General features: G+C 31.9%; 6 protein-coding genes across 11 annotated transcripts in view; 3 read left to right on the forward strand and 3 right to left on the reverse strand.

The window, feature by feature from the left end:
* The first annotated feature begins 5,265 nt into the window (after positions 1–5,265).
* On the forward strand, positions 5,266–8,885 carry LOC130817718 (uncharacterized). Of its 3 annotated transcripts, XR_009043849.1 has the most exons (4): positions 5,266–5,494; positions 5,611–5,694; positions 5,803–5,879; positions 8,273–8,885. XR_009043849.1 is itself a non-coding variant. In XM_057683573.1 (3 exons), exon 3 carries the CDS (start codon positions 6,260–6,262, stop codon positions 6,971–6,973), a length of 714 nt encoding a protein of 237 aa, XP_057539556.1. In that variant the 5' UTR covers positions 5,266–5,494; positions 5,611–5,694; positions 5,803–6,259; the 3' UTR covers positions 6,974–6,985. The 3 variants fall into 3 exon arrangements, 2 of the variants coding, with proteins under 2 accessions (XP_057539556.1, XP_057539557.1); XM_057683573.1 differs by lacking the exon at positions 8,273–8,885 and having other exon boundaries at positions 5,803–6,985; XM_057683574.1 differs by lacking the exon at positions 8,273–8,885 and having other exon boundaries at positions 5,611–6,985.
* An 8,723-nt stretch (positions 8,886–17,608) lies between these two features.
* LOC130817675 (putative pentatricopeptide repeat-containing protein At5g43820) lies at positions 17,609–19,808 on the forward strand. The gene has a single exon (XM_057683521.1). It carries the CDS (start codon positions 17,725–17,727, stop codon positions 19,459–19,461), a length of 1,737 nt encoding a protein of 578 aa, XP_057539504.1. The 5' UTR covers positions 17,609–17,724; the 3' UTR covers positions 19,462–19,808.
* Positions 19,809–23,718: 3,910 nt separating this feature from the next.
* LOC130818089 (26S proteasome regulatory subunit 6A homolog) lies at positions 23,719–31,045 on the forward strand. The gene is made up of 10 exons (XM_057684123.1): positions 23,719–23,995; positions 24,124–24,240; positions 25,742–25,849; positions 26,011–26,202; positions 26,280–26,471; positions 29,807–29,925; positions 30,071–30,158; positions 30,330–30,449; positions 30,551–30,691; positions 30,806–31,045. The coding sequence occupies exons 1-10, from the start codon at positions 23,879–23,881 to the stop codon at positions 30,881–30,883; spliced, it is 1,272 nt and encodes a 423-aa protein (XP_057540106.1). The 5' UTR covers positions 23,719–23,878; the 3' UTR covers positions 30,884–31,045.
* A 1,306-nt stretch (positions 31,046–32,351) lies between these two features.
* On the reverse strand, positions 32,352–34,828 carry LOC130818090 (translationally-controlled tumor protein homolog). The gene is made up of 5 exons (XM_057684124.1): positions 34,524–34,828; positions 33,403–33,476; positions 33,068–33,193; positions 32,785–32,942; positions 32,352–32,586 (listed from the first exon to the last, which is right to left on the reverse strand). Exons 1-5 carry the CDS (start codon positions 34,549–34,551, stop codon positions 32,469–32,471), a joined length of 504 nt encoding a protein of 167 aa, XP_057540107.1. The 5' UTR covers positions 34,552–34,828; the 3' UTR covers positions 32,352–32,468.
* An 11,557-nt stretch (positions 34,829–46,385) lies between these two features.
* On the reverse strand, positions 46,386–57,423 carry LOC130818091 (E3 ubiquitin-protein ligase RFI2-like). 3 transcript variants are annotated; one of them, XM_057684125.1, is made up of 6 exons: positions 56,940–57,423; positions 52,198–52,364; positions 50,409–50,461; positions 48,567–48,592; positions 48,068–48,455; positions 46,386–47,237 (listed from the first exon to the last, which is right to left on the reverse strand). In XM_057684125.1, the coding sequence occupies exons 1-6, from the start codon at positions 57,106–57,108 to the stop codon at positions 46,805–46,807; spliced, it is 1,236 nt and encodes a 411-aa protein (XP_057540108.1). In that variant the 5' UTR covers positions 57,109–57,423; the 3' UTR covers positions 46,386–46,804. The 3 variants fall into 3 exon arrangements, with proteins under 3 accessions (XP_057540108.1, XP_057540109.1, XP_057540110.1); XM_057684126.1 differs by having other exon boundaries at positions 52,216–52,364; positions 56,940–57,420; XM_057684127.1 differs by lacking the exon at positions 56,940–57,423 and adding an exon at positions 53,229–56,927.
* A 3,773-nt stretch (positions 57,424–61,196) lies between these two features.
* The window catches only part of LOC130817464 (serine/arginine-rich splicing factor SR30-like), a 12,121-nt gene continuing 1,228 nt past the window's right edge, over positions 61,197–72,089 (reverse strand). The window contains exons 2-14 of one of the 2 annotated variants that reach the window (XR_009043807.1): positions 71,486–71,612; positions 68,222–68,287; positions 68,059–68,133; positions 67,834–67,936; positions 67,712–67,758; positions 67,482–67,545; positions 66,731–66,780; positions 66,586–66,642; positions 66,407–66,501; positions 66,215–66,289; positions 62,612–63,016; positions 62,333–62,387; positions 61,197–62,235 (exon numbers count right to left, since the gene is read on the reverse strand). Coding sequence is in view for 1 of the 2 variants with exons in the window: in XM_057683183.1 (XP_057539166.1) it covers positions 62,188–62,235; positions 62,333–62,387; positions 66,215–66,289; positions 66,407–66,501; positions 66,586–66,642; positions 66,731–66,780; positions 67,482–67,545; positions 67,712–67,758; positions 67,834–67,936; positions 68,059–68,133; positions 68,222–68,287; positions 71,486–71,572 (822 nt within the window). In the remaining variant the exon portion in view is untranslated. The remainder of the gene's footprint in view (positions 62,236–62,332; positions 62,388–62,611; positions 63,017–66,214; positions 66,290–66,406; positions 66,502–66,585; positions 66,643–66,730; positions 66,781–67,481; positions 67,546–67,711; positions 67,759–67,833; positions 67,937–68,058; positions 68,134–68,221; positions 68,288–71,485; positions 71,613–72,089) is intronic. The other variant, XM_057683183.1, reaches the window with a different exon arrangement.

Genomic DNA, 72,089 nt, shown 5'->3' on the forward strand with positions numbered 1-72,089 from the left:
TAGTTGATAAACATATTAATTTGGTTTCTTATGATAAAACTTTATAGTATTTGCAAATAATTTCATAAACTATGTTAACAAAAGCTTATTTTAAGAGACTTAATAAAAGTAGTTGTATATGAATATAAAGGAAATATATTTATCTAATTACAATATATTATGAAAAAAAAAAGTTTATATAATGATATTATAGTTATTTGATATTCAAAAACAAGTTTTGGTTATGGTTTTATATTGTTTTCAAACAAAAGCATACTATTTCCTAAAAACAAGTATTTCAGAATTTTTCTCAAAACTATGATCTTACTTCAAAAATTATTTAAAAATAGTAAATGAGTATATTTTAACCTCAACTTTAGCCATATCATCCACATGCATTTTACTGAAGATACCAAACCATTAGATTGAGGTATCTTTTGGTATAATTAAATAAAAGAGTGTAGATTTGTACAAAGGTCAGGTTCAGTGACAATTTTGCAGAGTCTAAAAGATACCCTAATTTACCTAAGCTATACTCTATATAATTGAGTGCTACCATTTGAAAACTTTTACTAACACTCTAAGCTTTCTATAGATACCTTATACGACCTTATATCTCTCCAGAAATGAGAGAATCATCCCCATCTTTCTACCCCTTCATCTCAACAGTTTCTGACAGCTTATATACCTTCAATAAATCATCATTTTTCTCCCAAATTCTCTTAATAAGTGCCTCATATTTTTATACTATAATATTTTAGACATCCTAAACTTTCCATTGATACCTCACACGCACATATACAAGCTCCATAAGTCCCTCATCCTCAAGCAAACATTCACAATTTGTTGTTCTTTTTTGGTCAGCTGTATATATGGACACAATTTGAAGTGTTTATCCATCTTTCTCTTCATGCATGTATAAATAAACTTTATAGTGATCTTATACACAAAATTCCTTACATTTTAGACCTAAGAATTGCATCAATTGGAGCATGAAAGGTTATGTTTTGCCCTCAAATATTTTGGACAACTAAGAGTAAGCCAATTTTAAACACCTTCTGTTTTGTGGATTTTTGACCATCTTTTACTCATTTAGACACTATAGTTTGTTTTTAAGAAATATGGGTCTTGAAGTTGTGAGCAATTAGACACTTGAATTATTGGATTTGGAGTTCGAAGCTAGAAGTTTTGAGCATTTTAGTAAGACATGCCGAAAAGGGACTTATAATGGTGAGAGATTTGGACTTTAAGTTGAATGTGGAATTTATAATTTGAGTTAGAGATAAAGATAGAAAATAATTTTATCATTTCCTATAACTTTTGTAAGGTTCTAGTATTATTATTTTAGGAGCTTGGATTATTATTCTTGAAACCTTGAAGATTATTTTTGGGGCTTGTTTCCTCTTATTTTGAAGTTTTTATTTCTTATTATTTCTCTTGCATTCGTGGTGGTTTATGGTATACACTTCTTAACCTTCGTACTATATGACATTTATATCATATTTACTTGAGTATGTGAAACATATGACAATATGATTTAATTTATATCTTGCATGTTGACTTAAAGTAAGAATAACACATTTTTGTGTTCAAAGTAAACATAAAGTGTTTATTATAAGTTTAAGTATATGCATGTTATAAATTGAAAATTTATGATATTTTATATATATTAAGGTTAGAAATGTTATTCATATGTTTATATTATAAATTTTCAAGTATTGCGATTATTAAAGCAAAATCGGTATTAAATTAAAGTCACAAAAGAAAAATATATTGTAACACCCGAATTTCTTCCCGTCCTTTACGGTTTTGGTTTCGTTAAGGGGTTGGAAATTCAGTTTGAACAACAATACTAATGTGATAATTCTTTTCCTTTTCTTTTATGTAACACCCAAATTTCCTCCCATCCTTTACGGTTTTGGTTTCGTTAAAGGGTCGAAAATTCAGGGGTGTTACATATATAAATCTGAAATTTTCTCATTTATATGATACTAATGATGGATATAGGTTTATTATGTGTATTCTCACTTTAATGTTCATGTATGTAAATTTTATGAATTTCCATTTAGTAAAAATGCGTAAAAACGGTGTTTTGTAATGTTTTTGTGAAATTCTTGTTGTGAATAAATTTTGTGTGATCTTAATAACTTTAGGAATGTATTTTATATGAACTCCACAGTAGACAAAAGTTTGAAAATCATTTAGGTTCATTTCCTTAAAGTTATTTCATTAAAATAGTTATTTATGGAATTTTAAGTAATAAAATATGTTCTAATATATAATAGGGGGTTAAATATAATCTTAATGGATAAAACAATTTATAAAATCATCTTATTATGTTTCCTACAAGTTTAGACCAGAATATAAACTTTTGGCATTTTTCTATGAATTTTTTACTAAGTGTTTTACTACTTACCGATAATACGTAGAATGCAAAAATATGAAATAATTACTAAATGAAGTAATTTCGAGCTATATTTTTTATGAGACTCTTATATGGGCAGTAGGTTTGAAATCTGATTATTAAATAATTTTATATGACCATCTACGGACCCTTGTGAATTTTAAATAAAACGGTAAATCCAAAAATAATAAAATATGAAATAAATACTAAATGGACTATTTTGGACTTGAAATTTTTATGAGACACTCCATATATAGTAGGATCATATGAGGACCCTTGGACAAATTTTTCGTGGACATTTGAGGACATTAATGATTTGTGAAATTTTATTTATTGATAATATCTTAACTGTTGAATTAGCAAATATGTTGACTTTTCCCTAAGAGGATGTTGACTTGGAGTTTTGACTGAACTAGGGTCAACTTATAGCAATGTGAAATAGATAACATAGAGTCTTGTTTGAACTTATGTGCACTTGGATGAATGAGTCTAATAGTAAGAAAATGTCGAAACCACGAACCGACGTGTAATCCGACGCCCGTGTTTTCCGGCACGTAGAAATGCGGGGTTAGACAGGGGGACCAAAAAAGTCCTATCCTGTAGAAGCTCGAGCATAAAAATTGGTGGAGCGACAACTCCCATCACAGTTAGAGTTTGGAATATGTTCCTGCTCTAGCCAGACCCTTACATATATCGAAAAGTCATTATTATGTGGGTTGTGAAAATGTGATTTTGGATCTAATTAAGTAGATCCATTAGATGAACCTTATAGTTACCAAGTGTAGGTGACTGTAGCAAAGATATTTATCTACATTCATATGATGAATGTGAAAAATTGTTGAAAGTATTCGAGAACTGAAAATGAGAAATGAGAACCGAGAATCTTAAAATCAAGAAATGTACTTTGCATATCTTGTGAATATATTATGATTGTCATAGTATTACATAGTTGACTTGGCGTTAAGCGTTGATTCCGATTCAAACGGTTGTCATCCGTATCATGGATGACAATATTTTGCAGGAAGTTTTAGCTTCAAGTTTCGATCCAAGCCACAACATTTATTTTCTTTATCAAGGATTTATCTGCATTTATTTTACTTATTGGTGACTTTGATGATCATGGTGTATTTATGCCTTTATTATGGTTTGAGAAAACAATGTGTTATCCTCTCAATTATAATATTTCAAACTTTTGTTTTTAAACGATTTTAAATTTTAATAGATTTTAGCAATTTGAAATTTAAGATTTTCGCATAATTTATTATAAACACAATTATTAGTGTGAATTATATACGGGGACTGTTGTGCCTGTTACAAGGATACATTGTATCCTACGAAGTTCCAAACAAACTATTTTATAAATACATTATAAAACCATTTTCTTCTTTTTCTGTTTTTATAAATCAAATATCTTTCCACTTTCTTTGCCAAAACATTTTCTTTCAGAGTCTAGAAATCATCAATCTATGAAACAGATAGAACTTTCTTTATTATTTTCTTTACTAAGACTTTTCCTTTCAAATTCTTTAAATCATAAATATATGGAATGGAACGAACTTTCTTTTCCATCAGGCTAGCTAGGCCCTCCGGATAACTACTAGACAAAGATCCCTAGAGTGCACACCCCACAAACGGCCAAACCGTAGCAGAAGATCTAAGTTCGAGGTACTGATCAACGGACCCCCAACTATTGTGTAGTGTCGAGATAATCCAGACAAGGTTTCAATTCCTTAGGACACCACATAGGTGATCCCAACCGTTCCAAAACATTAAATCATTTATATCTTTTCTGTAACTATTCTATGATTTCAAGGTTCGAAAAAAAAAATAAATTTCTATATTAGGAAGAAAATCTCCCTATATTTAAACCAATCTCAACTGAAATGAAATACATACCTATGTAATCATTTTTCGTAACTATTAAAGATTTGAGTAAGAAATCCAACTTTTTCAATTACAGCAAGACGACAATCTCAGCTAATACAAGTTCTTAATGAAGTCAAAATCTTCAATATAAACGTATACGTGCTTAATAATAACTAACAATAGATTTGACTTAACTAGCTAATAAGCTTTGCTTAACTTTGATTTTATAAAACATAAACTTTTTATTCAAAATTAATACAACTAATTCCTATATCTTATTTACTTAAGTCGATAATTCCCTTTTATCTCAAGCATCACAAAATATAATCCTAGCTAATTCATCATCTCAATAATTCTTATTAAAATAGTCAAAACTCAAACAATGTCAATCTTCTAATATCAGCTCCAACATGTCCAAATTCACGTATTCTAACTAAATAATCAACTCCATTGTCACCCAGCATTATGGAAACAACAAAAGGACAAAAAAATACAATTCCCATAACAGTCAACTAGCGGACGCAAACCCTCTTGAAATTCTCTTATCGCCATCTCGCAACAACTACCGAACAAACAACAGAAAAAAACAGAAATAACTCCAATTATCTAATACTCTCTCCGTTTATTTTTGATCTTCCACTTTGGATTTTTCACACATATTAAGAAAGATAGAATCTTTGGGTTGTACTGGGTATTATTTTAATTAAATAGTAGTGTGAAGTAATGATTGTATTGGAAGTATGAGGTTGTAGTGGGTATTATTTTAATTAAATATAATAGTGTGAAGTAATGATTATATTGAAAGTATGAAAGAGAAAATAATTATAAATAAAAGAAAAGTGGTACATTAAAAGAAAGGGAGGTTTTAAGGGGTAAAAGTAGGATAAAAACTTTCTAAAAATAGAAAGTATTCTAAAGTGGAAGAACTTTTGAAACTATCCGTTATAGTAATGTGGAAGATCAAAAAAGAACGGAGGGAGTAAGAAATCATCGAAATTGCATCCCTGACTTTCCATCTTCTAATTAACATCTTAGAATTGATTTCTTCTTCTCGGCTAAATCAACTCCTTTCCCAATTTTCATGACTATGGCTATTAATATATGGTTGATTTTTCCATTTAAGCTCTTCAATTTTTTCCCAATTTCATTTATTATTATCATTATCCCCATTTTTCAATTAAAAACCCATGGATCCATTTTGCTCTGGCTCACTGGCTGTCGTTGTCCTCTTCTAATTTTTCTCCAGTATGAATCTATCCTGATCTATCATTTTTATTGTTTTTTGTTTGATTATTTTAGGGTTTTTGATAGATTTTTAATTCGAATTTATACTTATTTTGAAATGGTTCGAATGAATTAAGGTAAAAGATATTCACACTTACAAGTTACACCGATTACTAGAGAAATTTAGAAGATCTTCTGGAAATTGGCAACCACTCACAAAGGTTCAATGTCTACTTTTGTTGTTTGATTATTAACAGAGTAATTATTTTGGCCTTAGTTATTAGTTAATTTAGCATACTGATTTTTATGTATACTAATTTATTATGCAGAATTTTGCAATTTGGCATTTTGGCAAAATGTCAATGGTTGTCTGAATTTTGAAAGCACATATTCCACAATTTATCAGGTCTTATAGTTCCTTACTCCATAGTCTCCATTTATACAAGATTTTGCCTAAAAAAAACTTATCTGGGTGTGAAAAAAGAAAAAGGAAAATAAGAGAAGAACTAAAAAAAACACAACAAGGAGCTCTTAATAAGAGCAATACCTTCTCATGATAATTTGAATATAAATGAATTTTTACATGATGATATTGGTAAAAATGTTAATGCGGTTGATGATCTTAATGCTAATGAATTTTTGAATAATAATGTTAATGAAGCTGATGTGAATGCCAATGAAATTTTTAATAATAATGTCAATGAAGATGATGTGAATGCTAATGAATTTTTTAATAATAATGTCAATGAAGATGATGAAATTGATAATTTAAGTGAGCCTCTTGATATGCAAGATAATGTAAAAACTACCTCACCTATGGGTTCTTATGATCCCAAAGATTGGGATAGTCTTGATAATAAATCAAGAGACAATATTATAGAAAAGCGACCTATTAGAGAACTAAATCTTAATTTTCCTTTTGATGATAATGGTAGACGTTTTTCCTATTTCTATTTTGTTGAAAAATTGAGTAATGGTGAGGTTAGTGATCGAAAGTGGTTAATTTATTCAAAAAGTGTTGACAAAATGTTTTGTTTTTGTTGTAAATTGTTTAAGTCCGCAAATAATCGAAGTTTGTTAGCAAATGAGGGTTTACGTGATCGACAACATATTAACATTAGACTCAAAAAACATGAAATTAGTTTACAACATATGACTAATATGAATACTTGGAATGAATTGAAAAAAAGATTGAATAAAAATCAAACAATTGATAAAAGTTTGCAGGAAGAGATTACGAAAGAAAAAGAACATATGAGACAAGTTTTTTTTAGGATATTATGTGCTATAAAATATATTGGTACACATAACTTCGCTTTTAGAGGATCCAATGTAAAACTTTATCAAGATAGTAATGGCAATTTTCTGGGATTGGATGAAATGATGGCCGAATTCGATATTGTAATGCAAGATCATGTTAGACGTATTCAAAATAATGATATTCATAATCATTACCTTGGGCCCAAAATTCAAAATGAGTTGATTTCCCTTTTGGCTTAAAATGTTAAAGGTACAATCGTTAAGATCATTAAGGAGGCTAAATGTTATTCTATTATTCTTGATTGTACTCCAAATATTAGTCATAAAGAACAAATGACTTTAATTATACATTGTGTACACATGTCAAATCTTAAGATCAAGGAGTACTTCATAAAATTTTTGAATGTTGATGATACTTCTGGTTTTGGACTTCTTAATGTTTTACAAGATGTCTTGAAATCTCTTGAACTTAATATGAATGATGTAAGAGGTCAAGGTTATGACAACGGCTCAAATATGAAAGGAAAACATCAAGAAGTTCAAAGTCGATTGCTTGAAATTAATCCAAGGGCCTTCTATATGCCTTGTGCTTGCCATAGTTTGAACCTTATTGTGATTGATATGGCCCATTCTTATGAAAAAGTTATCTCATTTTTTAGAATTGCTCAACATTTATATTCTTTTTTTTCGAGCTCTATAAAAAGATGGGATATTTTACTTGAGAATGTTCCTGGATTAACCATGAAGCCTTTGTGTAATACTCAATGAGAAAGTAGGATAAAAAGTATTAACGCTATTAGATTTCAAACTCCCCAAATAAGAAAGGCTTCGTTAAAACTATTTGAATCTTGTGAAGATGCAAAATCAAAGAGTGTAGCTAAGAGTTTGGCTAATGCACTTAAGAAATTTGACTTTATTCATGGTATGGTGATTTGGTATAATATTTTATTTGTTGTGAATTTGGTGAGTAAAAAATTGCAATCTAAGTCTATTTGCATTGACACTTGCATACAAAAAGTAAGAGGCATACTAATGTCTTTCAAAAATTATAGGGAAGAAGGTTTTGCTACTAGTTTAGAAATTGCTAAAAGTATTGCACTAGAAATGGGTGTAGAGGCAAATCATCTTGCTAAACGTCGTATAGTTAGGAAAAGACAATTTGATGAAATTAGCGAGGGTGAACAAATTCAATCTCCAGATGATATATTTAGAATTGAGTACTTTTTTGTAGTTGTAGACATAGCAATCTCTTCTTTGGAAACAAGATTTGAGCAATTGCAGACATTTGAAAATAATTTTGGAGCTTTGTTTAATTCAAATGGGTTGAAAGCATTGAATAATAATGAATTGAGAGACTTTTGTGCTAATTTTCACTCCACATTTTCTCATGTTGATTCGCCTGTTGTTGATTTTTATTCCACATTATCAATTGAAAAAGATTTATTAATGAAAATTGATACAGATGTTATTATTAATGATTTTGCTTCTAGAAATGTTCGTAGAAATAAGTTTTTGGATGTTTTTGCTTTATCATTGTAGGTGATAATGATACAAGGAGATTTCTCTAGGATTGATGGAGTCGATAAAGATTGAAGGAAAATAATTATAATTTGCTTTGCCGCTTGTTTTGAAGAAAATTTGTAATACTTTTTGAATATTACGTATTTTATGTGAATTTTCTGTATTTTCTTGATGCGAAATTATATTTTGAAATATTATAGAAGGGACCTCATTTTTATATTTTTCCTAGGGCCATAAAATATCAAGAACGACACTGCTCTCTCAATATAAATCAAAAGCTAAATAAATAAAATATTTATATTTAAAGACTTGAAATTCATTATGATGGGAGTGTACCTTAAGTATTCAATCTTTTCATTTTTCATGGCAAATTCAAACCATCTTCTTCCCTTCATTCTATTCTCAAGAAAACAAGAAAATTAAAACCCAAATTCTAATAAATTAAATTAGATTGAAAGTTCCATTTTAATGGGTGTACCTAATTAATGAAGAAGAGTAAAGAGTCACTCACAACCATGTTGGCTAACACGACGAGGTCTGATCGACAAGCCGGTGCGATCTAGTGTTCGGTGGTCGGTAATAAGGTGGCACGACTCGGGATTGTGGTTTGCTTGGGAAGGCCTTTGAGTTTTCTAGATTCTAGTTCTCATTTTTTTTTTCGGATTCTTAAAGTTCGCCACCTTTTCATTTTATCGCCACCCCTCCTAATGAAATTACAAATTTACCCCTAGAATTTAAAAAAATTACAACTTTGCCACTGGACTTAAATTTTCTTATTTATACTAATAATAATAATAATAATAATAATAATAATAATAATAATAATAATTAATAATAAAAATATTTTAAAAAAGAAATTAAATATAATAATAAAACAAAAATAAATATTTAATAATAATAATAATAATAATAATAATAATAACAACAACAACAACAATAATAATAATAATAACAATAATAATATAAATAAAATTAATAATAATTAAAAAAAAAAAATAATACCAGTCGCACAAAAAGTGCGACTGTACCTAGGTCGAGTCGCACTTTTTGTGCGACTCAACCTAGGTACAGTCGCACTTTTTGTGTGACTGGTATTAATTTTTTTTAATTATTATTAATTTAATTTATATTATTATTGTTATTATTATTATTATTATTATTATTATTAACATTTTTTTATATTCTTTTAAATAATAGTAATAATGATAATAATAATAATAATAATAATAATGCTTAAAAAATCCTTTTAGATTCAAATTCAGACTTTTAGTTTTCCCATATGGTGAATTGATTACAATTAATTAATTTACATCTACAATGCTCAAAAAAGCTCAATTAGTAAATTGGCTGTTGGATTTCTTATTCCATATAGCATCGAGACTCTCAGCACCGATTATTTTCAACCAAACCTAAACAGAAACACTTTATTGAAGCCAACTGTATCTGTCAATGTTCCTTTACTTTCACTAATGAGGTAATTATTATTATATTAAAAAATAATTAAACGTTCAAATAAATTATTTAAATTCAAAAATAATTTATTAAATAAAAATAACAAAAATAATAAAATAATAATAATAATAATAATAATAATAATAATAATAATAATAATAATAATAACAATAATAATATAAATAAAATTAATAAAAAAATTTTAAAAAAATAAAATAAAATTAATACTAGTCGCACAAAAAGTGCGACTGGTATTATTATTATTTTTTTTGAATTTCGAATTATAAAATTTCTTTTGTTTAATTAATTTATTTTTTAAGTTATTTTTATTTAAATAATAATAATAATAATAATAATAATAATAATAATAATAATAATAATAATAATAATAATAATAGCAATAATAATATAAATAAAATTAATAAAAAAATATTTTAAAGTCTAATGGCAAATTCGTAATTTTTTAAAGTTCAGGGGCAAATTTATAATTTCATTAGAAAGGGGTAGCGATAAAATAAAAAGAGTGGCGGACTTTAGTAATGCTTTTTTTTTTGTTTGGGATATGGGCATTTAGGGATTAAGAGAAAACAAAAGAGATAGATGAAATGACATGAACCACGTGAATTGGTTTAAGTACTTCATTTTCATTTTTTTTTTCCTCTTCTTATCCTTATTCCATTTTTATCTTTTTTTTTATAAATAAATATATGTTAGAGAAAATTATTTAAAACTACCTTTTCTATACACTAGTTTGCAAAAAACTACCTTTTATAAATTTTTTTGCAAAAAACTACCTTTTATAATACTTTTTTTTGCGAAAGACTACCTTTTAACGTTTTGTTAGGGTTTGACCGTTGAATGTAACGGTTGATCGTCACGTGACTTGCACGTGATGTTATAAGGCTCTTAAACCCATCTTCAGTTTTGCGATTTCAATCCCAAACTCTAAGTACACTGCGATTTCCACCTTCTCTGTTCTTGAATTCATCTATCTAAGTTCTTCTATTCCCTTCTCTTTTCCTTGCGACATCTTCCTGGTGAAGCTTTCAACATTTAGAGGTATGTCTTCTTCAATTACGGTTTTATTTTTCACTGTTTTTTTTTTCTTTAAAATTGAAATCCTTCTTCAAATCTGCCTCTTTTTCGCTGCGATTTTTTGATATTGAATTTCGTGTAAATTATTGTTTAATTTGTAAATTGATTGTTGTTGTCTATGAATAATTTATTAGGGTTCTTAAAATTAGATAAATCAATAACATGAAGAAATTGAAAATCTGGAAAAAACCAACTACTTCGAAAAAGATGCATTCTGAGTTGGCAACTGAGTATGGTAATGTTAGGGTAGATGAGGTGGAGGTCGATACATCTGATGTGGCACATGAGGTAGTGGATGAGTTGGAAATACCAAATGTAGATGCTGTTGTTGGGCAAATGGGACCACCAAACACATATACGGGTTATAAAGAATGTGTAAGTGCTAACCCTAGAACTAAAACAACTACCTCAGCTGCTATTTCTTCCCTAAACCTTACAACAAATGAGAGAGGCCACATAGAAATTTCTGATATTGAGGATGAGGATAACAGTGATGATGATTACAATTGTAGTGATGAGGATGAATATGAGGATGATTCTGATTTGTTTGCAGAAAATGTAGTATATGGTCTCGATGATGTGTTTATTGGTGAGGATGAAATTAGGTTGATAGTAGATAAGGAAATTGATGAAGAAAACAACAGAGACATATACGTTAATGATGATGAACTGGAATCCGATGATGATTTGGGTGCTTTGAATGTTGATGAGGAAGGTATAGTCAGTTGTGCTACATTTAATCCCGAGGTTGATTTTAAGGGTAAGATTAATTTGTCGTTAGGCCTTAAGTTTCCTTCGATATATGTCTTTAGAAAAGCATTAAGGTACCATGCTGTTGAATGTGGTTACAATTATTATTACTTGCATAATGGTAGAAGTAGGATAACCGTGTATTGCTACAATAAATGTGATTGTCTGAAATCGAAAGGTAGAATTGTAAATTGTGTTTGTGGGAAGGATAAGAAGTGTTATTTTAAGGTTCATGCTAAGAAGTTGAAAGATGAGGAGACACTTCAAATAAGGAGTTATATTTCCGAGCACACTTGTGGTCACCAACACATTAATAACAAAGTCACTGCGTTGTATTTAGCTGAGAAATACATAGAGGATTGGAGGGAAAATCCAAATTGGGATTTAAGGGCATTTATGAAACGGGTTAACAGAGAGATAGGTTGTGAAGTGAACTATTCTAAGTGTTACATGGCTAAAAGAATTGCTAAGAAAATGATCGTTGGTGATGCTAGTGAAGAGTATAGTAGGGTGTGGGATTATGCTGAAGCGATAAGGAGGTTTAACCCAGGAAGCACTGCAATCGTGAAATGCATTGGAATAGACACACCTCCACCCTTGTTTCAAAGGATGTATATATGTTTGCCAGCATGTAAGGAGGGTTTTGTTGCTGGATGTAGGCCTATTATAGGTGTGGATGGGGCACATTTGAAGGGAGAATTCCCTGGGGTTTTGCTTACTGCTGTAGGTAAGGATGGGAACAATAACATCTTCCCTGTTGCATGGGCTGTGGTAGAAACCGAAAATGTAGAAACCTGGACTTGGTTTCTAAATCTCCTCGTAGAAGACCTGAAGTCGGTTAGTCCATCGAGTAGTTGTGCACGAGCTGGATGTGAAGATTTTACCTTCATGAGCGATAGGCAAAAGGTATGAACGTTATGTTAACACAAGTTTTGTTTCATATGTGACTAATGTTTTAAACCTAATACTAATGTTATACCTTCATGGGCATTGCAGGGTTTGATTGAAGCTTTGAATTTAGTAGTTCCTGAGGCTGAAATTAGGTTCTGTTGTAGGCATATTTGGGCTAACTTCAAGATCAAGTTTCCTGGAGAGTTGTACAAACAACACTTTTGGAGAGCAGCAAGAGCTTACAACAAGGTATGGAATCATGTGTAGAATACCATATTTGACTATTATGTTGTACTAATTTGTGTAAAATCTTCGTGCACAGTTTCATTTTGATAAGGAAATGATTGCAATAAAGAATATTTTTGTTGAGGCACATGCATATCTATCTGCTATTCCCGCAAAACATTGGTCTAGGCATGCCTTTTGTAGTAGGAGTAAGTCTGGCATGTTGTTAAATAATATTTGTGAGTCATTCAACAACGTGTTATTAGAAGCTAGAGGGAAGCCAATTATTTCTCTTATGGAGTGGATTAGGAGATATGTGATGCAAAGGAGTGCAGCCAAACGAGAAGGGTTGGGTAAATTTAAAGGTGTGTTGATGCCAGCTGTCACCAAAATGATTGAAAAAAATTCAAAGGAAATATATGGTTTGAGGGTAATCCCAGTAGATGTGTCTGAGTTTGAGGTGGATGATGATGAAAATAGTTACGTTGTAAACTTGACCAACAAGACATGTCTTTGTGGAAGTTGGAATCTTATTGGGATCCCTTGCAAACATGCCATGGCTTATATTCTTATTAGAAAATTAGATGCTAGTGAATTTGTCCATGAGGCGTATCTTGTAGAAACGTATGCCAAGACGTATGGTCCTAAGTTTTATGGTATGCTTGGACGCGAAATGTGGCCGACAACTACATTAGCCCAACCTCTTCCTCCACCATTTCGAAAGATGCCTGGAAGGCCTAAATTAAGGAAAAGGAAAAAGGAAACTGATGAAGGTAAACGAGGTAACAAGCCTGCAACTACTGTTCGAGAATACAAGCAACGGAGATGTGGTAATTGTGGTGAGTTAGGTCACTACAAAAAGGGATGCAAGAATCCGACCAAACCACAGTCAACAAAGATGAGGTCAAAGGGTGGAAGGCCTAAAACGGGATCATCTTGTACTCAACTGTCCACACCAAGTGACATGCCTTGCTCAAGTAGTGATCAACTAATGACAAGTGCAACAGATGCAAGTACTACATATGTAATGGATGAACAAAGTCAAGTATAGAGCTTCAAAAGTATGTGTTGAATGTAATTTGTCAATTTAATGTAAGTCATGTATTAGTGTATCAAATGAACTCAAGAATGTACTATCGTGAACTAGATGTAATCAAAACAGTATATGTTGAATGTAATTGAAGTTGAGTAATGTTCTTAACTGAGTAATGATCCTTTGTATTTCTTAGTTTCTGAGACTGAATCAGCAAATCAGTATCAATGTTCAAGTACTGAGACTGAACTGATGTTTTAATCAGTGTTCAAGTAATGAGACTGAACTGATGTTTGAATCAGTGTTCAAGTAATGTGACTGAACTGATGTTTGAATCAGTGTTCAATGTATGCATGTACTGTGCAATGTGCAAATGTGCAATGTATTAGTGCAAATGATCCATGTACTGTGTTTGTAAATGCTGAAAATCAATCAATGAACTACAGTAGTGCTGAAAATCAGCTACATTGAAATCCATTCAGTTATATTGGAATCCATGAACATACATTGAAGTTATATTGAAATCAGTTCATCAATGCAGCAAGTTGCATTGTCTTGAATCACTGCTGAAAATGTGTTTTGCAAACACAGCAAATATATCAAAAACAGCAAACAAACCAGCTCATACATACCAAACAGAACATACACAGTAGGCAGAACACAATACCTGCAAAGAAATTTCGTGGAAAAGATAAAAACTTAATTCATTCATTCAACATGCTCATGTTACAAATAAAAGCTTAATTCATTCAATGATAACAATCATTTTACAATACCCAAAACAATGTTACAATTGTTGTGAGTTAGGTCCTAAACTTAAAATACTAGCCTTGATTAGTACAACAAACACTAACAAAAAACAAACGAAAAACCCTAATGCAAAGCTTGTAAACTGATTCATCCATTTCGTCTTCATCCTTTGTATTTCTAAAATTGCTTGTTCCTTTTCAAGTTCCAAGCAACAAACCCTTGATGTCAAGATCTTGATTTCGGTTGCCAATTGTCGCTTCTCCTCCACAAGCTTGTTCGTGAGTTCTCTTTGCCAAACAGCCATTTCAGGTTGATCAACCCATTTAAACTTTTTGCATCCCCTCCAATTTGTATCAGGATCATAAAAAACGCAACTCTTAAACCTTCTTCCGGGATTTTCCTTGGTCCAAGAAACCCTCCTTGCAAAGGGAACTCCACAGCGACAATTCTCAAATTTCGAATTTTCGCTAGAAGAAGAAGAAGACATTCCCAATTAGTTGCAAAAAAAATTGGCTTGCTTCACTGACTTACTGATTCCAAATCAAGGAGAAAGAAAGAAGGGAGAAACGAGGATGAAGAACAAGGAATTTGGGTTTTCGAAGAAAAAAACGGCATCTCAAGAATTAGGGTTTGAAGAAATCAGTGAAGATGAAGGGTTTAAGAGCCTTATAACATCACGTGCAAGTCACGTGATGGTCAACCGTTACATTCAACGGTCAAACCCTAACAAAACGTTAAAAGGTAGTCTTTCGCAAAAAAAAGTATTATAAAAGGTAGTTTTTTGCAAAAAAATTTATAAAAGGTAGTTTTTTGCAAACTAGTGTATAGAAAAGGTAGTTTTAAATAATTTTCTCTATATGTTATATGTTACTCCCTCCGTTCTTTTTTGATCTTCCACATTACTATAACGGGTAGTTTCAAAAGTTCTTCCACTTTAGAATACTTTCTATTTTTAGAAAGTTTTTATTTCACTTTTACCCCTTAAAACCCCCCTTTTCTTTTAATGTACCATTTTTCTTTTATTTATAATTATTTCTCTCTCATACTTTCAATACAATCATTACTTCACACTACTATTTAATTAAAATAATACCCACTACAACCTCATACTTCCAATACAATCATTACTTCACACTACTATTTAATTAAAATATACCCACTACAACCTAAAGATTCTATCTTCCTTAATATGTGTGAAAAACCCAAAGTGAAAGATCAAAAAAGAACGGAGGGAGTATTAATATCATTAGTACTAATTATACTACTATTATTATAATTACTATATTGATAATTGACCTTAATATTTAAAAAGTACTATTTTATTTATTTTTCAGCTAAAACTTATATATATATATATATATATATATATATATATATATATATATATATATATATATATATATATTGATAAATTTTTAATAATCTTAGTTTAAGTTGGTAAACAAGAAGCTTAAATTCGCATCTATTAGAGGTTTAGAGCGAACTTGATGCGTCTGAGATGGTATGGTGAGTACGAGTCTTAAATGGCTCTAGAGAGAAGGGCTGGGTCGGGTTGGTTATGTGTTTGAAGACCAAGATTCAAACCCAAGTCCATTAATTGTTTTTCACAAATTTTTTTATGAGACGGTCTCACCATGAGACATGTCTCATATTTTGGTTAAATAGTCAAGAATAAAAACTTTTAGCATAATAGACCTTTTGTATGGACTCGTCTCAAGGTGAGATCGATCTCATACAAAAGGAGGTGATTATCTTTAAAACCCGAATCAAAGCCCCTAAATCTCAAACTAGGGATGGGCATTTAAGAATCTGGGTCGGGTTTAGACCCTACCCGAATCCAAGCCCTGACTTTAGGGTAGACCCAGACCTAGACCCTTGTTAGACCCAAATCAAAACCCTTTCATTAAAAAATTACTCGAAACCTTCTAAATTAATAATGAGTAATTTTATCCCCTCAATTCCAATTGAAACAGCCGAATATTATGAGAAAATTGCTGATATATAGGTAGTAATCATTGATCAGTGCACAAATAACTACAACAATATTTAAAAAAATAAAAATTTTATGACAACCAAATTCATATAATGCAGATATTCATTAGTTTTTTTAATTTCTTTCAAAGATTAATTGAGAAAATTTGGAACAGAACAAAAACAACTTACATAATAGACTTGAGACTCACAATTACATGATAGAACCAAATAAACCCCAAATCAATCTTCCTCTCTTAAATCTTCTTTTTTCTCCTTTTTCTACTGCTTTTCACTCAATATTATGCTCATTCTTCAAAAATTTATTGAATCTACCCAAAATACAAGTATGAAAGTTGGATTCTTGAGAGAGAAGTTGAATTGTCGGTTAGAATTCTTGCTAGCTGTTCTCTAACCCTAAAAATCTAAAAACTATAAAATAAATATATATATATATATATATATATATATATATATATATATATATATATATATATATATATATATATACATATATATATATATATATACATATATATATATATATATACATATATATATATATATATACATATACATATATATATATATACATATATATATATATATATATATATATATATATATATATATATATATATAAGAGGATCAAAGGGTCGGATCTAGACTTAGACTCGAACCCGGACCCGAACCCAAACCCTTATGATCTAAATAATAGACCCTTACCCTTAAAAATGAAAAGAGTCCAACTTCGTGCGGAGAGGATATTGGGAAAATTTGAAATCTTTAAGTCAAAAAATCAAAAAAATGAATCAAATAATTCAACTTTCAAACTTATTCTAAAAGTAAGCGTTAAATTCCCAAATCTGAGATTTGGGGCTGTTCAAAAGACAAAATAGTTGTTCGCAGTTAGTAACTGCGAACAACTATTTTGACATGTTTACTGCGAACAGCTATTTTCTCATTTTTGACCTATTCGCAGTTAGTAATTGCGAACAGCTCCAAACCTCAAGTTTGAAAATTTCACGCTTACTTTTGAAATAAGTTTGAAAGTTAGATTATTTAGTTCATTTTTTTTATTTTTTGACTTAAAAATTTCAAGTTTTCGGATATTGGATTTGGACCCTTGCCCATTCCATCTCAAACCCAACCCTAAAAATAGTGAAATGTCTAATTTGGGTCCAATAAAGTCTTCGTACCATTGATGTGGGTTCTTCCCTAATACACTCGCTGAAGCCGACTGCCTGAAGGACGTTGATTTCTGCATGTTGTAGAACTGAATCTCACTTCAAAACATTCCGCTATGGCGTTTTCTCTTCAAAAGTTCATAGTTGCTAAACCATCCAGGTATTCCTCTTTCTCTCTCTTCTCAATGTTTTCATTATTTTCATTTCCTCAATTTTCCACCGTTGAGTCTTCTTATAGATTTGAACAACAAAATCAACAAAATCTATCTGTCAATAATATCATTCAAAGACCAATTGATTCCAGTAATCTAAACGAATCTAAAGTCCTTTCTGAACTCTTCAATCTTTTACCAATTCATCATTCAACTTTGATCCCCAAGAATCTATTTTCTCCCAGTCCCGTAAAAACCCTGATTGAAAACAAAACCCTAATTAGGATTTCCCCTGATGAGTTTTTACCTCTGGAAGATAAGTTACGAGGAGTTTTTCTCCAAAAACTTAATGGAAAAGCTTTAATTGAAAATGCCTTGGATAATGCTTTAAGTGATGCAGATTTAAGTGCTGATGTTGTTTCTAGGGTTTTAGATCGGGGAAATTTAGGGGGTGATGCTATGGTTTTGTTTTTTAATTGGGCAGTGAAGAAGCCTAGTGTTGGTTTTACTTTAATGGTGCATCACGTGGTTCTTAAGGCTTTAGGAAGGAGGAAGTTTTTTGACTTTATGATGGCTAAGTTTAGGGAAATGTATATTGAAGGGATAAGTGCTAGTTGCGAGACGCTTGAAATTGTGATGGATAGTTTTATTAGAGCTCGGTGTGTATCGAGGGCAGTGGAGTTGTTTAGAAATTTGGATAAATTTGGGATGAAATGTGATACTAAGAATTTCAATGTGCTATTGAGGTGTTTGTGTAAACGATCTCATGTGGGCACCGCGAATTCGCAGTTGAATTTGATGAGGGGAAAATTGGTATTTGATTGTGTGACTTACAATGTGGTCATTAGTGGGTGGGCGAAGTTAGGCAGGCTTAGTGAAATGGAGAAGTGCTTGAAAGAGATGGTGGAAGATGGGTTTTGTCCAGATTGTAAGACATATAGTTGTCTTATTGAAGGTTTGGGTAGAGCTGGTCATGTCGATGATGCTGTTAAGATATTTGAAACCATGAAAGGTGAAGGGTGTCAACCGGACGAAAGAGTTTATAATGCAATGATTGCTAATTATGTCTCGGTGGGTGATTTTGATGAATGTATGAGGTATTATGAAGAGATGGCAAGAAGTAATTGTTCACCAGACCAAGACACCTATTCAAAAATTATCGGTGGCTTTCTTAAGGCTCGAAAAGTGGCTGATGCCCTTGAATTATTTGAAAAGATGTTGCATCAAGGTGTTATTCCTACCACTGGAATGGTAACGTCTTTCATTGAGCCCTTGTGTAGTTATGGTCCACCTCAAGCTGCTATGATGATTTATAAAAGTGCTAGAAAACAGGGATGTGTTATATCACTGACTGCTTATAAGTTGTTGCTTATGAGGCTTTCTCGGTTTGGTAAATGTGGAATACTTTTGAAGTTGTGGGATGAGATGCAAGAGAGTGGATATTCCTCTGATATGGAGGTTTATGAGTATGTTGTTAATGGATTGTGCAACAACGGACAACTTGAGACTGCTGTTTGTGTTCTAGAGGAGGCTCTGCATAAGGGGTTTTGTCCAAGCAGGCTTATGTACAGTAAACTGAACAACAAATTGATGGCCTTTGATAAAGTAGAGACAGCGTATAAACTCTTTCTGAAGGTAAAACAAGCTCGTGTTACTGAAAATGCTAGGAAATTCTGGTGTTCAAATGGCTGGCACTTTTAGGCCTTCTAATTGTATAGTATCTTTTCTTGGTGAATTGGAGATGTAAAATTAATATGAATAGAGATGATCAAATCCGTTTCTCTTGCTATGCAAACACTTTCTGGATAATAATGTTGGAGGCCACGGAAGAATTAGGGACTCATGTGCTCATGATTGAACTCAAACCAATTTAATATGAATTGTACGTGCTCTATTCAATCTCGTACAGGTAAAATGTGGGTGGGCCTTTATTATTCTGGTTTCCAACTTATAAATATAATAGAAGTACAAAGTTTTATTTGCTGGGAGGAGATAAATGTAAAATAAGATGATTCCTCCAAATACAATGAATAGTCGTTTCTCCTTCATTGTGATTTGCAGCTTTAGCCATCAAATCTGAAAATTAGGATACCTGCATGACTACTTTTGTGTCTAAATAGTGTAGAATATCTGCATTTGAACTCCAAAATGTGTTCAGTTTGTGTCTCCTTCAACTTGATTATAGATATTTAGCCATGACATTGGAGAACTAGGATGCCTACATTTGTTTCTTAATAGTTTAAGAACTCTGCATTTTGAGAGCAATCATTAGCTCTGCCTCAGTATGATTCTTAATTTGTATTCCTTTTTTACTATAGGACTTAGGTGGCCCAACACCTGGTATTCTAATTTTATATCAATTTTTTTAGACTTGGGGCCATGGGAATCCCTTTTTCCACATCTTTTATAATTCATAGTTGCGATAGCCTGCAATGACTGGTGTCAGATATGTGACCTTGGGCAACAATGTATTGCCATTCACTGTGTATAAATTGTGCTATTGTTTCTGCTCTATGTTGAATAGATTTATAATTCTAGTTCCACTCGTTACCAATGGGTTGCAAAGAATTGAGTCAACTACTTTCTTACAGACCCGTAAGTTGTTTTAATTTCTGCCATAGTTATTCCGAGTGCTGCTGCATTTTTGTATGTTGGTTTTCAGTCAGGTTCTTGGATCAGAATTAGGGAAAGTTGAGAATGGCTTGTGAAATTTGTGAAGCTCACTTTTCCCTTGTACGCCACTAATTTAATGGCCATAGTTTGATCCAAGGATTAGATGCTACAATTACTTGAGTTCTGTAACTATGATGGTGGGACTTCTATTGACCTGAAGTGAGTCAAAACGGGCAAAATTATTTGCAACTTCAATCTTTACACTTTTTAAAGTGCTTTTAGTGCCGATCTTCTTTAGGACAATACTTATCCTTGGATTTATATATGCCAACTCCTGTCAATCATTATGTGTCCAAGTTCTTACTGGAATGATGCAATTTAGCCAAATCTGACTCAGAGATGCTCCTTGTGCATTTTTTTCTAAGATTATTAATTTGTCATTGAAAGTTGCCTAACTAGCTTTGTCAACATAATGATCTTAGGTGAAATGCTACAACTTACAAGTAGTAGCGAGTCTGTCTGATCGATAAATTTAGAGAATGGTTTACATGCTGACCAGATAGCTGCGTTGGGCTCATTCTTGGAGATCATCTGTTATTTTATAAAGCATGCCTATGTTTTTTTAATGATGATGGCAAGTTTTCTACCATTTGCTTTTGCTGACGCTTTTTTATTAGCGGTCTTAATTCCTTTTCCATTTCACTACTTGAATGAAACCATTTTGTTGAAACTGCTCATGCCATTTTGTTGTATCACTGTACATTAGAACTTAGGAGCTGATCTGTAACCAGATGGTCTACGCATTTTCATTTCTTGTAAATCTTTCTCTACTTTTTTGTGTGAATTTGTACGAATACCCTTTTATGTCATATTGTCATCCATCAAAAGTCTAGTAGATTTCTTGATGCATTCAGATGTTGGAACATTATTACGAACAACAATATCTTTGAAGATTAATTCAGTGAGCATTGGAAGTTTGTTCTTGAAACCGATCTTAGAATGACTATACATTAGCAGACAAGGTAATTTGTAATTACTGTTAGCCGATCCCATTCTTTTGGGATTAAGGCTTTGATATCTTAGCTGTTGTGATGTCATGAATCATGATAGTGTCATCAAGCATTTCAAAATGTAATACTTCTAATATGTAAGTTCTCATCATCTTGTTGTCTGTTTGGACGGATTTGCGTCTTGCCTCATTTGTAATTCACCTTGAAAAATGTTATGTTTGTAGGTTTGCTTATTCTAATCAATTTCAGATTTCCCAGATGTATTAGTTTGTCTGGAGGGGGGAACATGTGTTCATGTGCCGTGTTGCAGTGACCGAGTTTCCATCATCCAACTAGTCTTACTATCAAGAGCTACATTGAGCTTTGTTATATGGACTCTTGGCTGAGATTGAATTTATAGTCGGAAGTTTATAGTAGGAGATTTTTTCCTTTCAAAAGTCTACAATTGGGAGTATGTATTGTGGGTTCATTTATGTATGATATTGTCGTGTATCCCTATCATAGGATTAGCTATGATCAGGGTCCGAGGATGGAGGGACGCGACAATTCATACCCATAAAGGAGAGTGCGGCCAAAGAATTCCTCTACTTGAGAAAGTTCTACAAATGAATTTTTAGAAAAAAGAAAACAACCTCAACAGACAAAAACACCCCTACAGATAAGCAAAGATATACCAATAAGTTCCTTTATCACTGGATTACTTTATAGGCTTGTTTGACTTTTGATAATAATGGTGGTAATGAAAATGATTTGTAGTATAAATTTTGTAAACCTTGATTGTACTATTATTTTCTTATTAATGAAACTTTGATCATAAAATAAAATAAATAAAAAATAATTTCACAATTCTCCTTTATTATTTTTCTAAATAGTAATGAATTATGGAATGATGGTATTTTATGAAGAAAATGAAATAAAGCGGTACAATTCTATTGCCATTTTCACCATATATTATCGACAAATTGGGCTGTTAATGATTTGATGTGTTGGGAGTATATATATGATATACACATGGGAAATGGGCAAAATGACTTTGTAAAGTCATATATAACATGGCAGCCAAAGGGCTATATTATGATAACAATCACTCTGATTGACTCAAGCATAGTTGCTCGATCGATTGTGCTTTAGTAACAGGTTTTGTTAAAGCTTCCTTCATTTTCCAATTCCCATGCCAACATACTTAACCTGAATACTATTACTCAATCACTTTAGCTACTGAGATTATGAGTCACATCTAACATAACACAAAAGACGTAAAAATTCATATGGATAAACCTCTTTTACCACATTTTGACTTTTTAAACCACTCTGAATAACATACTAAGTCTAACTTATGAAATCCCCATCAAAATTCAATTTTAGCGTCGAATTATCACTTAAAATTGTTGAGTTATCGTTGGTATTGTTTACGCTGTCACTTGTATACTTATAATGAACTTGAATCTTCAACAAAAATAATGGTTCTTTTCCCTTCTATTATGAAACTTTTGGACATATTAAATGAGTAGGTTGTCTTTGTTTAGTATACATTGTTCATATCTACTCCTTCTCCCTCTAAAGTTACTCAACTAGGAAATCAAAATGAGAGCCTATTTGATGTAGCAAATTCAATGCGATAAAAAACGCATCCAGGCCAGTCATACGTTTTGTGCGACTCGCAATTTTTTTAGAGAGATCAGCAAAAAAAACTTAAAATAGTTGCTTACCACAACAATTTCATTGTTTAATTCACCGTCTATATTATTTCAATGTTGAAATTGAGTTGATAGTATTTATTTTAGATAAAGCATAGAGAAATGAGTTAGAAGCAATATTAAATTTCAATATATAAAGAATAATTTGCGAATTATAGCCTTAAAGTTTATCACTTTGCGAATTACAGCCTCAATATTTATTTTTTGCGAATTACTGTCACCAAAGTATCAAAGTTTACAAGTTTAGGCCAAAACCACGTAACTCCAACCATTAAACCTAAAATTCCGACGATTAAAATAGTTGGCATTTTGTATTTTTGCTTGAACCTGCAAACTTTGATATTTTAGTGGCTGTAATTTGCAAAAAATAAACATTAAGGCTATAATTCGCAAAAGTGCTAAACTTTAAGACTATAATTCGCAAATTATTCATATATAAAAGATGACGACACAATTAAAAGAACATTCGTGACCAAAAAAGAGTCATTTTTCTTTCACCATTCTATTAAGAAAAGTCTCGACTTTGATTTATGCACTACCCTCATTCAACCGATCCTAACTTGTGCGGAATATTAGGTTATTGACTCTGATGGTGACTTTGAACTCTCGGGTAACAAGTTAAACTAAGAAGCATCGGACAGATAGTGAGTCGGTACTTTCATAACCAAAACATAAGACACTCAATCTCTCACAAGCTAGTCGCTGGGTTCCAACTTCCAAATACCAAATTACCAATCTTGTTTACTTTTTGCGCAAGACTCCGTCTGTTCTCTTCTCGCCGTCTTTCTCTTTGCTTCAATGGCGTCGGCGATGGTAGAAGATCCGAACTTTCAGGAAGATCAGCTTGCTAATATGACCACTGAAGATATAGTTAGGGCTTCTCGTATTCTCGACAATGAGATTCGCATTCTCAAGGTATATTTCCTTTCTTTTCTTCGTTTTTATTGCTGTTCTCTACTTGTAAAAGGCGGAATTTTGATTTAGGGTTTGAGTTTGTAAATTATTTGATTGCGACTTACCTTTTGGGGTTTATGATTGAATAGGAGGATGTACAAAGAACGTCTTTGGAGTTGGATTCGTTTAAAGAGAAGATTAAAGAGAATCAAGAAAAAATTAAGCTTAATAAGCAACTTCCTTACCTTGTCGGTAATATTGTTGAGGTACTATTTTTTTTTTTTAAAGTTTTGCTTGATATAATTTGCAAGCCTTGACTTTTTTGGTTGCAGAGAATTTTGTTTTTAATTGTCTTAGTACTTTTTGGGGACAATTAGGGTTTTATGGAGATGGGAGCAGCAATCGTGTTCGACAGATGATAAAGTGTTTGTAGCTTATGCTTTATACAAAAATTACCCCCTTACCTCTACTAATGTAATAGAGAAAGTAAGGGATCCATCTCCACAGGGAAATTCTGATATATTACTATGGTGCCAAGTAATCAAAATGGAGGCTTTGTATGAAAAGATTGTATCAAGTGCTAATAAAGAGTGTATTTTAAATTGATTGAAATAATAATGGAGGGTAATACATTAGTTGAATCTTCACCTTACCAAGAGTTTCATTTAATTCAAATCTTATAACACTCATTACAGCTTTAATTATTTCTAATTGTAAACCAAGATCTTCTTTTTGTTATAGTGATGGATGGGTAGCATCTCACACAACACCCTGCTTGTTAAGCAGCCATTATTTAGACTTGACTTAAAACAACATCATGATAGCAGTTTTACTGAGTCGGCAACCGCAAAGCTTTAATGTTCGCTTATGTGCTATTGATAAATTTGGATTTTGGAGCTGCTTGTTTCTGGAATTAAGTTGCTTGGATTGTTTAAGAAGCTAGATGAGTGATTGATATTTTCTGTGTTTCTGGGAAAATCTACCCGCTAGAAACACCTCGGTGGCACTTTGTATATATATGTATGTATGTATTTTTATACAAGTACAAATTTTGTGGTGTAGAATCATCAATTTAAGTCAGCTTTTATAAGGTGTCTTTTTAAATATTTTGTTAGTAATGTGTGCTTTTAATTTTTTTGTTAGTAATGGTTATGTAGAATCATGAACATTTGTATATATGTTCTCATGTTTGTTCATTTCTTGCCCTTATGTAAGAAAATTATTTGTGATTGGAGTATCTAAATATCTATGATACTCGTCTTTCTGTTGTGCATGGTTCATCACTAGAAGTCACTGTGTCACTATTGTACATTTTGAAGAAGTGTGATTGGAGTATCTATGATACTCGTCTTTCTGTTACATTGATTCAAATGCTTTTATGTTTTAGGTGCAGGAACCAGATGGTAGTTTCTAAACTATTATTGTCTGAAATGATTCTTTTCTGTTGAATTGAAGACTATATAAAATGCAACATGTCCATTTCAGACATGCAAGGATATTCAATTTGAGTTCTTATATCACATAACTTGGTTATGTAATCAGTGTTCATCTAACTCCCCGTGGAATTCAATTGTGTTAAACTTTTTTTTTGGTACACATATCATATCATTTTGGTGAAGTGGCCATTATTTTCAGATTGGCCTATTAGTAGGCATGAGTCATGGATAATATTTATTGAGAGAATAGATCAGTAGAGTGTGTTGTGTAAACTATGATGGTTAACTAGGCTCATTTCTTAATTTCTTCTTGCTCTTCTTTTGATTTCAGATATTGGAAATGAATCCAGAAGACGAGACTGAGGAAGATGGTGCCAATATTGATCTTGACTCCCAAAGAAAAGGGAAATGTGTTGTGCTTAAAACATCGACCAGACAGGTTTACCATCTTATTTAATGCATTTTCTTCTTGTACCTGCTAGAATTTGTGGCACTTTATTAAAATTGTAATTGTTTTGTTTTTTAAATGGCCCTTATGCGAGCTACTTGATGTGAATATTGCAAGTTGTCATTGTTCGTTGGTATTCTGTTTGTATGCAGACAATATTTCTTCCTGTTGTTGGACTAGTTGATCCTGATACGCTGAAACCTGGTGATTTAGTTGGTGTCAACAAAGATAGTTATCTTATCCTGGACACTCTGCCATCGGAATATGATTCTCGAGTAAAAGCTATGGAAGTTGATGAAAAACCAACGGAAGATTACAGCGATATTGGAGGCCTGGAGAAACAGGCAATTATTTTTCACTTGTTTGAGAAACCGTATATTTTTTTTTCTGGGATTATGAAACAATTCTTTGGTTTCTACAGATTCAGGAGCTTGTTGAAGCTATTGTTTTGCCAATGACACACAAGGAACGTTTCCAAACAATAGGAATCCGTCCTCCTAAAGGAGTTCTTTTGTATGGCCCTCCTGGAACAGGAAAAACTCTTATGGCGCGAGCATGTGCTGCCCAAACAAATGCCACTTTTCTGAAGTTAGCTGGTCCACAGCTTGTCCAGGTTTGTTTGGAGTGTCTATCTTGCTTTTGTATGCCAAGAAGTAAATGAAGCCGGTTTAGCTTTTTGTCTTGCTTGAAAATTTTATATCATGTTTCTACCTTGAGTTCCTAGTTACCTTTCCTGGATTAAACTCAGAATAATTAAATGTTTTTCTCTTGTGGTAATACACTTCTTGAACATGTGGTTCTGTAAGATGACTGCTTGGTAACAGTAGTGTTTTTACTTCTATCCAACTATAATCTTTGATTAGCTAAAACGGGGTTGTTAGATGTTTGAAAGTTTCATACTCTTACATTTCATCATTATAATTGTGGAAACTAAAAATATGCTGATAATCTTCTTAGTTCTTACTATGAAGCAGTTAAGACCGTTAATTCTTCTTCATATTGAGTGATGTTTGGATTCACAAGGTCAATGATCTCAGTCTGACAAGAAATGATTGGTGATGGATTGTCATTGGGTGTCAGAGGAAACTAGTACAAGTGGAAATTGAACTATTATCTTTGTACATTGTTCACCGATTTTAGAGTTGTATATAATGTTAGAAGTGTGTTTATCACGACAAAGTTGATGATGTTTATTGTGTACTTAAAGATTATGTTCATTTCATTTTTTGTTTTATTTGTTTCTAATTGCTAGAGTTTAGAGGTTTGGAACTTTTAGCTTCTGTAGTTCTTTGTGATAGTTATGATATATACCTAGGCTACCATGCCTCAAGAGACTATGTCAAAGTAATGTGTGCCCATCAAAATGGAATACGTGAAGTACTAGTGGAATTTGAAATAGTGGTCATTTGTGGACTTTAGCTACTTTAGGACTTAGGTGCTTCTAGCCATCTAGGGTTGAACTTCATTATTATGCTTGCTGATTTAGATCTATATTGGCATTTGTTCAACACTAAGTTGTTAAGAAATGTCCTATGCTTTATGAGTCATAAATAACTTTTTTCTTTGTTGTACTATTTACTAAAGACAAGAACATAGCTACTAAGATTATAAAAAAATTAAAATTGGAGCAGGTATTGCTTTTGGAATTAAAACTTAGAAGTGGGTTTCCCATTCTTTAAGATGTGAATGGATAAGATTGAATGTTTGGAGTGTTGTAGTATAGGGAATGACTTCGAGTTTCAAGGATATTTGATGTTGCGATTTCTCCTAGTTAAGAAGATTATGATTCATCCACATTCCAACCCTTTGTTTCTAGTTAGAGTTTGGTTTTGAGGGTGAAATCCAAATGAATTGAAACATTTTGAAAGGATAAAAATCAAGGATGGCAGCTCCCTACATGATTTATTGTGAGGAGTTTTTTGGTTTTACTTAGGAAGTTGCTTGTTTTTGTCCTTGTATCATATCTATCCATAGTTTTCTATATGCATTGATGCTATTTCTCTTTGGTCCCATGATCTTTTAAATGTTATAGTCCAACAGAGGCCCCTCATCATTACAGATCTATGTTAGAGCCACGTGATCCTTTAAAAAAAGAAAAAATTAGCTTCTATCGCACCTTGTGGTCTCTCCCACATGGAAGGTGAGGATTCAGAGCTGATTGGTTGGGTCATGTTAAAACCCAAAAAAAGGGAAGAAATCAGAACATGTGTTTTGGAAGATAAATTAATAAATTTTTTAGGATTAGAATACAAAATAAGAGAAGTAGGATAACAATACAAATCATAAAAGCAGGATAACAAATACTTGTTTGTTCTAAGTTTAAGGTTATTATAATTACATTCGAATAATAGACTCAATTGAACATGTCAAATTTCAAAATTGGGGAAAAAGCGGAAAAGAGGAGTTTACAGAGAATTAAGGATAAAAAATTGAGGATAGTGAATTGCAATTTTGGTTAAGGAGAAAGTTAAAATTGAGAAAAAAGCATGATGAAGAGGAGTTTTCTGTAAAGAAGCAAATAAAAGGCTAGGGTTTTTGTTTTGGGCTTGGGAGGAGATGATCAAATGTCTTAGTGAGTTTCATAGTGTTTAATATTCATTCTTTCTCATTTCATTTTCCATGTTTTGCATTGTTTTGTTTATGTACTCCTCTGCCCCCTGAGATGTCCTCTTGAGATTGTCCGTTAGGGATAATGTTAAGATTAAGAAAAATGAATTGGTGTGTAGTTTAGTGGTGTATTGTAGGTAAGGCCATGTCTTTTAGTAGTGTAATTATAGATTTTAATATAGGAAAAAGAATTAAATATAGTATTATTAGGGTATTATAATTTATAAATGGCCCATGTCCATAAATAATTATGGGGCAAACTTAGTAGGGTGGATTGAAATTGTATATAGGACAAAATTAAGGGGATGAAGAGAGTATAAGATTATGTTCTATGAATCCAATCCATTTTTGTTGTTATTTCTATAGGTTTATTGGTGTTATATAAGATTTCAGGTTGGTATTTTATTATGTGTTAATTGTTCAAAAGTTCGTTGTCTCTTTTAATTTGTCTCATCTTTTATTTTGCTTCGTCACATACTCACATTCATTATGTCGCATTTTCTTATTTGGAAATTGACTTTATTATCTTTAATTTTTTGCTCACTTTCAAACTCTTTTTTAATGTCTTCCACGTAATTCAGTTTATCTCTATCAAATGGAGTACCAAATTCAACTTTTCATTTCAAAAGTGGCTATTTCACGGGGATAGAGGAGTATATTGGAAAACATGAGATTTTTATGGGCAAAACTCAACTGAAATTTTTGCAAAAATTTCAGTAATATTTTTTCTACTATTCTGGTGATTCTGAATCCTAAATCCTCCACTGGCCCTCATCCGTTGTTACCACAAGCACTCCTTTTTCTCTTTGTCGTTGCAAGAATGGGATTCTAGTGGTTGATTATGCTCACTAAAATACTACAATTTGATGTTTTCATGCTTGAAATCCACCATGATTTAGCTCTTTAACAGAGTAACTTTCATCTTTTTCATTGTTGGTGCAAATTAAGGTTTCTTCAAACCATCAATTTGCCTCTTTTTTTTCAAATTTAAGTCGGTTTAAATTGTAACTTTAGAACAAGTAAGATAACGAGAGACACTATAAAGTTAGAAGAGAAATTGGATCCCTAATTTTGAGCAATGGGGACATCCAACAAGATGTGTCCCATAAAATTGTGTGGATGGCAAAAATAGAGAGCGGCTAGTGGAATATTATATGATCGAGGAGTACAGGATAATTTTTATCGAACGACCATTAGACCGACGCTACTATATGAGTCAAGATATTGGGCTAGGAAGATAGTTGTATGTTCTTTTGTAAACCTGTAATGCATGAGCGTTTCTATAGGCCAAAAGAGTATTTTTGCAGCAGCTGAAGCCTGTATATTTGTTTTATATTTTAGATGTTCATTGGAGATGGGGCAAAGCTTGTGCGTGATGCTTTTCAACTGGCAAAAGAGAAGGCTCCTTGCATCATATTTATTGATGAAATCGATGCTATTGGTACCAAGCGATTTGACAGGTGAGCATCTCTTACACCATCCTATTATCCGTGGCACGAGTGCTGTATTTTGGTTACTCTATTTCTCATAATTAATTCAAGTAACTAAGAGCAGCCATAATCTATATTATATTTAGCATTAAGGTGTACACTTTTTCGACTGCAGTGAAGTGAGTGGTGACAGAGAAGTGCAACGAACTATGTTGGAGCTTTTAAATCAGCTTGACGGCTTTAGTAGTGATGAAAGGATTAAGGTAATTGGATTGTTGTTCTTCAAATCCTCTTCACCCCATTCGAAAGGAATAAAAAGGAAAAGAAAAAAATAGTTTGAGGTTGCATTGATCTTTACCAGAAACTTTACAAAAGTGACTGCATTGTAATTTTGATTTTTTTTATATATATATATATATATTTTTTTGCTGTAGGTAATTGCAGCTACCAACAGGGCGGATATTCTGGATCCTGCCCTCATGCGATCTGGTCGACTTGACCGTAAGATTGAATTTCCTCACCCAACCGAGGAGGCAAGAGCTCGTATTTTACAGGTTAGGTCCTAGAATCATAAAAAATATATTCGGGTATCATTTATGATGTGTGGGAAAATTTATATTGTTCAAGTATTAATTTTTCAAAATATCTCTTGCAGATCCATTCAAGGAAAATGAATGTGCACCCTGATGTAAATTTTGAAGAATTGGCTCGCTCCACAGACGACTTCAATGGTGCCCAGTTAAAGGCTGTCTGTGTTGAGGCAGGCATGTTAGCGCTTCGACGGGATGCGACAGAGGTTTCTCTCTTGCCTTTTTAATATTTGATTTTTCTGTATTTAATTTTTTCGGCTTTGAGGTTTTGTTCTTTCGGTCTTCGAGATGTGTTGAAGTGAACTTATCTTAATTTCTAGGTGAACCATGAGGACTTTAATGAAGGGATCATTCAAGTCCAAGCAAAGAAGAAAGCAAGCCTAAATTACTATGCTTAGGATTTTATTTAATTGGTTTGTTTCAATATTGTATGTACGCTCTTGGTGTTATGTGGTCTAAAACTTTAAATTGCTTCATTGTTCTGTATTGAATATTGATGAAGCATGCTTTTTTCACTTCATCAATTTTAGTAAGAACTTTTAATTTTTTTCGATACCTAATTCAACTCTAAATATGGAAACACAATTCGCTTTTGAATCGACTTGACTTTTGATTCGAAATTAACCTAATGATACGAAAAAACACCTCTAGTTAAGTCTAAACAGTAGATTATTTTTGCACCATTAGGAATTGTTACAATATGACCCGCCCAAGTTGTGAGTTGTGAGTTGCAAATTAGAAAGGAATTTAAACCTAGATATTAAGAATGTTTCAATAAATGAAATTCTGTGGTCATACATTTATTTATTAAATAAAAACACAACAAAATTAGTCGCATAAATAAAATATGATCCCTCTATCTATACGAGTTCAAAAGGGGGCACAACTAATGACTGTTTTAGACCTTATTTTTTGACAGACCTCTCACATAAAAAGATTGTCATAGAAAAATAATACTATGTTTTTTTTTTTGTAACCATATAGTATGAATTGTCGATCTCTTACCTCTAATTTCCCTAATATTCAGATTCTATTATCCTCAATTGTGATGGTCACAAAAATCGCTAAATCAATACTAATCTAATTCATTTGTTATTTATCTAGAAAACAAATAATGTTTAAATAATTATTTTAACTTCTCAAGAGGGAATGACGGTAAAATTATAGAGTATATATATCTTTTTTATTTATCATAAACATAATATTACGAATTACTATAAGATTATTTAACATGATGAAAATCAGTGTGGAAAGTAAATTTTGACCAACTTTTAAATCATTGGTGAAGTGATGCCTTATTCCCTTTAACAGAGATAATAGTACTCACAACTTAATTTTTCTCTCAATAATATTCATAAAATTCAAATTTTCAATTTTAATATCTAAACATTAAACATTAAATAATTACAATATATATTTTACAAAAATATATATTTTAATCAATTTAATTAATCTATTTAACTCGATTTAAAATTATCTCATGAGTTACAATAATCAATATACGCTTTATTAATATTTTTCTTGGTGCATTCTTGAAAGAAATTTAGATCCACAAACTACAAAATCTTAAATAATTTCGCGAACAAAACATAGAAGCACTACAAAAAAAGACTTGAGAGTCGATTTAAGACACCACATTATATGACCCAAAGTCTCAAATGAGAACTATTTTTATTGGATTGGCTTACATTAACTTGTTATTTAAATTGATCGCTTATAGTTTTAAAGTGATTATGTTTAATAGTTTTAAAATAATTATTAATAATCTTTAAGTAATTATTTACGACTTTGAAGTGATCAATTGTAGGCCGCTCATGCTGAGATAATATCACACAAGACTTGGTGTAATAATAATAATAATAATAATAATAATAATAATAATAATAATAATAATAATATCTAAAATTCTCAACAAAAGAAAAGTGTAGTGAGTACTTAAAATGTAAATATAAAAAAGCTATTCCTAGACGGAATGGTTTGCCATTAACACTTGACTTCCTTCAAACCATGGGAAAAGTACAAGAAAGTTGGATTAGTAGCACCATCCTTGTAGTAAGCAAACACAATTGCAGCATCGTCACCCATGCTCTCACCCACAAAGCTACACAACAAAAAGTAGGTCAGACAACACCGAGACAAAATCGATTTTCATTAAATTATTTAATATATTTAGTGTTATTTTTTTGACAGCATAAAATTAGTATTAATTTATTCTTTTTTTTTTTTTTGGAATTTCAAGAAAAAAAATTAAAACAAAAAAAAAAAAAAAAAGATGCGAATAAAAAAGATCAACACGTACAATTGAAGGTCGCTAAGCTTTGACAAGAGAAACTTGGTTGCTGGCTCAACATTCTTTTTAAAGACATCAACTGTCTCCGCATCCAGCTTTTCAGTCAGAAGTTTGATATATTTCTTAATCCATCCAATGAATTGTTTCTTATCAAAAGCAGGTTGTTCCTACAGATAACAATAAATATTATTCTCACTATAAAATTAAGTAATCACTTACGATTTAACATAAAAATATCAATAGTAATAGTAATAGTAATAGCAATATATAGCAAATTGAGATGGTTGGTTACCTGAAGTCGAAAAGTGTCAACAATGTCGACAACCCTAACAGCTTGATCATCGATAGTTTCATCCTCACCACCTTCAGCCGATGGATTGGCTCCGATATCAAAATCAACGGGCCCTTGTTGAACCCACTGCAAATAAAGAAGCACATAAAAATGACATACTTGAGGCGCGAGGCGAGCAAGGCGACTAAAAGGCTCGCCTAGACGTCTTGTTCTGCGCTGCGCCTTGACTCATAGAGGAGTTTTGGAGCTTGCCTTGGTGCGTCTAGACGCACTTTTTAAAACATATCATTGTAATTAAGAATAGAAATACAGATAAAGACTACATTAATTGATACCTTTCCTGGTACTTCCCAAAGGCATCCTTCAAATAGTTCTTGGTAGCGGAAGGAGTCGGACAAAAGCTCGTCACCTAGAAACCAAAATAATAATACATTTAATGGACAATCAAATTAACCAGCAAAACAAACACCATTTAATACATCTCATAAAACTGGGTATTATCTTAATCAAACTAGTTAAACTTAATTTGGTATCTAGATAAAATACCCATGCTACAACTACGTACAAAAGATTACAAGTATACAATTAATTAACACCAATAAATTCTCTTTATAATCTATACAAAAGATTCAATTTACACAATGAATTCAAAAGCGTAAAAATTTTCACATTAGCCTTATACTCCCTCTGACATTTAATGTCGTTTTTCTTATTTAGAGTATTTTATTTTAAGGAGAGATAAATTTAACTAAAGTTTTAAGATAGATAATGTAACAAAAAAAGAAAAAAATTTAGAGATAGATATAAAATCTAAAATATGTTTATATGAGATGGTTTGTTTTAATATGGAGTATAATTTTTCATTAAATATTTTTTATAATATTTTATAATAAGTTTCAAGACATAGTGATAGGGAGGGAGTAATATGGTCAAAATTAAAACAATCAACCATGTGAAAAGTTTAACCAATACGCCAATAAAGTTCATATTAATAACAAACATTGATTAGATGTTCACAATCCCAACCACGACAATTTTCAATTTATCCATAAAATATCATTAAGAAAAATCAACGCCGTAATGATCGATGTTCGACCAATTCGCCAACAAAATTCTTATCGATCGATACAAACACCAGATATATATTCAAAAGCATTAAATTTTTTAATTAAGCCATAAAAAAATTCATATTAATACGAAATATAAATAATTTAAAATAAAACCCTAGTCTAAAATCATAAAAATAGAATTGATGTCAAAAATTTTACGTTCAACACGATAATAAAACAATATCACAAACGTAATCACGTAATCAAACTAAGGGAAACTACTTAAAATGAAGCCAATCAATCAAATTATGAAAGTAAACCCTAACTCTTTAGCGGAAAGATGAAATTCAAATAAAAACAATTTGAAATTCAAAGAAAAACGAAAAACAGAAAAAAAGTGAAATAACCGGTAAGAAGATCCTGGTAAAGAAGCATGGTGGATCTCCTAAAGAGTGTTGGATAGAAAGTGACGAATGGTGAAGCAGAGAAGGAAGGGAAGAGAAAACAATGGTATGAGAAAGAGACGCTAAATTAAATGTAACGTGATCTTCCGACCTCCATTTTATATTTATAGTCACATTTAACATGTAATCAGATCCTAAAAACATGTGTAACGGCTTAACATTTATTTTCGCCCAAATAAAAGATACCAATACCGAATCTTAAAGTCTTACTATATCTTTTTATTTTGAGATTTTTGGTGGGTTTTTTTTTAACAATTTCTTGTTATCGCCTTATTAATTTTTTTATATAAGATAGATGTTTTTTAAATAAAATATTTTTGTATTTTTTTAACTATCTTATCATAAGACGGACTTAAAAAACGATTCATTTTTTTTAAATAATTGTTATAAGTAATTGACATTAATCATTTTCTAAATTGTTTTTAAATCTTCCTTTTTCATTTGTTTTTATTTTTTTTTTAAAAAATAATAATAATTTGGTCAACCTAATATAAGTCGTCTCGGTGTTGATATAGAATCATTAATAAAAGGAAACCAAAATGTTTTTCTTGTCAATCAAGGAATGTGCGGAAGAATTTTTCCTATTAAAGGATTGAAAAACAAAAATTAAGTGGGAATACAAATTAAATATTTTTAAAAAATTAGTACTTAACATCAGATGGCTACTCTATCAATTTAGATTTTTGAAACACAAATTTTTAAAAAGACGGTATATTTAAGAGAAGTTTTTAATCGGACACTTTTAAAAACATGAAATATTTTTCTTTTTCTGTTCATCAAATTATCCATGACTTTTCTCCCTCTCCTCTATCAAAATCATTCATGAGCATCCATGCCAATTTAACTTTAACCATTAAATTTATTCATTCTCCAATTTAATTTCAACAATTAAATTTTAATAAACAAAATTGAGTTATAAACTTAAGATTCAATTAGGGTTCGTTTAAAAAACTTTGCTAGAACAATTTGAACCTTGAATTTACAATTATGAGAGCATTTATTATTGGCAAAATCGGATATTGACCGATTTTCTAATCTTTTATTGTTTTTTATTTTTTAAAAAAGTTATAAATATTTTTTAATTAAATTTTTTGTTTATTGTTAAATTTACTAATATGTACAATTCTCTATTATAACTAACTAGTGTAGAATCGCGTATCAATGCATGGTTTTTTTAGCATCTGTATATATAAACATATGATATTAAAAAATAAAGCTAGAGATATTATGCAGTAAAAACACTCATTTTTTATTTCTTTCTTTCAAAAAAATGTTAGAGTAGGCTAACGAATGCGGAAGCGTGGGCATAAATGTGGCACTAAAGGTAATGACCATGGCTTGAAGGTGCACAAATGAACCATGGTTATATGCAAGTATTACGGTGATTTAAGCAATAAAAGTAAAGCAAACATTAACACCAAGATTTAAGGTGGTTCACCATTAATAAAGTTACATCCACCATCCTAGACTAGTGTATCATTATGTGTTTAAAACATAGAGAAGCTTAAAAGCTCATTACAAAGTCGAAAGAATTATATCAATGGAGAGTGTATGTGTGAGCTATAGATTTTGTAGAGAATAAAATGAGTATGGTAAGGATGAGAGACTCAAGCTTGTAGCTTGGCTCTACACTATACAATAAGTACTACAGATATATAGGCTAAGAGAGACACATGGGACAACAATACCCACAGCAAGCAGCACATAGAATCGCGTAAAATCGAGGCAGCAACTGTGTTCTGTGCACTTTGTTTCCTCTTTCGTGTATGCTACGGTCTCCCATGGTTCTTACACTTGCACTTAGGTCTCAATATTTGCATCCTAGCCTTCACATGTCAAAGATACACTATCTATAGTACATTGTACTATTTGATTCCCAACAAACCAATCACAAAGTGTGATGTGTCCTTTACCATCATTAAACATGCTTAAGGTCTAGTAATCACTTTGTTAGTTCTAACCTTTAAGTCATAATTCTTCTACACTTTAATTGTCATCTAATATATGACTAATTAATACAAGACTCAAGTCACACTTCTTTCAAAAAAACACTCATTTTTTTTACATTATATGTATAAATTAACTTTTTAATTTTAGAAATAGTCAACAATACATGTTGCAAAATATATATATATATATATATATATATATATATATATATATATATATATATATATATATATATATATATATATATATATATATATATATATATATATATATATATATATATATATTCTAACTTACTCAATTTAACTATTACTCTGTCCTCTTTGATTTGCATCAAAGAATTATTTTTAAGAAAGTGATAATAAATAAATAGAGATAATAAATTGTTTGGATGACATTAAAAAAAGAGTTAAAATATATGGATGAGATTAAAAGAAAATGGTGGACTATTGTCTAAAAATAGAAATAATGCAAATTAAGTGGGACTGACTAAAACGAAAAATCATTCTAATTCAATTGGACGGAGAGAGTATAAATAAATGCTAGTCAAAGATAATTTAATGGTTGAAATATTATTCAAGATCAAAAACAATATTATTATATTTTTCTTTAGCATATAAATGTGTCCCATTTGTTAAATTAAAAGAAATTCTGATGTTTGTGTAAGAAAGAGTGTGCTATGCTAGCACTAGCAGGCTAATTGAAAATATAATTGTATAACTCTATTTATATGATAATTATTTTGGTAATATAATTATTTTATCTTGTACCTATTTATAAATAATATTACATGTAATCTTTATTTTTAGTATTTATATTATTCTATGTAATATTTTAAATAATATTTCTTTTCTAGTATAAATAAATGCAATGTTATGATTAATATCAACAATCATTTTAAACATTTCTCTAAACTCTCATAAACTCTCTACATAGTATCAGAACTTTGATCTTTTTTCATAATGGTCTAAACTCTCTACATGGTATCAGAGTTATGATCTTTTTTCATAACGATCTAACACTCCCAACTTAACCATTTCCATTCAAACACACACACAAAAAAAAATAAATTGTTCATACTCTTATTGCACCCATCGATGGTGGTAGTGTTAATCTCACTTCCAAACCAACCATCAATTTTTTTTGGCTTCCGCTAAACTCCATGGCTACATCATCAAAACTGTTGTGAACATTGACAAATGGTGGTGTCCATACAATAATTTTTCATTACCTAAATTGATAGTTCAACAATTCAATGTCCCTTTTTGATGGAGTTAGTATAAATTATGATTCTAAACCAAGACTAAAACCAAATTTTATTTCATAAAACTCATATTTATCTCTCTTTTTCATTGGTTTAAAACTCTATTTTACTCAAACCCTCAACTCTTGAGTTGAATGAGTGTAAAGAAACCAAACAACAACAAAAATCCTTTACTTTCTTTCTTGATGAAGAAATTCTAGTGATTTTAATACATCACTCCAATGACCTATGTTCATTACCACACGATATCAACACATTCCTCATTGGGAAACTTTTTTTTTTTATATCACCATCATTAAACCTTCCAAATTCTAGTGCTCTCCCACCAACAATCTCCATAAAACATGTCATGGCAAACTCTATTCTCTAACTATGTTCATGCTCATCATCGCTTACTCTTTTAGATTGCTCTTTCCCTTTCGGACATTCATTTTAAGGGGGAATAATAGAGAATATAATTGCATAACTCTATTGATATGATGATTATCTTGGGAAAATAATTATTTTATCTTGTAGCTATTTATAGATTAATCTTTATTTTTAATATTTATATTATTCTATATAATATTTTAAATATTTCTTTTCTAGTATAAATAAATATAATTTTATGATTAATATCAACAATCACTTAAACACTTCTCTAAACTCTCATAAACTCTCTATACAGGCTTGTGTAAAAACCTGAAACAATGTCATTTATGACGTTAGGGAAAATTTAGATTGTTCACGTATTAATTTCTCAGAATTTCTATTGTAGATCCATTCAAGGAAAATGAATGTCCATCCAGATGTTAGCGCTTCGATGGGATGCAATTAAGGGGGCATTTGGTATACGGGAATGAGAATTTGGGAATAAGAATGTGGGATTGGGATTAAGATTTAATTTTGGGAATTCGCATAATATATTTCCATTCCCTTGTTTGATATATTAATGGAAATAAGTTGAAAATTGTGGATATATATTTATATTAAAAGTAAGATATTAATTTACAATTTTACCTAATTAAAAATTTTAAAAAAAACATGTGAAATTGTATAAATAAGGGTAAATAAGTCTTTTCAACCTTAAACCCAATTCCCACCCTCTAATACTTGCCCTCCTTTGATATTGAAACCTTGAGAATTCATGGGATATAATCCCATTCCCAATCCCCATTTCTAATCCTAATCCCATTTACCAAATATAGGATTTTATGAAATTTGGAAATTAAATTCTCATTCCCAACCCATAATCCCACATACCAAAGGAGGTTTCTCTCTTCTCCTTTTAATTTTAGATTAGATTCGTCTATTCTTAATCTTTTCGGCTTTGAAGGTTTTTTTCTTTCCGTTTTTGAGATGTGTGGAAGTGAACTTCTCTTAATTCCCAGGTGAATCATGAGGACTTTAATGAAGGGATCATTCAAGTCCAAGCAACGAAGAAAAAGCTTAAATTACTATGCTTAGGATTTTATTCATTTGGTTTGTTTCAATATTGTATGTGTTGTGCGACAGCGGAAGTAAGGTCGATGAACAATAATGAAACAATAAGAAATTCAATAGAAACAATAAGAAAATGACACAAGAGATTTAACGTGGTTCACTATCAATGTGATAGCTGCGTCCACTGGCACCGAGATTAAATAATTTCACTATGATCACAAAGAATTTACAAGATGAATTCCAATCACACTCGCAAATTATAATGGCTCTCTTGTAATCTCTTCCAATTTGTGAATCATCATGTATTAACCCTAAAATGGGAGTTTATATATTAATTCCCAATAAAAGGAAGTTATTACATAATAAACACAAAGTAACCGTCCCGAAAGACACCTCCTGTGAAAAGAAACAGCCATTTCGCGAGCCGTGTATAACTACGTGATTCGCAAAATGAAAACAGAACGCACTCCGCGCCCCGCGGACTACCTTTTTGACCCATATTCATCTTCTTCAATGGTGCTTGCTAGTTTGAGTCACCATTAACAACAGTATGTACGCTGTTGATGTATTGTGGTAAAACTTCAAATTGCTTCTAACTTGTTCTGTATTGAATATTGATGAGGCATGCTTTTTGCACCATGAAACATTATTTCGAAATCGACTCGATAATATGAATAAACACCTCTAGGTAACTCTAAATAGTAGATGAATTTTGCACCATTAGGAATTATTGCAATATGACCTGCCCAAGTTGTGAGTTGTAAGTTGCAAATTAAAAAGGACTTTTAGCCTAGACATTAAGAATGTTTCAATAAGTGAAATTCTATAATCATAAATTCATTATTAAATAAAAAAACAACAAAATTGGTCACAGAGATAAAATATGATCCCTCTGTCTAGATGAGTTCCAAAGGGGAGCACAAGAAACATAATGCTATGTTTTTTCATAACTATGTAGTATGAATTGTCGATCTCTTATAACTAGCTAATTTATTCGTAACTCTACTTTCTCTAATATTCAGATTCTATTATCCTCAATTGTGATGGTCACATAACTCGTTAATTCAATATTAATTTTTTTAATTTGTTATTTGTATGGAAAACAATTAATGTTTAAGTATGAAAAAATTATCTAAAATAATCAAATTTTTTATTGGTTTTCCTACAATAATCCAACCTTTTAATTAATCCTTGATAATCTAATTTTTGAGGGTTTTTGCTAGCAATACAATTGTAGCAAGTTATTTGCACAAATAAAAAAAAACTAAAATGAAAACATAAATTCAAAACAACCTTTCATCTTCTCCCTCCCTCAAAGGTCACTGCTACTACCCTCCACACCGGTCGAGTTCCCCTTCCTTATGCCCTAAAATATGCAGATTTACGAAGAACAAAATCATAATTAAATCAACCGGACATAATCTAGTTGAGTCACGCCAACTAATCATAATTAAGGCTCAATAAGTAGGAAATCACTTTGATACCACACACAATCATGGTGCGTTCTCTACTATTTAGAAATTTGTTCTCATAGTCTCCTAATGCTTTCATTCTACTTGCCTATATCACTATTATGACTATTCGCTAGCATAGTTTACCTTCTAGTCTATAATTCTAATACGATGCATATAATCATGAAATATTGATTATACCTTGAAACAATGAATATGATAATTAATTATTGCGTGTACGTACCTGCAAGTGTCACTGCACGACCAAAAGTTACAAAAATCACTCAACTAAGATTCTAATTTCCTCTTATGAACTGGGAACCTATAAAAGTTAGGACTAGAACTAATAAGTTCCCTTAACTACTTTGTCATACCAGCTAAAAGCCAAAGTAACCACTATCATCCATTCACGATAAGTTTTCAATTACTTCTAGCACGTACGCAACTCATTCAACACCAAACATAATCGTCAATTCAACAATAACACATGTTTTTCCATCGACAAAAAATAAAAGGATTATGTCAACTGTTTCCTTACATCAACTAACTTTGAGTTATAAAGATTTACGTTACCATTAAATAGAATAACGCGTCACATTTAAATCTTACGGTGGTAATATAGCACTAATGTGAGAATAACGACAATTCTTAAGGTTATCGAGTTGCAACATCATTTATTACATTTCATTGATTAAATCAAACCCTAATCATTTCATGTGTAAAGATGACATTTTTAACCATTACCCATTTCAAATACTCAAGTAGCTAGTAAACTCAATAACAAAGTAATCATCAATTTATTAAAGAAGTAATTAGGATGTAAGGAATAGATGGCTCACAATTAGAGTTAGAGAAAAGGAGTGGAAGAGAGCTTGTTATGATGGTGGTTTGCACGGTGATGGTGCCGCGCACAAAGGCGGGACTGTGCTCGTGGAGGGGCTGCTGGTGTGCGGCTAGGGCTAGGGTGTTCAAAACCGGATACTGGGTCGACCCGGATTCGAAAATCCGGGTATCCGCTTTTTCGGGTATCTAAAATGAAACCTGGTACCGACCCGGTTTTGTTTATTTCCTAAAAATTGTGTTTTTTTCCTTATTTTTTAACATTTTTTTATATAAAATTCAAATTCTAAATCTCTAGAAATACTTAACTTAATTAGTCATAAAATGCAACTCATGGGGTAAAGCCGTAAAGGATAGGGAGAATTTAGAGTTTAGAAGTTAAAATACAACCATAAGTTAATGAAATGAAGACTTTTTTTCAGGTATAAAAAGCTAAAACAAAATTTCAAACTAACAAAATTTATTTTTCAGGTATATGACAATGAAGACTTGCACTTGTTTAATCAAAAAAGATGAAGAACATTACCAATTATTAGAGTAAAACAATGATTGATACAGATATGCTATCAAACGTAATGAAATGGAGGCCTAAATATATATACCAAACCATAGAAACAAATTACAAGAATTATCCATTTAAATCATCAGTTTAGATTTCATAACTTGTGGGAGTATATTCAAAACTACAGTAACTTGTGGATGCATTTTAATTTTTTTTATTTTTTTAAATAAAACAAAAAAAAAAAGAAAAACCGGAAATTGGGTACCCGGTTTTACTAAAATTGATATCCGGATCCGATCCGAATACCCGGTTCGAAATACCAGATTTTGACAAATCGGATTAATTATCTGGTTTTTTAAACTGGATACCGGATAATCTGGGTCGGGTTTTTTCTAACAACCCTAGCTAGGGTTGGACAAGTGCAGCTATTGCTGCTGCCCGTGCTGTTGCTCGTGGGAGGGTGGAAGCCGGCTGCTGCTGGTTGCTGTCGTGGAGGAGGGAAGAGAAATCGGTGTTGCTGTGGGGCTGTGCAGCAGGCTGGCCGGTTGCTGGTGGCGGCACAGCTACTCACTGGCGGCGCAAGAAGAAAATAGAGAAAGAAGGAGGAGAAGGGGGGAAGGGAGTGACGGTTAATTTTGAGCAACAAAGGTTTCATGCCTTTTTATTATTATTATTATTATTAAATAAAAACCCGAACTCATCGTTTTTATTTATTTATTTATTTATTTATTTTCTAGATTCACCTTCTTGAAAGGCCTAACTAAGAAAACTCACCTTCGAGTGCTCACAAATTTTAATAAATAGAATGATTTCGATTCGAACCTCTTTATTTTTAATAATCGCAAATTTATTTTTAATATAAGTATGTTAATATTTAAATTCGTATATGAAAAAAATTTATTAAAACTAATTCAAAAAAGTAATTAAATATAATTGTAAAACTTTAAAAGTTATTAAAATATTAAATAATTACATCATTAAAATCTCGAGGTATTACATACTCATTACACTATTTTGTTTTGTTGAGAATTTTAGATATTATTATTATTATTATTATTATTGGAGTATTATTATTATTTTTATTACAAGTCTTGTATGATATTATCTCAGCATGAGCGGCCTATAATTGATCACTTTAAAGTCGTAAATAATTACTTAAAAATTATAAATGATTATTCTACGACTATTAAAAATAATCATTTTAAAACTATGAGTGATCATTTTACATTTATAAGTGATCAGTTTAAAATAATAAGTAAATGTAAGCATGTTGATCCAATAAAAATAGCGTCTCATTTGAGAATTTGCGTCATCTAGTGTGGTGTCTTAAATTGACTCTCAAGTCTCAAGTCTTTTTTTGTTGTGCTTCTATGTTTTGTTCGCGAAATTATTTAGGGTTTTATAGTTTGTATCTAAATTTCTTTAAGAATACACCAAGAGAAATATTAACAAAGCATATGATATTAAATGCAGAAATTCTTATTTAACATTGTTCATCGTAACTCGTGAAATAATTTTAAATTGATTTAAATACGTTAATTTAATTGATCAAAATATATAATTTAATAAAATATATATTTTAATTATTTAATGTTTAAAGTTTAAATATTAAAATTAAAATTTTGAATTTTATGAATATTATTGAAAGAAAAATTAAGTTGTGAGTATCTCTGTTGAAGGCAATAAGGCATCACTTCACTAATGATAAATAAGAAAGATAAATATAATCCTAAGCATATAGAAAAGAATGAAGAATTTTGTACTTTATGATTTTACCTTTATTCTCTGTTTGAGAAGATTTTTCTATAATAATCAAACTATTGATTAACCATGAATAATCCCATCTATTGTTTCATTTAACCCGAATGTTGTTGGGCTTTTCTTGACCGGTTGCAGCAGGTCATTTTTGACTATTATCCTCACCTATCTTCTTCCTTCTTAAATACTCCTTATTTTCATTGTTGCAGCAGTAATTTCATGGTTTATCTTTCAATTTTTTTCCTTTTTTCTTAAATCATCTTCAATCTCATTCCTTTTTCCTTGACATGAAGGGTATCAACTATTTCTACTATTCTTCAAGTAGGAGTTCAATTACAAGGGAAACATCACAAACTAAAACAACATACACAATAACTGAAATCATTAGCAAAAGCAATAGCATAAACTAATATTAGTGGCTGAATTGAAAATGTATTACATAAGCTGATTATCGATACGTCAAAAAAAAAAGCACAATAGCACAAACAATGCAGTAATCGATTTCAGAAATAAATCAGTAACTGATTTCATAAACCAAAATAGCATAAATCAAATCAGTAATTGATTGATTTCTGAAATAAGCAGCTGAAAACAGTCCTTTAAATGCTTGAAATAAGTACCTGATTTAAGAAATCAGTAGTTGAAACGTGAAGAAAAAAACAGTACATGATGTTCATCGGAAATCATAGTCCATCTAGTGCCATTGTCATGTGGAACACTCTTTTTAAGCTCAGAAATAAACCGAGAATAAGCTTAAATGGAGGTCCTCTTCAATGGTGGGCTTGGTAGGAGGGAGTGAATGTGATAAAATTGTTTTGGTTCAAGTAAATGTTATACAATAATTAAAGTAAAAAGGTAAGAAAAAAAGGAAATTAAATTATAATTAATACAAACCGGTAGTAGGTGATCCAACAATATTCCAGGTTAAATGAAACAATATATGGGATTATTTATGGTTAATCGATAATTGAGTTTATTGCAGGAAACTCGTGAATAGGTTGAATTATTGTGATAAATTTTCCTATACAAAAACTGATATGAGGTAATTTATCTTTTTTTTTTTTGAGAGATTGAGGTAATTTACCTTTTATTCAATCAATTAAAAAATCAAATTTTAAAATTGACTCAATCAATCAATAAAAAACTCAAATTAACATTGACTCATGTATTTTTGTAAAATTCTAAATAAGTCAGTTGATTACTAATTAATTAATTGAGGATAAATATGTATTTTTTAGGGTATTTTTAGTGAGATTATTTGATGATTTGTTAATCTTTATCATGAAATCTTACTGAGATTATTTCTATCAAAGAGATAAATAAAATACTCACCAATATTGTAACGCCCGAATTTCCTCTAAAACCAAAACTGCAAGAGAACGGAGGAAATTCGACAGTTACAAATACGTGTCAATGTGACAGATATTATATCTTATCACAAAATATTCACAATATGTGGCAGATACTCATGTATTTTTAGAACCAATATATGGTACAATTATATTGACATAAATTCAATTCATTTGAGATTTAATATAAAAATAAAAATTAGCAAATCATTTAGCATACTTACCATTTATTCAATCCATTAACAAATATTTTATATAATTAATTCTGCTTTTGAAAAATCAAATTGTAACACTGACACAATCACTTAACTAAAAAAAAATCAAATTAACATTGAGCCATGTATTTTTTCGTATTATAAATTTCTAGATAAGTCAATTAGACTAATTAATTGAAGATAAATAATACAATTTTCTTATTTAACCATGTATTAATTAAAAAATTATTGCAAGTCAATTATACAATTTTCTTATTTAACGTATTAGTTAAAGATTTTGTAGGCTGTAAATTAAATTCGTCCAAAAATTGTCAAAATCATTCTATTGGTGACTTTTGTCATTTTGTTTCAACTTCATTAAAAATGTATGATTCGTTGGATTGAGCATTAGGATTTTTTTTGCCGCATGCACACAAAAAGTCGTGTACATGTTTTGGGTGGGTAGGGCAATGTTGTAGTTGTAGGTGTCTTCAAATATATATGATCTGAATTATATGATATTAAATATCCGGTATTCAATTTTGAAAACCGGATAAATTATTCGTTTTTTGAAAAGCGGATAATTTGGACCAGATATTCGATTTTGAAACCAGATCCCAAATTCGAACCCAGATCGGAATATTCGCAAAACCAAATATCCACCATTTTTAATAAAATTTTTTGTTTAGATTGTTAAATTTACTAATAAGTGCAATTCTTATAACTAAATTGTATAACAAATTTATTGTTGCTTAATTTAAACTTTTAAAAATCTAACTATATTTCAAAAACAATTTGTATTCAAAGTTTAAAAAATAAGATTGATTAAAAAAAGAAAGCGAAGTGAGCGTATATATTTTTGTGGAAACAAACGTAAAATTGTTAAAAAAAAAAAAGACAAAATACTGGAAACCGGATATCTGAATCCCATATATCCGATTTCTCGGACCGGAACCGAATAGTAATTCTTACTATCCGAAAATCCAGATCGATCTGGTTTTTAACACTGTTAGTTGTAAGAAGTTTCAAGTTAGGAACCAATGAGTAAGCATAGTAGGAAATAATACCATTAAAGAACGAGCAAGATAATTAAGTCTTTAAAATTCAAGTTTTTTTTTCATACAAAATAACACAAATATTCAGGGAATTATGCTTAAGCAACAGAATTCAGTTCCCCTCTTTTAGCAAACCTCGAGGCTTTCTCACCTTTTTTTAGGCAATAGTCTACTCATTATGGACATCTCTCCACATAGACCATAGGCCATTCATAATTCAATGTCTTATTTTGCTCTACCTTCAAGGCAGTTAAGCTTCTCGATCAAGCCCACCGCCAAAAAGGACTCCGCAAGACCCATTCAACATCATTAGAACCATCATTCTGCATCGTTTCATACATTACATACTTCTTTCGTTTCTGCATTTGTAAATGTTTGACAAATTGTTTTTTCCCAAAACGAAAAAGGATGCACAGAATAGTCTTCATGACCGATTTTGTCATAGTGTCCGTTCGGACCCATGCCATTGACGGAAACTGCTAGACCCACCAATAGCCTGGTGGGGAATCCAACTGGACTCTCTATCACCCTGAGTTAATGGAAAAGAAGCCAAATGGTCTCTTTCCCACACATATCTGCTAGATAATGGATTTTCTGCTTCCTGGAAGCTCTGAGGGGGTGTGCCTGATGGGAAGACAAAGAAGCCACCACCTGTCTGATCGGATGATGAGGGCAGTGGGGCCCCTTGGGACAAGCCCCGACGACCACTAGATCTTGTATTTGACATAATCGGTGCACGCATAGGTGGGGAACTGCTAGGTGGATGAACATATGCGTGAAGAGCTTGTGCACGATCACGAGCCCGAGCTGCGCTGCCTGGATAAGGTGGAACCATAGATGAAGTAACTGAGCTTCCGACCCTACCACCAGAACTGTGATAATATTTAAAAAGTAAATGCCATTACATGAAGGAAAAAAAAAAAAAAAAAAAAAAAAAAAAAAAAAAAAAAAGGAAAGTCAAGAATATACAAAAAATGAACATCATTCTCATTTTCCCTATAAAGTTTAATATATGTCCATCATAACATCATAACTCAATATGATACATTTGAAGTGAATAAAGTCAATGATCACCCCATGTGATCCTTTCGGGCGTTTGGAATAAAGGAGAGAACTCAGGCTCTACGTATTAGAAAATAGGACCCAAAAGCCAAACCCTTAACGTTAATTTCTAAATTCAAGAAAAGTTACGAAGAAAGTTTGGGTCATAAAAGGAAAGACCGAAAGAGTCCCAATTACACTCCCTCTTTTAGAACAGGCCCAACAATTAATTCACTGGGTAACGAATATAGATCTCTAAGCACTTCTAATTTCCAACAATTGATTAACTGGAAAATTTCTAAACAGTTCCAACGACTGATTAACAAGGAGCATACCAAAGATTTGATTCTGTATCCCAACCCAGTACATAAATTAGCAATCAAAAGAACAAGATTATTTGATTATTAGAATTCTACTTTCCCCAAACTATCCCTCCCTTCCATTTCAGCCACCACCTACACTCCTACATTTCCTCAAAAGTTTTGTGTCCACTGGCCCGTCCCCAACACACCTTTGCAAGGTTGCAATTAGTGCCTATCTTTCTGATTAAACCGCCCTCTAGGTCAACCTCATATATGGCCTCAAAGAAAAGCTAAAATTTATACGTCTAATGTAACAAAGATAAGTACGAGTACTAATAGATATGGCTGTCAGCATGTACCTGTGACTTATGATAAATGGATGGACAAATGACCCTGATCTTGGTATATCAGAGTTGATTCGAGAGGATCTTGTTGTCAAAGATGGAGCAGATGTTTGATCAGAAGCACCCAAGTGAGTTCCATTAGCAGGGAAACTCTGAGAATGATGCTCCCAACCATGATAATGGGGATCCATAGCCGCAAAGGTATATGATGTTGGTATTTCACTGGCGCCAGATGGGCCACCCCAACGATTGCCAAAACTGGAGCCATCAGACACACTCCCAACAGAGCTTGAAGATGAGGAGTGAACAGGTCCATAATATGCCATGTAAGGGCATTGATGAGGAGAAGATGAAATAGTTGAATGTTCAGTAAAGACAGCATGTTGAACCAAAAAATCGCGATCTGCAAAAGCACCAAAAAAAAACTTATTATAACAATTGTATAGCAATGGTTAAATTTTTTACTATAGGGGCAAAAACGATTAAAAAATTTTAAAAATTAAAAAAAACTTACACGCAGTAGGTGGGAAGTCCCCCTCCCTGGAAAGAAAGGAAAACAAAACTTATTAGGGAGTAGAGTAGTAAATACTAAAGAGCCTTCTTCAATTGATGGGCATCTTATTCATCACAAAACACTTATCTACTCAATACCACTGCAAACAGTGTCTCAAAATTAGACTGGAATATAAACATACAACAATCCAAAACTTAGAAACACGAAGCCACACAACTTCAAGCAAAGAGGGATCATGGATCCACTAAGAAAAGAAGCCCATTAATCAAAATATAGACACTTAACATAGCTACAGATCAATGTGAACAGCTGGAGACCCAGTAAATCTACTATCATGATATGTGTGAAAGAGCAAACAAATTAGTCGACCTTATGACCGAGGTAGAGATTATTTCAACAAGGTCAACTTGTTAAAGCCTTTCAGGTGTATATAATTTCTGTAATGGTTAACATCATTACACTATTGACCATTATATTGAAGAAGCTCAAATGAGATGTGTTGCTCTAAAACACTAAAAACTGATTTAATAGAGATATAGCCTAAAATATACTTTTCATCCTATGAAATTTAGGTCGTAATTTCCTGGACAGTAAATAATTACACTTTTCGATCCTTAACATTCCTCCCAAATGAAATAGTTGTATTTTATGAGCCCTGTTGAACATACATTAATTCATCTGAGTTTAGGGGAACATGAGGTCTGGATAATCCTCCTATTTAAAATTAAGAACCGTTTAAGGAAAGGACATTGATTATTAATTAAGACAAATATGTTTTTATAAAAGAGAGTGCAGCTCTCCATGAATATATTACATATATGTAAGATGTACACAGGATACGGACAATGCTTCTAACTTTCAATATTCAAGGGGATTTTCTATTTTGGTTTGAACTGTCCAAGGGTCAAATAGAAACCAAGTGTACACTAGTAGGAAAATAATTTGAAACAGAACAGAGAATCTGAATAATGTACATACACAGAACATCAAATGTTCCAATCATCTCATGGGGTATTTATCAGAACAGTTTTTGTATTGTAACTTAGAATAAGTAGCAATTAATGTCAAATTTCAATGGAATTAAGTGACATAATACATTCCATTAGAAAATCCAACTTAATACATCCAACTGATATTGCGCTTTTCACTCCTATCATTTATATTTAATTTTCCAATTATTCTATATACTATTTAACCTATGCGCAGTCAACTGGACAACAAAACGATTTCAAAGGTGCAACCACGTTAACACCTTGCCCAGTTCATACATGGGCCATGTCATTGTTTCAGTTTCCAAGGGCTAAGACCTAGTAGGCTAAAACAAACACAATAAAGAAGCAGTTGTCAATCAAACACAGACTGCTGCATTGCCTGCACAACTCAACTTTTTACATAAAACTACTTTACATAGTTGTACCATAGAAAGAAATGTTATAAGAAAGAAATAGGACAGCTTAGATTCATATATCCAGAGCATGCATCAAATACACTCAAAATTTAGTAATAAAACATATCAAGGAGGGCAATTCTATAGTGGTTGGCTTTTAAAGTCAACCATCACAATCATGTAATCTCAGCCGTTGATTATTCTAGTATAAAATCTGAGCTATTTATTTTATTTTACAAAGCAAAAAATAATCAAAATGAAAATAAAATATTTAAAAATAGCAAATGACATTAAATATTTTTTTATATAAATTGATAGATATTTTATAGTTATCGTCATTAATCACAAAATTAAATTTAACATTTTATAAATTTTTTTATCGGTTAATTTATCATAGTGTGGTTGGCTAAAGCCAACCACTATAGAACTACCCTAATTTGAGAAGGAATGCTTACTCAAATGAGGGAAATCGTGAAAAGGCAGGTACGGGGCACCATGGAACGCCAAACTGCAAAGGAAAAAAAGAACAGATCACAGTGAATATATCATAAGATGGCTTAACCTTATACTAACAGCAGCTTTTCAATAACAATGCAGCCAATTGACTTGATATGTAATGTAGATAAAATACAGATTTAACAATAAACAATGTACAATAAACAGATATTAAATAAAAAGTGAGAGATGCAAACAAGTCAGTCCATAGTTCCAGCAAAGCTCTTTTAGAAGGGTTTAATGAGGAAAAGATAACATCACACAAATCTTTACAAAGAAAAAGACAATATCCTTACGAATTAGAAAGAAAAAGTAAATGCAATCAAAAGAAAATTTGAGCAACAAGAAATGTAGATTTTCATGATGAGCAAAGAAAAAAACTGCATTTGTATGATCGTCTCTAAATCTTGAACTTCCTCGGTCTCATGAGAATAGATCCTGAACTTACAAAGGGACTTCATTTCCACAACCAAATTAAATTGGATATCAGAACTTCTGTAGCATGTGATGACAAACAACATACGCATTTCTATATGACCACAATGTTCTGCATCTCTAAACGAGGACACTGGGATACTACGAAGCCTCAACTTCACTCCCATTAAAGGGGTCGGCGGTGAGGAGATCACTACGTCCAGACCACTAAACGACCTTAAAGTACTTGCAACCGAAAAAAAAAGAAAGTGAGGCATCTCTAATCTTGTTTCACTATTGAGATAAGTTAGAGAGTAAAAAAATTCAATGCAAGTATGAATGTGTAGTTTGAACTTTGGATATTCTTCTCGGTCCCAATACCCTTTCACAGTTTAAAAGGATCCTTAGTGGGTCAAATTCCATTTCCATGCGCAATTTTTTATGTCGATTTCATAGATGTATCTAAGCAATCAGCAATTACCAATCAATATGCAAAAGATAAATTAAACATCAACAATAAGAGAAATCAACAAAACAATTATCAATATGCATTATGTTGACAAGTGAACAAGACTAAAGAGCAGCGCAACAAGGCCATCTACATTTGACCACTCCAAAGTAGTTTTTAGCAAACAATATAGTATCTAGTGGTAATAGCCTCGTTTCAGAACTGTAACTATAAGTATTTATGATAGTAAGAGACCTCTTTTTAAATAAAGTGTCGAAATTTGATCCAGGCTAAGTGAATTACAGTAAAATCCTAGAGATGCACGTAAAAAACCAATAAACAGCAAATTCAAACAATATGTGTGATATTGTTCAAGAATCCTAAATTAATTTTTGAAAGAAAAAGGGAAAATTTTAGCACATCCATCTTAATAAAGTTGTTATTTACAAGACACATTACAGATTGGTCAAAATAACAAATCACCACCTTTAGTCATTTTTGGCAAAAAACCAAAGCATGGCCTTATTACCTCTCTGTTGTTAGCTTCCTTATTTTAATCTCCTTAGTTATACCTCATTATTTCCTTCTTGAATTAATTACTCTACCCCTCAACCTAACAACTTGAACAGCCATAACCAATTCAAACTTAGCACGGGGGTAGAAAAGAGGAAAACTTAAGCAATCAATTCAACCTAACTGTGGTGATATATTGGGGTCCATACACTAGTTTTACATCCAGAAAATGACATATAGAGGTGTTACTCAAGAAAAAGTAGCATATATAGGGCAGTTGTTAAATAAAAAATTTAATGAGGTAAAGGTGCACAGAAGATTATATAGAGAGAGAGATTCTACATAATTTTTCCAAAAAAGCCCTAAAAAAATACCATCTCTGAGTAGCTCACGTCATAAAGTTCCTCATCATGAGGCCAGTCCTCCACATAATCTGTAAATGAACGACAACCAGTGGCATAGAGCCATTGACCTTTCTCAATCTTCCTACAGTTTGGGCATTGCATTGCACCCTTTATATTAAAAGCAGAGCCAATACAATCTGCACATCAAGAAAACTAATAAGTACACAAATAAAAATTGAAGCAAAGACCCATAGAAGAGTGTTTAAAGTTACATTAAGCAAGTTATCACTAAGTACACAAATAAAAATTGAAGCAAGGACACATAAAAGAGTGTTTAAAGTTACATCAAGCAAGTTATCACTAACAAGCAGTAAACTAGAAATTCAATATTGAAAGACAGAGGTATTCCATCAATCCTAAAAACTAATACAAATTTTAAGCATATTCATGGAACAGTATCCTCCTAGGATATATAGAATTTGATAGCGCATTACTCTTCTAAAGAACATTCAATGTTACCAATATCAGTTTATCATGTGTGAACATTAATTTAAAATTTTTTAGGTGTATCTTGCATAGATTACAAATTCATCTTTGCAGATTCACAAATATCCACTAAACAGGTCAAATCTCTACATTCGTTTCATGCAAGTTTGGCAAGTGGTAAGATGTCACAAAATTTTGCAACACCACATGGGTCATATATCAAAGCACATTATAGTTATATGATTGGCATGTTCTAGGAAAAAACACCCCCACCCCCATTTTCTTTTTAAAGAGGAGAGAGGGGGTAGGAGCCAAAACAAAGGGTAAGAGGCAAGGATTTTAAGGCTACCAAATCTAATTTATCCTTTCCTATAAAGGAAATAATTTGCAAGGTTTCTTTCTCTACAAGCTATCAAGGTTCCAACCAATGTCACAGTTAAGAAACAAACATATCAACAATTATATTGCAGATAACAAATCTCATACAGATGAAAAATACACCAAACTTTGCCTAGAATTCAGATTTAAACCTCTATCTCTAGGTCATTATTTCAAGCATTAAAAATGAGGCATACTTGGTTTATTGGCAAAGCGATGAGTCTCTTGGCCTAGGGGGCCGGGCATCAGTTTCAAACCTTAAACAGAACTCAAAAGATAACTTATTCCAACAAAGGGTAGGAAGTTTATTCATCTGCTTGGATATCCAAGTTATAAGCTTTACTTAGGATATCATTATTCATTAGTCTGGGGCCAGTGACTTGTCTACAATTCCACATCACTGCACTGACAGTTCCACTGCCAACAAGATATAGGAGAAAAGAATAACAAAGTGAAAAATTTGGTCATCACAAATCACATGTTGTCAATTACGTAAGATCATTATTATAATGACATGCATAGACAATTAGCTCTATCGAGATCTAGAAGTATGTTACCGCACGTCTAACAGGTCAAAGACTATCGGACACGTTTGTAAAGAAACAAACAAGTAAAAATTAATTCTACATAAATTAAAAAAATTTAAATAGTAAAAATAAAATGTTTTTAGGAGCATAGGACTAAACACCTAAGTGTGTCATTCAACAATTTAAGAATTGGATTACACATAATTATAAAAATGGTGTTTAGTCCGATTATAAATATGCATGTAGTTCAGGCTAAGAGCAAGCACAAATTGATAAGCAAAATAATGAAAACTTAAAGTGTGCATAAGTTTTGATACATGAATTAAAACATATTGTTATTAAGGTTTTGACGTTTAATACATGAATTGAAACAAATAATTATGCTATTAAAAGAGATCAAATATGAACAATCGGAAAAAAAAGAGAGATGTAAATGGCAGCACAAAAGAGAATCACGTGACGCAACACAAATAAAATCGGGAAATATGCTTTTAAATAAAGATTGTAAGCCGTAATCGTAGAACATTAATAGCTCTCTCCAGTCATTTTTCATTTATCAACGAAATAGGTAACCATGTATTGCACACTGCTATTAAAGGATATGGTTGTGGTGAATAGCGTTTCCCAAAGCTTCATGTTTTAGCTTTTAACTGCAGAACCTGGTTTAACAATTGATAGAGAGATATGAATGCTGAGGCATATGAACCTGCTGATAACAGATACAATCAAGCTGTCTCACATAGAAAGGTGCAACTGAAACCAATTGTAGTTCAATCTCATTTTTTACAAAAGGCTTCGGTAACTTCAAACATAAATGTTTCAATTCATTTAGGTCAAATTAGAGTTGTCTTAGCTAGTTATCAACATCAAGTTCATATGCCTCCCTATCCTTTTTGTTCTTGGTACTTTCCAAAAATGTGTTTTGGTTCTTGGCACTTTCTAGTTATAGCTATTAGTCTTCCATCATAACCTTTGTATCATTCATAGTGGTCCCCTTAATCATTTTGATGGAAAAAACATGGGTAAACCTGTTTTATACCGTTATGTTCATTTCCCCCAAAATTATGGATCCCTTTCTATGACTTGCAAGATGTACCAAACCCCAAGAACAAAAAAAGGAGGGGTATATAGTAGCCCATAAAAACTTCTAAGAACCGAGCACCTGGAGAAAAAGACAGCAAGGACACCCATCGTAAAAGCTTAAAAACTCTATCTAGTAGACATGAATACGGTAGAGTGATATTAATCTAATGATGAATGATAAAGAAAATGCATACATACGCGAGAACATGATATTATGCAGCATCCATGGAGTGTGACTTGTAGCTATATTTTATATGCAACAACAAGATGAGCAACGTAAAAGGCAGAAGAAACAGAACTAAGTTCCATGAAAGAAAGGGGATCTATCTTAATGCAACAAGCCAACAACCAGCTGGACAGCAGGTAAGCATTTAGTATTCTTAACCGATACAAGCATACTGTAAAAACAAGAATGAAGGATCCACTAGATGATAGATTGAAAAGAAATGGCATTCTTAAAACATCATCAAAACTCCTTCAAAAAGTTGAGGGGATCAGGGGAAGGCAACGAGGAAAGAGATCACTCTATCACGGTGAAGTTCTTTCAGAAAATGTGGCATTAACATAGGCGAAGTGTTGAATCCAATACATGAACGAAAATGAGATCATCTACAGCATAGTTTTCCTTGTCTTATGAGTCTTCTCTTTCTCCAAAATGAAAAATCATATAGGTCTTGATTCTTTCTAAGACGCCAAAATCTCAGTGCATTAAAAAGATCATACTAATACATCTTCACAAAACACTTCATAAAGAGCATGTAAGTCAAAACCAGATATGTTTACACACAACTTGGAAAATGGTTGCACCAATAGAAAAAGGTGAAATGGAAAACTACATCAACAAAGAAGAAACAATAAAAATGGTTGAATCAATATGGTAGAAGGAAGAAGGTGATGGTGGGAGGAAGATGTAAATGTCATGGTGCAGACATAAATGAAGGTAAAATGTAATTAGCGATATTAAACGATCAACTAATGGTTTGCATCAACTAAGGTTACTATGTAGATAAAAAAAACTTTGCTCTACGTAGAAAAATCCCGAGTCTGGGGTAACCATGTAAGAAATTTCCCAAAAGTTAATCTAAATTCTTGAAAATTAAAATTAGATTTAGTTAGTTTTAAATTAGGATAGGTTTCTTGTATAAATACAACATATGCGAGTTAATAGTGAATCAATTTTAAGTTTTCCATTAATTACATAGCGAAAAAATAAGGCCAATTGTAGTGTGTTATAATCAATACTACCTGCATTGTAAAGGAGTATAAGAACAGAAATTTTAGGTCACTTCGAGAAATATATCATGGCTTTACCCTATAATTGGAAGTGTCATGTTACCATTGCATAACCACGATCATTACCGCAACCCAATTTTGTGTGATTCTTATCAAAACATGTGATGAGCAAGAGAGAACAACCCAATTTTCAGTAAGACTCTTGTGAGTATTCCACAGTGCAGCCAAGTAATTGCACAAAAAGGAATAAATAATTGTAGAATGATAAAGCCACTAGCAACAAGAGCATATTCTAAAACTCTAATTAACTTTGTTGACCTGACAAAACCTATAAACTTAAAAAGCAACTGAAAAATAATCAAGTGGTGTTTCTTATGACCAATTCTATGTACCACCAATAAAACAAAGGCAATATATGCTCATCCAAAGCGTGTGACACCGCAACACACAGAAACCATACTACTCCTTTTCATCCATGTAAGAAGAAACAACGGAAAATTCAAGACAAAGTGAATGGATTTTAACATCAAAGAATTATGCTACATTGTTATTATCATGATCAACCTCATGAAATTCAAGACAAATTGAGCAAGCAAGCAATAAAAGGCACATAACCCTTTTCCTGGCAATTAACAAACGCTGTGTACCGCAGGGAGATAAACTTGACTGAATTGTCAACAAGCAATTCTCTACAGCAGTTGCCATAACCTAACCAGGCAATCCATAAACAAATCTCATACTGCCAGCTCCATTTGTTATAATCATCTTAATCTTCTCAACATCCCCAACTAAACCAACCACTAACTCTCCTAATTTCTAGCCCACTAATATAAGTACTCATTTCTTTGGCCGCACTCTCCTTTATGGATATGAGTTGCCGCCTTCCTTCCCTCCCAGACCTTAATCATAGTTCCTATGAGCGGGATATACTAGGCATGATGATGATATTAACAAAACTCAGAACCAACTTCATCATCAAACAAAATCCAGCAAAAACTCCATCAAATCAAGCAACCGAAATTTATAACCAAAACTCAGATGTTATATAGCTTTAGAAAAACGTACCAAGATGAAACTCGTGACCACATTGAAGCTTAGCCCAAGATCTATCACCATTGTCGGTGACTAATTCAAGACAAATTGAGCAAGTAAAATGGGGAGGAAACAAAGCTTTACCTCCAACAACACCACCGCCACCACCATCATCAACTATATCAGACTCATCGAATCCCATAACTTAACAATTTCGTTTTTTTCAACTTCAATTTACAAAAAACCCCAATCCGATTACCAAATCAGTTCGATTCTCTGTTCAAACCAAAGAAAAGGATCGAGAAATCAAACTTAAATGAAATTAAAATCAAACAGAGACACTGGATGATAATTTATTTAACAAATTGCTGGTGAATGAGCAGAATTGTGGAGGGAAAAAAGAGGGGATTGAGATTAGGGGTTTGAAAATGGAGGAATGTGTGGTGAAGCAGGAGAGAAGAAAGGAAGATGGAAGAGAGAGAAAGAGAGAACATAGATTGTAGGAAAAATTTGGGGAAGGTTGTGAAAGTGGGGCCCATGAGTGCTTTTACTTTTTAGACAGTCAACAATGTATGAATGTCTTAATTCTTTTATGATATTTTTAATTTTCAATTACTCCTTATCTTCAAACTTGGATACTTGAATTGGATCATAGTTCGTGATCTAATTTTTTTAATTTTTTTTAATATTTTTATACTAATTTAAGAATTAAAGTATCAAATTTAAGACTTAAATGACTAAATTTTAAAATTAATAGACCAATTTTAAGACTTAAGTTGATTTGGTTTTAATTCTTAAATTTGGTATTTAATTCTTTAAAAAAATTCAAAAGTTGCAGTGTAACTAATTTTGGTTTTATAAGATATTTTTTTCCTTCCGTTATACTTGTTATATTTTGACTTTGTATGCAATATAATGCATTATTTTGTTGCAAGTCTACTCATAGTTTATTTGAATACCAAAATAAATTCCTTATGAATCCTTTACAATTTTTTAAAAATTGAAACTGTGGTGTAACTGATTCTGGTTTTATAAGACATTTTTCCCTTGTATTATATTTGTTGTATCTGACTTTGTATGTAATATAATGTATTATTTTGTTGAAATTCTATTCATAGTTTATTTGAAGACCAAAATAAATTCCTTATGATTCCTTTACAATTTTTTAAAATGAAAAATTGTGGTGTAACTAATTCTGGTTTTATAAGATATTTTCTTCGTTCTATGATATTTGCTACATTCAATTTTTTACGCAATATAATACGTTATATTGGTGAAAGACTATTCATAGTTTATTTGAAGACAAAAATAAATTCCTTATGATTCCTTTACAATTCTTTTAACATGGAAAATGCGATGTAACTAATACTGGTTTTATAAGATACTTTCGTCGTTTTATTATACTTGTTACATTTGACTTTTTATGCAATATAATGCATTGTTTTGATCATTCATATATTGAATTATGCATAATTAAAAATTTTAAAAGTTAATATTATGAAAATATGTGATTTGATTCAAACAGAATCTTATTTGACTATTTTTTCTTACACATTTGTCGCAATATATAAAAAATATTGAACAATGAATAGTTCTAATAATCGTAATGTAGCAAGTATTTCAGAACGGACGAGGTATATATAATTTTAGTATTGGGTCTCTCTATGTTAGATAATTAGGTGTCCCTTTTCATTTTTAGGAGATTAAAGCCTCGTGAATTTGAGGCTTTAGTCGATAATGTAGAAATGTTTAGAGACAACAAGAGGGGGGTGAATTGTTGTTTGAATAATTTATGCGTTTTTGCCCTGTTTTGTTGAATTGAAACTTGAACTTGATACGCAAACTTTGAAAGAGACAAACAATTTTTACATGGAAAACTTCTAGGCCTAAATAAAAGGAAAAACCACGACCCCCCGAGATTTCAAAATACTTCACTATGTTTTAGGCAATTAGTTACAATTACATAAAATAATCACACCTAGGCCAACTTGAGTTTCTCTCTAAACTCAATCTCTTTCTCTCGCTTCCCTACGAAGCTCAAGCTTCCTCTATGAAGCTCTCGTTCATCCCTAGACTTTTTCAAGTCTAGTTACAAGAATTCTCTCAAAAACTCTTTTATAAAGGCCAAAACCTAAAGATAAAATTAATAAGTTGCACAAGAAATATTTCAAAGTTAATTGGCAATTAAGGAGCAAAGAATATTTCTCGTTTACAAAAATTGTAACCAGAAAAAATAAACCCTTTTATATAGAAAATTTGTCACGTAGTCTTGTAAAGAGAATAACTACCCACTTCACTTCTTAATCCTAAAATCAAGGATAAATGGGTAAATGCTTTTTGTAAGTAATAGAAAAAGGCTACGGTTTCTTTTCTAATTTAAGGCAAATTAAATGAATTTTTCTAAATAAAACCTAATAATTCATGCCTAATAAAATGGAGAAAAAATAGGAGAAATTTTCTCCACCACTTTAGTTGGTTGACGGTTACTAAAATAATTATAATTAAAATTCCTTTGCCAATTAACTTTTTAATATAATTATGGAACTAATTAGCCTTTCCCATACATCAACTAAGTTCTTTAGAATTTTTCCATTGACGCTGAATCTTCTAGACTTGAATCGTGGGAATAATGCGCTGTCTCCACTCATCAACAAGTATCATCAGACTATCAACTTAGGAACAGTAGACCTCATGTTTACATTTGACATCCTACAGCGATCTTCCTATCTAACTTCCTTGGATATCTCAGACACATACAAAGTCTATAGACCAAATTTTAGGTACTATCAACGATCCTACACCAGACCGGATATCGACTTGCAAGAATCTCTAAAATACACTTGCTTATATTTAAGTTTAGTCATCATCAAAACCTAAAAGGATCAAATAAAATAAGATGATTGGTAAGATAAGACAATGGGTTAATAAGCTTTATCTACCTTATTTTTTTATGGTTTGGTTTGTAGGATCATAGGGGTGCTTGTCGAGTGATCTAGGATAGTGTTTGCTTTGATAAGAAGAAGGGTGGTCTTGGTGTTTGAAATTTAACCCTTAGCAATTTGCGGATATTGGCAAGCTTGTGTGGCACATAGCTTGCAACAAGTAGTCTTTATGGTTCACATGAATCCATACACATTATATAAAAGAGAATAATTTGTGGGTTTTTCCTCTTTAGTACATGCAGTCAGGGCCAGCTATGTAACAAGAGCTACATGAGCGACGGTTCACGGCCTCGTTTCTTTAGGGTTCAATTTTTTAATATACTCACTTCTTTAAATATATACTATTTTATTTAAAAGAGCAATACGCGTAAGTCATTGTATGATTCATGTCAATAATTTTCATAAATAATAGTTAGTTATTACCTTGTTAATCACTTCATGGTAGTGCTTTTCGATTATGATTTTTAGTTTAATGGTTATCCAAAATTATTTGCTATTTTCTATTTCCGGGAAAATCATTGAACTTAGGTATAAAAATATTGTTAATGTTGTTTTTCATTGATTAGTTGGGTTAAACAAGCAAAGTAGTGTCTTGTTTAATCAAAAAAACTAATATATCTCATTGATATTTACAAATAATAAACCATACACTTTCGTATTTTTATTTTCGCTCAGAAACCCTAAAATATCTAAGACGGCTCTGCATGCAGTTTGTGCAGGTAAAATGTATTTAAAGTTAAAGAAAAATGCTTGTTTTAGGTATTATCTCGTGGGATAAGTTTTTGACTTATAAGATCAAGGATGTTTATGGTTTTATCTGAAGTGGTAGGTTGTTTGAAGTGTTGGTGATCCTAGTTGCTCTTGAACTATTGTGTTGTTCTTTGTAGTTATGGTTTCTTTGGCATATGTTGGCATGATTTTATATCTTTTTAGTTTTTTCTTTGTTTAACCAAATTTTTTTGGTTGGTGAATTTTTTTATACCTTACGGGTTTGGAGAAGCTGTTATATATGGTTTATCTCCCTTCTCTTAAAGTTTATATATGAAATATTCTTCTTTAGATGGGAGAAAATCCATCTTAGATTTATTTGAGCATAATCAAATGAAAACAACTAAATTAGTTAAATCGTAAAAAAGCACAAAAAGGATACATATCTCATTAAATGGAGCACATATTCAAGGTAAAGGGGTACAAGTGTGTTGTGAGTTCTAGGTTTTTATAGTATTTTCAAAAATGTCACTAAACGTATGTACTCCTTAAACTAAATATGTTACCTAATTTCAAAGTTACAATTATTTACCAAATGTCACCAAAGTTTGTACCCTATAATCTAAATTTGTACACTTTTTTCAATTTTCACCATTTTAAGTGATTTTTCGTGATCCTCTTCAAATGCACATGCGCACGCACACACGTGCACCCTCTCACGCACACACTCACACCACACACACATGTAATCAATGGTGACTATCAATGGAAGCTATAGACTAGCTCCAGCACTGACCCCAATCGTGCACAACCGAAAAAACTTTTCAAAAGGTAACTCATCTTAAGATCGCTCCCCACAAGCACGTTTAACTATGGAGTTGTTACAATGCATCTTATTGAGATGGATAGTCTATCAATTCTTTTTTAATTTCAATTCCAGATATCACTCACCCACTTAAAAATGCAACTAGACGTTGCACCTTAGTTTCAGCCACAACTACAGGATGTCTCTGATAACGATTGTTACACCTCATCGCCATCAAATCAATGGTGACTATCCAGTGCACTTTGGTCTCACTTACACGCACTTTAGCCAAACATACTTAATTATGGATTTCATGATGTCAGACATCAACTATTTTAATTTATATGTATATAAAGATATTAAAATCCATAATTCACTAGATACCAAGAAAGCAAAAGATATGAAAACTAATTTCAAACAGAAAAAATATACGCGATTCGTGAAAATTAAATCAAAAGAGAGAAATACCACAACCAAAAAAGAATTAGTTGTAGAGTTTAAGAAACAACCCAAAATAAAGTGTCAAATTTATAAAATCAAAAAAAGTAATAAAAGTAACATGTATTATCAACCCTTATTGAAAACACACAGCCTTCAGCATGACCAAAACAGGAAATTTATCTTGAACAAACACTAAAGGGGAAATGCCTAATCTAACCTTACAGAGTCACAGTAATACTAAAATCAAGAGTGCACGTTATTATTATCATATTAGTCTGACCAATCTATCATATACTATGTCCCTTTAAGTTCAAATGTCGCTCTGAGTAGCAATCTCGAAGAAACAGAGGACTCATGAAACAAACCAAACACCAATCTCAAATATTCAACTACGCTCATCAGAGTAAACAGAAAGGCTCCTGTCAGATCTTGCCTGCAATACAAAGAACGTTGCTAGTTCAGAAAACAAAAGCAACACCGAAGTTTTTAAGAATGATTTTGGACTGAATCAAAGGAATCAAGTATCATACAGCTGGTGAACGAGATTGACTGGCGCTCCTGCTCAAGCTGCGACGAGCTGGAGATCTGTAAAGAAAAATGAACAATTCAAAGTCAAAGCAGTGCAACCAATTTAGTCGTTTGTCCGCTACCGCAGATATTCATGAGTCAGACACATTCCACAGGATGATTTTAGGAACTTAGTTTGCCTTTTACTCGGAATGCAAGAGATAAAAAGGATTGAAAAGGAACCCAAGACAAGAGTGGGGAAGATAACTATTTCAGACCAGAACAACAAATTCCAACCTTACCATCAAGTCAGCTTGGTGTGGAATTGCACGTTTCACCAATGAGTACCAACGAGGCCCATAGCTAAGGTTCGCACTCAAAATGCATAGAACATTGTATCTACCAACATCCTTTACCGTAAGTCCTACCAAGTGAGTGTTCCATAACACTATATCACTTAATAACTGAAAATCCATATCCTTCTTATTGAATCACCGATTCTGCCAGCTCAAACCCATGAACCTCCACCAAACATTATACCTTTAAGATCTAACCAGGCATACGCCCCAAATATCCAAATAATTTACTCAAGTCATTTCATTTGTACTTAAATTGGTCCACCTTGGCCGGAAATGAGCATATAGTCCAACGTGCCAAGAGATCCAAGCCCCTACGTCCAATCCCCAGACTGCCGCAAAGAGCTGGATCTAAGAAGAAAAAAAAAGAAGACAAAGCTTCATAAACATATTAAAACATCTAATTTGTTTTAAATAGGATCTCGTCTCAAACAAAACACCAAGGTTCACGAGATTTTTATGGGGATTGAGGGGGAAAGTATTATGTGACAAATTACGGTAGCACTAGAATTCCATTTACTCTTCCAAGTTCATCGCACATGTAAGGTGTAAGGTGAACCTTATCTTCAAGTATCCAATTTAACGACACATTAAAAGAAACGAGATAAGCAATGAATTCGACATCCCTTGTTCTGCGGCTTTGTTCGCAAAAACAATGTGGGAAGCTAACTATGACACCATCATAAAGAAAGATACAGAGACAAAACAAGTGAATGGCCCTAAGTCCTAACCACAACATTCCAATAGTAAAAGTGTTTCCACGGGCCAAGAGCAAAAAAACATCAGAGACACATGATTTCAAATAAAATGGAATATTATAGATGGAATATGGGTGCCAAGATTCCAACCCTTACAAAATGCACAGATGCAAAGGAAAAACAAACATAATTCCAATGAACTCAAACAGACGTTTCCCATTAGACATATTAAACTTTTTTTATTCGAGGGTAGGCTAGAGAAACCATATAAGCAAAGAGGAGGAGGGAATTTAACCATAGTTAATGAGAATCGAACCCTTGTCACAAGGATTTTAGGAAAGACCTTGCTTGAACCACTCGGCTAACCCGAGATTCTCCAAACATATTGATAAGCCAAATTGACACTTAAGTCAAAACATTTAAATAATGCAACTACATGGAGATAAAACAAGGACAAAAGAAAATTTCACTGAAGTAAAAAAGATGAAAAATGACACAACATACAGAGCTATGAAGTAACAGGTTATAAATATCAGAAATGAGTGTTGCATACTTGGGGGCCTTTCCTCTACATATTCCAAGATCATCTAAAGTAGCAACATCCAAAACTAAAATCATTGCCCAACACTCATAATGTATGTTGTGTACTCTAGTGATGCTACTACAGTCAAGTTTGTATCATTTATCCATCATTGGTCAACATCAGGATCAATGTCCATTCTTATTAAGTGAAGTTTATAGACTTATAGTAGCATGACTCATTAAATCATTTATGTGAAGTTGTGTACGCTTCTTGTTTATGTGAAGGTGCTGATGATGTCAGTAAAAGAACAAAGGTTAATTGTAAACACTCTAGGTAAGATTGCATAATCTAACCCCAAACCCGCCTAAGAGTGAGCCATTCGACATTCAGGTAACGGAACATTGCTGTTCAATAACAATCATACCATCAAGTTTATATTATATCATTTATATGATACTAGCGTGTGCCAAGACTCTCAAACAACATCGATAATAGTTGATGACCCTCAAACAACATCCAGCACAGAAATGTTAAATAATAATTTAACCATAATATTACTTTACTTGAATAAAAGTAAGACGGCAAGAGTCCTATTAATACATTGTAATTCAAAAACATAGAGTGCACAACTTAAATTTCCTCTCATTTGAGTAAAAAAATATTTGTCCAGCTTCAAACTTGGCCATATTGATTTGAGGAATTTTGGGTCTTTTGTCCTTGGAATTCCCCTTGTGCTTTGTATGCGTTTTTAGGATATTGAATCCAACTTTATTTTTCAAAAAAGAAATATGATTTTACCATGAGGCAGAATTAACTCTAAAAGTAAAACATATAACATGAATTTTACCGCATAAAAAAGAAAAATTGTCAGATAGTACCCAACAATAGTGACTTTTTGTCGGGAAGTACGTAGAGCATTTTGTAGAAAAAATCCTAGAAATTCCATTTTCATTGTGAAACGGTACCTATAAATGTTTTCCATCAATATGTCCGTTAGTTTAATCACATTGAACTCACGTGCTGTCTGATTAACAAAATAAAAAACAATACTCCTTTCACTATTGTTCATCAAATTGAATACATTTTTAATTAATTTACGGATATTTGGGGGAGTTGCATTTATATTTCTCTCAGTATTCCTGTTACAAACCCCTGTTTAGATTTCTGCTATTAAATTTACCTCCGTACTAGCTAAAAATTGGGAGAAACTCTCCTCTGAAGTGGGCATCTTTGGGCTGAGCTTTCTACTGAAAACGAAGAAGATGTTCAACAATCATTTCCTCCATTGGAACCCCTTCAAAAGCCGAAAGTGCCAATAATTGCAGAGAATGTCGCTCTATCTTTAGTAACTTCTTTTTATTAGAGCTAATTTAAAGTTGAAACAAAATATTTAACAAATGTTATATAATGAAACCCCAAGAATCAGACTACCAAATAAAGTTGGATTCGACTTATTTTGAAGAAAAGAAAACGTAATGAAGAATTTGACTTATTTTGAAAAAAAGGAAAACCTTAATTATCAACATGGTATTTCCTTGTTTAATGGTGGTCTTGATTCTCTTAGTTCCATCGCCGTTTTATTTCCATTTCATGGTTTGGTAAATGAAGTTTGAAACTTTTCATCAAGCTATGTTTTTTCAGATTTGATCTTTTTTGGATTTTCCTTAAGTGGTTGAATTTGTTTATGTATCTTGTTTCTTGCATTAGCGAGATTTTGGTAATAATTTTTTTTTTATTTTTAGAAATTTAGTTATGAGGAATAAAACCCTTTTCTTTTGAGGTAACTGAACATTTTTGAATCGCTGTTCTGGGGTTAGAAAATGATGTTCTTTGAAGTTTTATGAATTTTAATATTTGTTTGATAACCAGTGAAAGGACTATAGTTTTTTAATGTGTTAGCTACATAACACGTGAGTTCCACATGATTAAACTAATGGACCTATGGATGGAAAACGCTAGTAGATATTCACAATGAAATTGAATTTTCTAGGTACTTTTTGACTAAAAAAAGGTTCTAGGTACTTTTCAACAAAAAGTCACTTTCTGACAATTTTTCCAAAAAAAAAATTTTAAGTACACATCTTTCCATCAAAATTAATCTTAACAGTACATAGTATTGCCCGTTAGGGTTGCAGACAAAACCTTCGCTAAAATTTTAGTTAACAGGTATAGAAGCAATATAACTGAGATAAATTATGCAATATTTCTAAAATTATTTGATAACAGAAACTATGATTCCAAAACCAATTTAGAATTAAAAAGTATGAAACCAATACTGTAGACGCCTCGAGATGATTTATCAACAGAAGGTATGGAACATCAACATACCTAGAGAGAGATCGAGATCGGGATCTCGAAGGAGATCTAGAATAAGAACGGCGTGAATTTCTTCTGGGAGATATGCTGCAACAGAAAAAAAAAAAAAAAAAAAAAAACAAAACAAAAAACAAAAAAACAAATCAGCATGCTTTCATTACCAAGGAAAAATGTAAATAAATTACATCTTTAAAAACCAAGCACCTGTAACTGCGACTTCGACTATAACTACGACCACGACTATAGCTTCTGCGTCTGGACCTATCGTCTGGGCTTAGACTCCTTGAGTATTCCTTCACCTATAAGCAAAAGGATAAATGTCACAGAAATTACAAAAGAACAGTAAGGATCAGATTAGAAAAATCAGAACTTCTGACACATACACGAATATAAGCACGAGAAAATGCATTACGGAATTCAGAATCATCCAACTTCCTGACCTGCATCAAAGTGAATGGCTTGTAAATCAGAAGAAACAGCACCAAAGGATAAACTAAATCTAACAAAAACATTAAGGATCAAACTTACAGCACGTTTCATGTCATCATAATTTGCATAATCAACAACTCCAACCATACCTGCAAAGAGACTACTCGATCAGATGAAAAGGGACAACTCTAAAAACAGAAACACAGTGACAGAGCACATTATCTCTACTGTGCCGGAATCTACAATCACATATGCTCCCTGGACAATAGGGCTTACAAGGGTGAAGAGTTATAAGATGACCCAATATGAGAGCAAACGTAACTTAACCTTTTCTCATCCCCAAGTTATAGCTCTTCCCTCTCACTAGAATGCTCGGCAGATAGAAAGATGAGAACACCAACAAAAACGCCTAATCCAGGAGAAAGAACTTTTAAAGGACTACTCACTAATTAAAAATTCTTTAAAAATCAATGACAAGTCTATCCCACTTTATAGAACATTATGGAAAGTTAGCCATATGTTCCTTGAATTCTCTTAAAATACTTTATAGACTTTTACTTAAACAGATTTTGTAGATTATAGTTCATATTTATATGAATTTAGGTACTCATTTAAATACAACAATAATTATTATTATTATTATTATTATTTTGGGTCTTTATTCCCATCAAAATATTATTTTGAGTCTTTATAGAACTATCTACTACCGGAAAACAAAATCAGATTCGGAGCATAAGTATGATAGCAACCTAAAGCATACACACATACTCACTTCTAAAACAAATAATTCACTTCCACAGATGCAAGAGGCACTAGGAAGCAGAAGCCTAAGGGTCATAAATGAACTTACCACCATATCGTCGATCCTTGTACACATCTGAGAAACAAACCTCACCAGCTCTTCGCATGTGATCCTAACAAATCATGCAACAACGTAAAATAAATCAGAAAAACCTTAAAAGTAGATGGGGCAAATACCATTAGGGAAGGAAAATTTAACATAACACACGCACAAGACACTAAAAGCAAAGCACACCGATCTTTAAATTCCTTCCTAGCTGAAGGGAGAGGCTCACTAACCTTCAGGTCTTGCCAAGAAGCAGATGAGGGAAGTCCAGTGACCATAACTGCAGAACCACCGAAATTATAGTTTCTTGGAGTTGTGAAATAAAAACAGATGTTGCTAAATAAGCAAGACTAACCTCTATAATCAGTATGCTTGGGTGCACCACCTCGACTACTGCTACTGTAACTGCTATGGCGGTCTGATGATGGATGTCCTCGGCCACCATGAGCAAATTCCACCTAAGATTGTATATCACCAAATGTCAATAATGCAACAACAGACAGAACACAAGAGAGGATCAGAATCATTGCATCTACTGCAAAAAGATAATCAGGATGATGAAAGATACCAAGATACCTACCCGCAAACGATGCCCATCAAAGTCATACCCATTGCGACCATACACAGCATCTTCAGCATCTCGTTCATCTTCAAACTGTAGAAAATTACGAAAGTTAAGCAATAAAACCCAAGAAAACCAGTGCCACCCTGTTCACTACTTCCCCAACCAAAATACCCCTCACCTCAACAAATGCATAACCTGGAGGCCTTGGGGGAATCTTCAAATCGATTTCAACAATTGGGCCATACTGCATGAGGGCATAAAATAATTAGTAATAAACCTTGTTTTACATGGCTACCAAAAAATGAATTACACAAATTAATAACAGCCAATTTAGACCCTGGCTTCAAAGGCACCCCACTACAGACAGAAACAAGATTGTTTTTAATCAAAGGAAACTATTATTCTCCTTAACTCAAGCCCAACAAGACCTTAATAATTACTAGGTCAAAATTCACACAACACCATCGCTCTGAAAAAGATGGATGGTTTTAATCGATATTCCATTACTCATTTCTAAGAAGGATAAAACTCAAAAGCTAACACCTGTATCTAAATTTATGTCCTACAATTCCCCATAGTTCTTTCCAGATCCTCGTCTTCGTTAATCCTCCTTCCTTTTTCCACAAAGAGAATCATCATGATTTTCATTTCCTAAGAAACTATCTAAACAAAGTGATAGACTTTCACGATCTAAACAATAGGAAAAAGCATACCACAGAAAAATGACAATGAAAGACAATTCTATTTCCCAAAAATTGGAAATTCTGAGTTCACCCATTCAGCATATGAAGAAATTAAAAATCAAGGACCTATCCTGTAATAAAAACATTAGAGGAAAGATGACGCTCTGAATTTCCCTCCTCCAGCATTGGAGAGAGAAAAAATGGATCCCCCTCATTGCTTCTTACAGGCTCACAGCCATTTATACATATGGGAGTGCACATTTATTTATAAAGTTGGATTAGAACATTTATTTATAGAAATGGATCCCCCACCCTTTAACGCAATTCATAATAGTGTTTGTCTCTTCTTTCTTGACACATTCTAAATGTTCCTTTAACGCAACTCACCTTAATCATTGAGCCATATGACAAACTCATAATAAACAACAGTTAAGCTAGAAACGAGATAATTAACAACATACATATTCAAAGTGAAAAAGAAAAATCAACAAATTTTTGTGAGTCATTGTTCTCTTTCTTAAATCATTGAGAGGGAATCAAGCCTCTTAATTTAAACCAACTTTCATGGATATATGAAAAACGATTCAACATGAACTATATAGTGTGCATTTAACTGACTCAATCATTTGAATTAAAACTCTTGCATTGTTGTTTTTGTTGTTGCATTTATGATAAACAACATATAAGCTACATGCATGGTTAATATTGCATCTAAAGCTAGTTGCTCAAGTAGAGATAGTAGCATCCTTGCAAGAGTTCATGGTGAGATGGCCAGGGAGCAAGCTTGGGCTAGGAAGCCACAAGCTTGGCAAGAATGAAGGAGCAATATGGTCGCCACCAAGGCAACAACGCAACATCAATGAACACACAACATCAATCAAATGTTAGGCATCGCGAGTGGTCCAAGCGCGCTAGTTCATATAAGAATATATTACAAATATGGCTTTGTTAATGTGATTGTCTAGTTTAATTAGAATTTAAATAGTTTTGCAATTACATTCTAATAAGAACTTTTAACACACCTTCAATCCCTATGAGAAAGGACCAAATGACTCAAAAAGCTCTCACACATTTGAGTCATATTGTTCTTTCACATATGAAATCAGGGAGTATTTAGCATTTATATTCACTATAGAGGTAAAAGATCTTGGAAAATATAATCTCTTTCAACTAAGTTAATTGTTTAAGTAATGTAGATACTCACGATAAAGTAACTTACACAGTAAGAGATCATTATAAAATGAGTTTTCAGCATTGCACGGAGTGTTTATATCCCTACCCAAACACTTACTATATGTTCAAATAAACTAAAACACAATTCTATTACACTCACTATAAATTGAGTACTCCTCAAACAACTACCATTTATATTGAAATGTGAACATATAACGAGTTATCATGACAAACAATGCACAAATCCAATTGACTCATTTTATATCACTATTTTTTTTCATTACACCTTCATATAGCAATTGCAATGCTTACAAGACAATTTTTATAAAAAATAAGACTCCCTCAATCCCATGTCCAAAAAAATTCAATCGAACGTTAAGCTTTCACGATATTGAACATCCCTTGATTTGTTCTATGGAAACTTTCAACTTAAATGTAATCATAAAATGCACAAACAAACCTATCGAGTACTTGGCTTAAAAGATTGCAAAAACAAAGTTCGAAGTTCATTTGAGGGACCATTCCAAAACCATGAACAATTTAAATAACAAAGTTGATCGACTCTATGCATGAACTTAGGGTTATAACATAAGATAGCATATGTAACCCCATAAAAATGAGCTAGACTAATACCCTTTGTAAACTCTTGTACGTTAAAACATAATTGTTCCAACAATATTTTCAAGAATACGAAACTGATGCAAATCAAGTGCACTATTTAGTTTCAATTTAAATAAAAACTTTTTGAATCTAATCACCCTCAAATTATGCAACAAGATGAATTTATCATATAGCTGAGAGAATCTTGAAATATGTGTTCACAACATAGTAAGCAGAAACCTAAAACTTCCAACAGAATCTCATTCCGAAGCCTATATTTCTAAAATTCTAGATTATCATTTTCGAAACTACATTCCCCAAATGTTTTTGATCAAGCCCAAAACCACATATATACCAAATCCCTTGTCTTTTATGTCCTTATTTTTTAGTTATTTTCTTTTCTTATCTTTTTTACTCATTGTAAAATAAAATTGTGTCTATATTTCTTACATTTGAAAAACTCTAAGATTAATGTTTTATATCGGATCAAATTCGTCTCAGATAACATTAGTTCAAAATCAAATTATGCAATAAAATTCTAATATAACATGAAATATCATATGGATCGAAATATTTCCTCAACATATTCAAATTTGAGTATAACTTTAGTTTTATAAAATTATAACAATAAGAGTATAATTTTAATTTTTGTATAAGATGATGAATTAGATTTGTTTTATATTTTCAATTATTTTGAATCTCTTTGATTAATTGTGTTATATCAATAAATCTACTACACATAGTATATTGAAAAAATTGTGATTATTAATGTGTATCAACTTTTCTTGAAAATTTATATTAGAGAAACAATCATGTTATACTTTATTTGTTAATGAGAATTTAAAAATTAATTCACGTATGTATATTCAAGTAAACTCCGCAACCCATATTTAAAATTCGAGATTCACCCCTTACTCAAACAAGACAAAAACTGCACAAAAAATCAAGGTCATTACGAGGCTACATAAAAAAGTAAAAGAACAAACCTTGTAAAAGATATCCTCCACTTCTCTCTCGCGAATATCACCAGGAAGGTTACCAACATAAATTGTACGATAAATGCGTCTTGTCATTTTCCTTCAACCCTTCAAAAACTTCAAGCCTTGAAAAATTCTACACAACATTAATTTCACCACTATTAAAACCTTCCAAAAAGAATAAACATATGAACAGAAAACTTACTAGTAGTGAATCAGGTACTCTAATTCCAAGTCTAAAAAAAAGAAAAAAATCTTTGTTCTTGATAGTTTTTGAAGAACATCAACCTATGTGATCAACATAGTGCAAAAATATGATAAATGATCGCGATCGCGATAATGAGAGTGATGTTTTTATCATGATAATGCTCAATTGGATACCAATTGGAAAAGGGCGGGAAATGAAAGAAAAGAAGCAGAATGGCGAACTATTTCACATTTTAAAGAAAAAAATCCAACGAAAAGATATGAAATGAAAACAGAGTGATCTTCCCACTCTTCCCTTTCCTTTCCCTTTCTTCCCCCTTTCTGTAACATCTCTAAATTCCCGTACGGTAATCCTCTTATTTTTGCCCTATGGAACTACTAAACCAACTGATAATTAATTCAGATG

The sequence above is a fragment of the Amaranthus tricolor genome, chromosome 7, assembly GCF_026212465.1.
Source record: "Amaranthus tricolor cultivar Red isolate AtriRed21 chromosome 7, ASM2621246v1, whole genome shotgun sequence".
NCBI classification, from domain to species: Eukaryota; Viridiplantae; Streptophyta; class Magnoliopsida; order Caryophyllales; family Amaranthaceae; genus Amaranthus; species Amaranthus tricolor.

Excerpts from the sequence above, each read along its gene's own strand:
- LOC130818089 (XM_057684123.1), top strand. The coding sequence starts at position 23,879 with ATGGCGTCGGCGATGGTAGAAGATCCGAACTTTCAGGAAGATCAGCTT. Across the intron at positions 23,996-24,123 it reads ATGAGATTCGCATTCTCAAG|GAGGATGTACAAAGAACGTC; the intron begins GTATATTTCCTT and ends ATGATTGAATAG. Across the intron at positions 26,472-29,806 it reads CTGGTCCACAGCTTGTCCAG|ATGTTCATTGGAGATGGGGC; the intron begins GTTTGTTTGGAG and ends TTTATATTTTAG.
- LOC130818091 (XM_057684125.1), bottom strand. The coding sequence starts at position 57,108 with ATGGGATTCGATGAGTCTGATATAGTTGATGATGGTGGTGGCGGTGGT. Across the intron at positions 48,593-50,408 it reads TCACGATTTCCCTCATTTGA|GGAGGGGGACTTCCCACCTA; the intron begins GTAAGCATTCCT and ends CTTTCTTTCCAG. Across the intron at positions 48,456-48,566 it reads GGACTTCCCACCTACTGCGT|ATCGCGATTTTTTGGTTCAA; the intron begins GTAAGTTTTTTT and ends GTGCTTTTGCAG.
- LOC130817718 (XM_057683574.1), top strand. The coding sequence starts at position 6,260 with ATGCAAGATAATGTAAAAACTACCTCACCTATGGGTTCTTATGATCCC.
- LOC130817675 (XM_057683521.1), top strand. The coding sequence starts at position 17,725 with ATGGCGTTTTCTCTTCAAAAGTTCATAGTTGCTAAACCATCCAGGTAT.
- LOC130818090 (XM_057684124.1), bottom strand. The coding sequence starts at position 34,551 with ATGCTTCTTTACCAGGATCTTCTTACCG. Across the intron at positions 33,477-34,523 it reads TTACCAGGATCTTCTTACCG|GTGACGAGCTTTTGTCCGAC; the intron begins GTTATTTCACTT and ends TTTGGTTTCTAG. Across the intron at positions 33,194-33,402 it reads TTTGGGAAGTACCAGGAAAG|TGGGTTCAACAAGGGCCCGT; the intron begins GTATCAATTAAT and ends CTTTATTTGCAG.